At 54.3% G+C, this 68656-nt stretch overlaps 3 protein-coding genes across 8 annotated transcripts; 2 read left to right on the top strand and 1 right to left on the bottom strand.

Moving 5' to 3' along the window:
* Window positions 1-15404: 15404 nt before the first annotated feature.
* Window positions 15405-27934, bottom strand: Mrpl14 (mitochondrial ribosomal protein L14). Of its 5 annotated transcripts, none has more exons than XM_070023645.1 (3): window positions 27847-27934; window positions 17194-17287; window positions 15405-15905 (listed from the first exon to the last, which is right to left on the bottom strand). In XM_070023645.1, the coding sequence occupies exons 2-3, from the start codon at window positions 17262-17264 to the stop codon at window positions 15539-15541; spliced, it is 438 nt and encodes a 145-aa protein (XP_069879746.1). In that variant the 5' UTR covers window positions 17265-17287; window positions 27847-27934; the 3' UTR covers window positions 15405-15538. The 5 variants fall into 5 exon arrangements, with proteins under 5 accessions (XP_069879746.1, XP_069879748.1, XP_069879750.1 ...); XM_070023647.1 differs by lacking the exon at window positions 27847-27934 and adding an exon at window positions 26602-26669; XM_070023649.1 differs by lacking the exon at window positions 27847-27934 and adding an exon at window positions 26602-26626 and having other exon boundaries at window positions 17194-17284.
* Tmem63b (transmembrane protein 63B) lies at window positions 26801-51319 on the top strand. 2 transcript variants are annotated; one of them, XM_070023644.1, is made up of 24 exons: window positions 26843-26937; window positions 35585-35767; window positions 36089-36168; window positions 36329-36367; window positions 37256-37346; window positions 38575-38612; window positions 39942-40084; window positions 40172-40223; window positions 40769-40877; window positions 41434-41504; window positions 44038-44118; window positions 44552-44675; window positions 45176-45309; window positions 45391-45528; window positions 45617-45770; window positions 46382-46488; window positions 46713-46799; window positions 46930-46995; window positions 48030-48192; window positions 48724-48829; window positions 49729-49896; window positions 50119-50234; window positions 50350-50430; window positions 50569-51319. In XM_070023644.1, exons 2-24 carry the CDS (start codon window positions 35609-35611, stop codon window positions 50758-50760), a joined length of 2499 nt encoding a protein of 832 aa, XP_069879745.1. In that variant the 5' UTR covers window positions 26843-26937; window positions 35585-35608; the 3' UTR covers window positions 50761-51319. The 2 variants fall into 2 exon arrangements, with proteins under 2 accessions (XP_069879743.1, XP_069879745.1); XM_070023642.1 differs by lacking the exon at window positions 36329-36367 and having other exon boundaries at window positions 26801-26937.
* A 2521-nt stretch (window positions 51320-53840) lies between these two features.
* On the top strand, window positions 53841-67423 carry Capn11 (calpain 11). Its single transcript, XM_070023641.1, has 22 exons — window positions 53841-53893; window positions 55189-55439; window positions 55674-55743; window positions 56116-56234; window positions 56393-56526; window positions 56770-56938; window positions 59209-59292; window positions 59383-59468; window positions 59674-59748; window positions 59883-60043; window positions 60249-60418; window positions 62612-62623; window positions 63256-63467; window positions 64926-64965; window positions 65063-65128; window positions 65218-65275; window positions 65387-65451; window positions 65593-65661; window positions 65945-66023; window positions 66119-66235; window positions 66760-66818; window positions 67168-67423. The coding sequence occupies exons 1-22, from the start codon at window positions 53878-53880 to the stop codon at window positions 67192-67194; spliced, it is 2139 nt and encodes a 712-aa protein (XP_069879742.1). The 5' UTR covers window positions 53841-53877; the 3' UTR covers window positions 67195-67423.
* The last annotated feature ends 1233 nt before the right edge of the window (window positions 67424-68656 follow it).

Raw genomic sequence — 68656 nt, 5'->3', positions numbered from 1 at the left:
TGAGACTCTTATCTCCAATGAACCACCAGAAAATCAGAAGTGGTGCTGTGGTCCAAGTGGTAGAGTACTCGCCTTGAGCTGAAGAGCTGAGGGACAGCACCCAGGCCCGGAGTTCAAGCCCCACGACCAAAAAAAAAAATAAAAATAAATCAGTGCTATTTCCTCCAGGAAGCCATCCAGACTGGCACACAAAGGGTTGGAGACACGCCATACACACACACACACACACACACACACACACACACACACACACACACACACACACAGAGCTTGGATGTCCTCCCCTCCCAGCCTCACCACTCACCCATCCATGGGTTCTGCTGGCTGTGAACCCCTGTGGACAGGGTCTTGGGAGCCAGAGGGCCGAGGTGTAGAAAAAGGAGGGGCTTAGGCAAAGGGAGAGGAGCAGAGCTGTCACGGAACGTGGGAAGGGTCATCATTAAAGGCCATCTGTCCAGGCTCATCTGCTGGCCGTGGTGTGACTTCTGCCTCACAGTGAAGAAACCAGTGTTGTGGTGTGTGCAGGTTTTCAGTCTCTGGGCTGAGGAATCATCTCCCAAGCTGGAGCTGATTAAAGTGATCCATTTCCAAAGCTCGGGCTCTTTCCTTCCCAGCCCAGGGCCCAGGAGCTCACTGGCTCATGCCTGTAATGTTCTCAGGTCACTCAGATCTGACACTCGTGGATCAAAAGCAGCCTGAGCGGGAAAATCAGTGAGACTTTTATTGGCAATTAACCACTAACAAGCTGGTATCACTCGAGTCATAGCGCTCCAGCCTTGAGGAGAAAAACTAAGGGACAGCACTTAGGCCCTGGCACAAGTTCAGTATTAATACAAGTTCACACACACACACACACACACACACACACACACACGAGGCTTGGAGGCATGAGTCCTTTCATGTTCCCAGACACAGGCTGTCCCTAGCCTTCACTTCTGATAACCCCAAGGCTTCCGGCAGGACAGGGATCTTCAGGCTGTGCCAGGCCCCAACCCGACAGGCCTGTGGGGCCCTGAAAGGTAGCCTGCCCCACCGCTCCTCAGCCTCTGCATCTCCAGACCACCACAGGGGTGGCCTGTGTGGATCCTCCAGGTAGGGGGAGGGGGACCCTGCTCATTGCTGGCTCCAGCCCCAGCTGGGTGTCTGGGGCCAGGAAGAAGGCGACCCTCTCCTCTCAGTGTCAGGAGTTCCCAGCTTGTAGACTCGCGAGAGGTCAATGCCAGCCTCCCAGCCAAGTGCTAACTGCACACCCAGCTCTCAGGAAAGCATGTGGGATTCTGGGAGCTCTCCTCCCTCCCCCTGCCCCCTAGACTAGGGGTCCCTGCCTGGAGGCGCTTTGTCCTGAAAGGGGTGTGAAGGGGGAAGAGGAGCACGGGTTGCACATTGGCATTTTCCAAGGCGCTCCCTGAGGCTTCCTGGGGAACTCTCCAGACCACACCCACACCCCTCACATCTGGCCCTGGGGTCCCAGGTCACTCAGAAGTGCTCACCTCACACCAGTTCTTCCCTGCCTGGCTCAGACAGGGAAGTCAGAAGCACGCACTAAGTCTAGAGGCCACTTTTCCCAGACAGGGAAGTGAAAAGCGCCCTCCCCCCCCCAGGGCTTGCACCAGGCCCTCTTTGAGAGCTGGACACCTCCCCTGGGAAGTCTACCCTGACTGGCCAGGTCATTCTGCCTGGCGACCCCAGCTGGCCACCGGCCATGACAGTCCCCACACTGAGGAATCACTTTGAGATTCTTCTGCAGCCAGAGACAGAATCTCCTTCAAGTTTGACACCCCAATCAAGCCCAGATGGGTATCTGTAAAATGAGGCAAAGGGCCCCGAAGCCCAGGGACACAGGGCTGGAGGGCACTGTTTGCTGCCTAGTCCGACCTCCCTCCCGAGCTGGGCCCCAGTTCCGGTGCGGGCGGGTCTGGTGTCTGACACCTGGCATTTACCAGAAGGGCAGAGACATGAGCCCAGCCTCCCGGTGAGCCCAGCCTCACGTGGAAAAGAGGTGTCAGATTTCAAAGGGCCGAAAACTGACAGAAGCTGGTAGGTGTGGCTGTGTTAGACGTGGCTAGGGAGTGGCACCCACACCCAAAGACGTGAAGGAGGCCAGTGCTGGGCAGGGCCACCAGACCCAGGGGACAGACAAGAGAGACCACCCGGCATAAACTAGAGAGCGCAAGAAAAAGCACAGAAAGGGGCTGGGAAGGTGGCTCAGTAGTAGAGTGCTTGCCTTGCATGCATGAGGCCCTGGGTTCAATTCCTCAGCACCACATAAGCAGAAAAAGCTGGAAGTGGTGCTGTGGCTCAAGTGGTAGAGTGCTAGCCTTGAGCTGAAGAGCTGAGGGACAGCGCCCAGGCCCAGAGTTCAAGCCCCGTGACTGACCAAAAAAAAAAAAAAAGAAAAGAAAAGAAAAGAAAGAAAAAGCACAGAAAGCTCCCAATAGGTAGGCAAAAATGCGCACAGGGGAGAAGTTGGGGTGTAAACTGGGGAGCCACTTGCCCTATGGGTGGCAAGATTGTCTGGACAGACACACTTGGCCCTGAGCTGTATACTCAGATTAAGTACCCAAGTGCACCCCGACCCAGCCACCTGACTCATCACTAAGCCCTGGGCATCCAAGGCAAGAGTTACCTAGGTAACTCCTCCATGATGCACTGGGCAAGAAAAGGTGGGGATGGGCAGGAAATTGGGTGTTCTGCCGAAGTTTAAAGCAACAAGGCTGAATCTTATAAGTGAAGCATATAACACAGTGGCATTCATGGAAAAAACAAGAATTCATGTTTACAGCCCACAAGTATAAGGCAACAGATGCCAAGAAGAAGGCTGGGCCACCAGCGGCTCACGCCTGTAATCCTAGCTACTCAGGAGGCTGAGATCTGGAGGATCCTAGATGGGAGCTAGCCTGGGCACATAAATCTGTGAGACTCTTATCTCCAAAATAATGAGTGAGAAAGCCAGGCTGGAGATCTAGCTCAGCAGTAAGAATGAATGCCTGCTTAGTGAGAGACCCTGAATTCAAAGCAGCACTACCACCCTCAAAAAGAAAGACATGGCAGGGATGGGAAGGTGGCTCAGTGGTAGAGTGCTTACCTTGCATGCATAAGGCCCTGGGTTCGATTCCTCAGCACCTATAAGCAGAAAAACCGGAAGTGGCGCTGTGGCTCAAGTGGTAGAATGCTAGCCTTGAGCTGAAGAGCTGAGGGACAGAGCCCAGGCCCAGAGTTCAGGCCCCAGGACCAAAAAAAAAAGAAAAAAGAATGAAAGAAAGAAAGACATGGCAAAGGGCAGAAAGGAGATTTGTGACATGACACAGCCCATGGAAGATGGCACTTCAGCACACTTTGAGCTGCCCTATAACTCAGGTATGACCTTAGCTTTAACTAGGTAAAGACCTGGGGAGAGGGGCTCACAGTCCCTATCTGTCAGTGGTGGTCAGATGGTGTCCAGTTGTCCACTGTCTCCGCATGGATTAGGTGGAAGCCTGTTACCATGCAGCTGAGCCACTGACGCCTGTCACATGGTCTGTCCCGACCCGACCGGTCGCCTCCTCCTGGCTTTCAAGATGGCTGTAAAGTGACTACAGGAGAGAATGGCTCTGTGCAAATGACAGAGGCACAAAAGGGAGAAGGCTAGGGTGTCTGGCGTTTATCTTGCTTAGAATTAATTTCTAAGCCAAGCAGGGAATCAGAGCTGGTCCACAGAAACAGTTTTCAATTGCCTGTTAATTACCATCGGAAAACTACGAGCTGCAAAGTTGGAAAGGGTAGAGGACATGTAGAGGTTTGTTGGATTTTCTTTTTTCTTTCTTTTTTTTTTGGTCCGTCCTGGGGCTTAAACTCAGGGCCCTGGGCCTCTTTGTGCTCAAAGATAGTGCTCTACTACTTCAAACACAGTGCCACATCTGGCTTGAAGTAGTTTATTGGAGCTAAGAGTCTCATGGAGGGCCAGGAATATGACTTAGTGGTAGAGTGCTTGCCTAGCATGCATGAAGCTTTGGGTTCGATTCCTCAGTACTACATAAACAGAAAAGGCTGGAAGTGGCATTATGGCTCAAGTGGTAGAGTGCTAGCTTTGAGCAAAAGAAGCTCAGGGACAGTATCCAGGCCCTGAGTTCAAGCCCCAGGAATGGCATAAAAAAAAAGTCTCATGGATTTTCCTGCCCAAGCAGGCTTCAAAAGGCATCTTAAATAGCTAGGATTATAGCCACTGGTGCCTGACTCATTGTATTTTATTCTTTAAAAAAAAAATTTTTTTTTTGTCAGTCTTGGGGCCTGAATTCTGGCCTGGGCGCTGTCCCTCAGCTCTTCAGCTCAAGGCTACCACTCTACTACTGAGCCACAGCTCCACTTCCAGCTTTTTTCTGCCTTATGAGTGCAAGGCAAACACTCTATCACTGGGCCACCTTCCCAGCCCCATATTTTATTCTTTACTTAACTATATATTGAAGTTTCTATATATTGAACTTTATATTGTAACTATATATTGAACTATATATTGTAAAACTTTTCAAAAGGCACATGCACACGCGTGCACACACACACACACAAACACACACACACACAAATAACCTAGCCTGGGTTGGGAAGGTGGCTCCGTGGTAGAATGCTTGCCGTGCTTGCCTTGCATGCATGAGGCCCTGGGTTGGATTCCTCAGTACCACATAAACAGAAAAAAGCCAGAAGTGGCGCTGTAGCTCAAGCGGTAGAGTGCTAGCCTTGAGCTGAAGAGCTGAGGGACAGGGTCTAGGCCAGAGTTCAAACCCCATGACCGACAAAAAAAAAAAATGGGAGTGGGCTTGGCCTCCCACGCTGGGGGGGATGGGGGAGGGGACGGGGGAGGGACAGGAGGAGGAGGCTGTCTGGCCAGGCCACAGCTCAATCCCCAGACCCATCATCCTCTCCAGAGGCCACAGCCCCACTTTGGGGAGGCAGAAAGGCAAGGTGGGGCTTCACAGAGGTTTGGAGACCCTCAGAGACCAGTACAGCCAGCCCCGACTAACAAGGGGAAACTGAGGTACGGAGGACTTGCCTGAGGGCCTTGGACCCTGGCTGTCCAGGGCCAGAGTTGTGGTGTGTAGATTGCCTGGGTTACACTCAAATCAGTTCTTGCTCCGTGGCTCGGTCTCTTCCTCTCTTCTTCACGAAGGTGCTGCCTGCCACGCTCCATTTCCGGTTAGGATGGAGGAGACTCTGCAGGGACCTGGCATTGGAGCCCAGCCTCTGCTGCCTGTGGCAGTGGGAGGCCAGAGCCCCCTGTCGGCAGCAGCCCTCGGGGGACAGGTGCGTCAGCGGGAGCCCTCCGATCTTCACAGAGCTGCGGTCCCAAGGCCAGGCCCCCTCAGACTGCCTGGCCCCCAGCCAACCCCAGCGGCTCTCAGGACCCAGCCCAGGCATTCCCTGCCCAGGGAGGCCCGGTTCCAAAAATCCTCACACCCCAGCCCGGAACCCGGATGCCGGAAACCCTTCTGTCCACTAGATGGCGGGATGCACACAGAAATGTGGTCAAGGCTCAGCAGCCCAAGTATTCCCGGACTCCTCCCACTCCAGCCTCACCTGTTTTTCTTCGGAATTTTTTTGTGTGCCAGTCCTGGGGCACTCAGAGCCTGGGCGTTGTCCCTGAGCTTTTGTGCTCAAGGCTGGTGCTCCACCACTTGAGCCACTGCTCCAGTTCTGGTGGTTAATTGGAGATGGGAGTCTCAAAGACTTTCCTGCCCTCTGGTTTGGAGTTGCAATCCTCACACCAAAGCCTTTGGAGTAGCTAGGATTACAGATGTGAGCCACAGGCATGTTCTGCTTTTGCTTTTATCTTTTGAGATGGGAGTCTTGCTATGATGTCCAGGGTGGCCATGTACTCCTGAATTCAAGCTCCTTCCATCTCTCAGCCCCCGGAGTGCTGGGCCTAATGGTGTACCACACCTGATTTCTCATTTTTGGTTTCTTGCAATGCAGGCCAGGCTGGCCTCCGATTCACAATCCTCCTGTCTCAGCCTCTCTAGTACCTATGACCCCTTGAGCTTACCGAATGCCAGCCTCCAGCCTGGTCCCCATGCTGTCCCAAGAAGGGTCCTCTGCACAACAGCTGGGCCATCTTCGTGAATGCACATGGGTAAGGGATTATTGCCAGCAAGGCAGTGACAAGTCCCAGCCCTCTTGCTCAGTCAGTCCTTCCTGACCAGGCCTCTACCCCCCTCTTACCCCTCCCCAGCAGGTACCGCTTCTATGAATCCCAAACTGTGGGCAGCAAAGTGGTCATTCCCACTGGAACCGGTTACTCTGGCATCCGTGGAAGTGGCTTTTGCTCTGCTGGGTTGGAGGCCGCATGGTGCAGGTGTGCTTGACACTTGCTGTGGCAGGTTGAAATTGCTCATGGAGTTGTCTGTCCCCTCCCAGCAGCCTCTGGGGCAGGAACCATATTGTGCCCATGGAGTACTTCAGGCAAGGTCAGAGGAGGTGATAAGGGCCACTCCCAACAAATGGGGACCCTTGGGGGCTGTTAGGAAGGTATGTGCTGACAGAAATCCTGCAGCGTCCTGGGCCAGGCTGAGTGGTGAGAAGCCAGGAGCCAGTGCTGCAGGGAAGAAATGGGATGGGTGACAGATGCCCCCCCCCCCCGCCTCCCAGCTCCTGCTGCCTGCTCTCTGCACCCCCATCCCCTACCCCGGAGCCCACACAGCTCATTCTCCCAGGGGCACCGCAGATGCAGGAGGACCAGAATAGCTCCAAAAATGTGGAGTTACTCAGCAGCACAAACTCAGGCTTTGAACTTGCTAAGCAGGTGCTAGACCACTTGAGCCAGTCCCCAGCCTTTTTTACTTTTTTGCCAATCCTGGGGCTTGAACTCAATACCTAGGTGCTGTCCCTGAGCTTTTTGCTCAAGCCCAGCGCTATATTACTTGAGCCACAGCACCACTTCTAGCTGTCTCTGGATGGTTTATTGGGGGTAAGTCTCATGGACTTTCCTGCCCAGGCTGGCTTTGAACCACAATCTTCAGATCTGTCTCCTAAGTAGCTAGGATTACAAGTGTGAGCCACCAGTGTCCTTTTTTAAGTAAGGTGTCCTGTTTTCGCTTGAGGCTGGTCTGGACCGAGATCCTACCTAGTCTCCCAAGTAGCTGGCATGACAGACGTGTACCACAATGTCTGCCTTATTGTTGAGATGCAAGACTTGCTTATTTGTTTTTTGTTTTTGCCCAGACTGGCCTCAAAATGCCAATACTCCAAGTAGCTGATATTACAAGTGTGAGTCATTGTGCCCAACCCGTGGATGTCAAATGAACAGAATTTAGTTGATGAGCTGTCTGGAATGGCTCCACAGGACAACTGGCCCACTCTCCAGAGAAAAGGCACCCCCAGCCTTTCAGAGTGGAAAGACAGCAATCGTGTGGACAGACCAGGACCAAGGAGCAGTGAACGAGGGACCTCCACGTGGAGCGAAACCTCACCTCTGTGCTGAAGGGGCCGGCAGGCGGCTGTTCCTCAGTTTCCAAAGGAGTCTCTGGTATGGATTGCCGGAGAGGAGGAACTGGGCTTGGGGAAGCAGAGGTGGCCTTACATGGAGACAGAGCAAGACTCACACACTGTGTCTGGTCATTCATCCAGCAATCATCAAGAACCTGCTCGAGGCTGAGCGCCCAGCCTCGGTGGTGAGCCGAGACAAAGCGGGGAGCCAGGAAGGTGAAGATCCATTTCCTCGACCACAGTGGATGGCCAAGTTGTGGAGTGACAGGAAGCAGTGCTGTTCAGCAAGGCAAGGAGCCGGCCTCCAGCAGAGCCTACGACTGCCAATGTCACCGTGGGCACCCAGCAGAGGCTTCCGGAAAACAACTTTAATAGCTGAGGAAGGGCACGTCACCAAGAAATATTTCCAGCACAGGCCAGGGCAGCATGCAGAGCAGGAGCACCGAGGTCAGATGATCCTGGCTTCACGTCCCAGCCCTCCACCTGCCCACAAGCCCCTTAGCGCTCCTCAGCCCGGGTTCCTGGCTTGTAAGGCAGGTACCAGGTGACTGAAGCCACTGTGAGGACTACTTGGAGAAAATACAAAGTGCTTGGCACGAAACAGGCACAACGGGAACCCCCAGCAGACTGCCTTGTCCTCCGCTCCTGCAGGCGTGTGCCGCAGACGCGGGCTGAAGGAGACATGCCCTCCCCACCCCGCCAGCCGCCTTGGTGGCAGCTACGTCCCCACAGAAACAGGGTGGCATGGTGGCAGCATGCCAAGACCGGGTGGGAGCTCTGGGTGGATGGAGAAGCAGCCCATCTTCAGAGTTCTAGAAGGAAGGAGAGGAGAACAGGCAGCACTGCAAAGACCAAAATCAGAAAGGAAAAACAAAACAGGACAAGACCCAAAGTGACTCAGTTATCAGAGTATACAGCAGGTCAGGAGGCTCAAGTCTGTAATCCTAGCAACTTAGGAAGCATTTATTGGGAAGGGGAAGGATAGTAGTTCAAGAGCAGCCCAGGCAGGCAGGAAAAAAAAATCACAAGATGATCTCAACCAATAACTGGGTACAGTAATATAGCCAGTAATATAGTTGGCATCAGCACAGAGCAAGTCCCTACCTTGAAAATAACCAGTGCAAAAGAGGGCTAGCTGAGTGGCTCAGGGGTAGAGCACCTGTCCAGCAAGTGCAACGCCCCGAGTTCAAGCCCCCCAGACTGAGGAAGAGGGACACTCCTCTTTTCATAACCCTAAGGAACGATGCCAAAGTTAAAACAAAAAAGCCACACAGCATTGTACATTCTCTCCAAGAATGTACACATTGATCCTTTGCACGTAAATGCCAACTCCCGTTTAACTGGGCTGTCAGTCTAGACTTGGCATGAGAAGCCACTACAGGGAGAGGAAAGCCCGGGCACCAGGCCGGGGCAGGGAGCGCAGGGTGCAGCCCTGTCCAGCACAGGTGTCTGCTAACTCTTGGCAAATGTCTGACTTTTTACCAACTCCACTAGGAGTCTAATTTTTAACCTTTGAGCTCTCAGTATATACATATATTTTTTTTTCTCTTTCCACATCTACTGATAGACAGTGAAGTTGTGCATGGAGACAGAGGCTGCTTTTGTGCTCGTGGGCGTGCCCAATTCCACAGGGATGTAAAAATGTTGTTGGAGAGAAACCAGAGCAGGCACAGAACACGGAGCCACCACGTCCACTTACCTACTCAGCAGTTCTTTTGCTCAAGGCTCTACCACTTGAGTTACACCTCTGCTTCTGGCCTTTGGCTGGTTAATTGGAAGTAAGTCTCTAGTATTTTCCCAGGCTGGCTTCAAACCATGATCTTCAGAGCTCAGCCCCTGAGTAGCTAGGATTACAGGCGTGAGTCTGTAAGGGACATCAGCCTTACCTGTCACCCAGAACTGTTTCAGGGCCTGGAGTCACAGAATTTCATGGCTGGCTGAAACTTTAGCAGCAGGTGTAGAGGAGGCAAAAGCAGTCTGCAAGGCAGATGGCACTCTGGGGAAGTAGAGTCAGCAGTAGCTGCATCAGAAACCACACAGTGAGGGCTGGGAAGGTGGCTCAGTGGTAGAGCGCTTGCCTTGCATGCATGAGGCCCTGGGTTCGATTCCTCAGCACCACATAAGCAAAAAGAAAAAAGCCGGAAGTGGTGCTGTGGCTCAAGTGGTAGAGTGCTAGCCTTGAGCTGAAGAGCTGAGGGACAGTGGCCAGGCCCAGAGTTCAGGCCCCATGACCGGACCAAAAAAAAAAAAAAAACAGAAATCACACAGTGACTACTCAGGGGGAAGTGAGGCACATGACCTTCCGGGCTCTCAGACCCGTGGAGAGTCAAGTGCTCAGAGCAGAACCAATGCCTGGCCTCTCACCTGTCCCCAGCTGCCAGCAACTGTGCCTTAAAAGTCATGCTAGGATCACTGAATGCCCCAGCTCCTCACAAGCCACTGTCAGGCAATACAGGTGGGACCCATCCAAAAGTAGTTTCCAGAAAGTTCATCCAAATGTTAAGCCCCCAGGTGAAAAAAGTAACTCAAGGAACGAGCTGGACTGATAATCAGACACCCTGAGTTCTTGTCCAGAAAGGCTACTTTTACATGTAAAATTTAGGGAGTTCTTTGAGCTCCCCCCACCCTCGCAGTCTCCATAGTCACAGTGAAGGTCCAAAATAATGGTGGAAGTTGGGCACTGACTGGTGGCTCACACCTGAAATCCTAGCTATTGAGAGAGAGGGGCTAAGATGTAAGGATCTAAGATGTAAGATGGTTCAAAGCCAGCCTGGGCAGGAAAAGTCCAGAGACTCTTCTCTCCAATTAACCAGGAAAAAGCCAGAAGTAAAGATGTGGCTCAAGTGGTAAGCATCCGCTTAAGCAAAAAAGCTAAGGGACAGCACCTGGGCCCTGGGTTCAAGCCCTAGGACTGGCACAAAAATAAATAGCTGGGTACCGGTGGCTCACGCCTGTAATCCTAGGCTGAGAGCTGAGGATTGCGATTCAAAGCCAGCCCGGGCAGGAAAAGTCTGTGAAACTCTTATCTCCACTAAACCATCAGAAATTAAATAGCCACTTCATTCAGTATGAAGGGGGTCTCTGGAACAGAAGGTTTGCAGCAGAGAGTTCATCCTAACTGGAGGGCATATCACTACATAACTATCCTCAGGTATGAGGCCACAGACTAGAGAAACAAGATCCACAAAGGACTCTAACACCTCAACTCAAGGGTTTCACTCTTTATCAGCAACCCTTTAGCCAACTGGCAGCATGCGGATGCATTACTGTAGTTGGTTAAGGGACAGCATGAGCCCAGTGCTTCTACCGCCTGGTTCCGGTGCACTGGCCCCTTTGTGGGCATCAGACTGGCCGGCCAAAGGCAGCACCCGTTAGCCCGCATAGCAAAGCCCAGCTCACTCCCAGGCCCACAGAAGCACCAGAGACCAGCCAGGGCAGGCTTTGAGACAGGATAACACCCGAGGGAAGGTTTCTTTCTCTCCTCTGGTTCCAAAGCAGCACATGGCAGCCATGATCACTGACTGGACCCTCAAGTCCCACAGTGCCATGGCCACTTCTATTTGGCATGTAAACATTGAGCCTCACACTCACCCAAATAAGGTTTCGAAATACCCATGTGTGTTCTGTTATGCAAGAGCTGTTGTGAAATTCCAAGCTTTTCACTTTTAAAAAAATGCCTGTGGTATGTACCAGGAGGTGGCCGGGTGACAAAGGCCACAGGCCATCCATCCCTGGGAACCTGGCTGGCTTGATGTTGACCGCGAACACCTTCACTCCTGCCAGCCCAGGATGCCCAAATGCGCCGCAAAAGGACTGACACCTGGCGAGACAGATGAGCGGCAAAGCATCCAAAATGCTGAGAACGAAACTACATAACCATCCTCCCGCAGGGGAAGAAGAAAACAAAATCCCATGATTTTTAAGATTGAATTACAGAAGTAGAGCAAAGCAAGGAACGCACAGGTGAGAACGATTTGAATTTCAGTTAAGCGTTGGATTCCCGTATGGTGCAATTTTCACCCAAAAAGCGTTTTGAGCCCCTGAGGACAAGAGAAGGAAGGCAAGGAGAGGTCGGAAGAGGCCGAGGAGGCCACCACGTGTGAGTGGAGGCCAAGGGGAGCCTGGCCATGGGGCCCGACACCCCCACCCGAGGTTAGCTTAGGAGTAGACAGGGCTGTGGCCAGGCCCGTCTGCAGTTGGTGGCATGCCCTTCAAGGTGACAGGTTGAGAGCTGGAGGTGGTGTCACGCTGGCCCTTTAGGACCCACACAGCCATCCAGGCCTGGAGACCATCCCTTAAATTCCCGCTCCCCAGGCCTGGGGTCCAACGGAAACCCAGGTCTGCCGGCCACAGCTGCCCCTCTAGGGCTGTTTTGCTCCACAGTGGTGTGACACTGTGGGTGAGGCCGGGCATCAACAGAGATGCCGCAGCTGAAGCCCTGAACCCAGGCAGATGAAGATGAGGCCCTTTGGCCTGACCGACAGCTTCTTAAGGGCATGGAAGGGGAGAAAAACAAAGGCAAGCGTCTCCTCGCCAGGAAACATAATCTGTGATTATAAATATTTCATGGGCAAAGAAAGCAGCCCTGGCTGAGAGTGTGGGTGGGGGGAAGACAGCAAATGAGATCCCAGTTCGCAAAGCGATAGGGCAGCTGGAGGAGCCGCGAGGCTGGGGCTATTCTGGGGTGTGCCGTGCGGGCCTGCGTCACGGGCTCTGGCCACACGGCCGAGCTGAAACCACAGCGTGCCAGTGGTCAGCACAGGACACCTTGGAAGAGCAGAGGGGACCGCAAGGACAGAGCGGTTCCAAGGACGCTGAGCCTCACCAGGAGGCGGGAGAGGGGCGCAGCCTAGCAGGCAGGGCCCTGTGGGCATGTGACTAAGGGCAGAGGCAAGAAAGGGCCTGACCCCAGAAAGCAAGGGACCGGAGAAGCTGGAGGGCAGCTTGGGTCAAGATGCTGAGAATAACAATTCCTTCCATCTTTCCTTTGCCCCGAGCCAGGGGGCTCTTTCTCTCACAGCCTCTAGGGAACAGCACAGAAAGCCCACTGAGTTCCAGCTGCTGTGGCTGCAAAGATACACACACACACAGAGCACACACACACACACACACACACACAAAGATACACACACACACAGAGCACACACACACACACACACACACACAGAGCAGTGTGCCCCCACCAGTGCTGGGGCTCCTCCATGCTGTGTTCACCACCACAGCAGAGCTGGTGACCGTACTCCTCCAGCCCTCCCGGTGTCCCAGATGGGGAGGCACTTCCCAGCATCCCCCCAGGAACACTTAGTCGGAGGAGCCCTAGGGAGCCAAGTGTGCTCAGCGGGAGGACACAAAGCTGAGCCCTCTGCGGCCCCTTGCCTCCGGGCGTGGCAGGTGACAAGCCCTATGCTAGGACTTGGGAGACTCAGGACATGGCCCTAGGGTGACAGCAGATAAGAATCAAGTCAAGACAGAGAGGACTAAGGGATGCTGGGCGAAGACCCTGAATCTGAAGTCACAGGATTTGGCTGAGGCCAGATTACACAGGGCCCTGAGAAGCAAAATCACCTCTGCACCTGTGTCCTCATCTAAAAAGAGGAAACAAAGCTGCGAGGAACACCAAGAAGGTCACTGTGCTAGAATGTTCCCTAGGGTATCTGTACCCAACCACCCTCCAGATCCCCTGGAGGTCTCAAAGGCACAGCCACCCACCTGCTGGCCGCTTCGCTCGCTTCTCCATCCTCGCTGTGTTCCACGTAATGAAGGCCAAACCCTGAAGTCCTTGGCTATCCCCCACCATCTTGGCCCATGGCTGCATCTGGCCACCTGTACCTAAGTGCTACTGGCCCACCCAGTACACATTAGCATCTTAGGCACACTCCCTCCCCGTCCCCAAGACTACTACCCCTCCTCAAGCCCCTTCCTCAGAGCAAACCTAACCTCATGCCCCTGACCTCACCCAGCCCACTTGTTATAGTCCCACCAAGAATATCCCAGTGAAGCCAGGTGATGGTGGCTTATACCTGTATCTTAGCTTCTGAGGAGGTGGAGATCTGAGGATCATGGTTCAAAGCCAGCCTGGAAAAGAAAGGCTGTAAGACTCCAGAAAACTGGAAGATGTGCTAGGGGTCACCTTGAGCAAGAGTTCAGGGACAGTGCCCAGGCTCTGAGTTCAAGCCTCCCACAACCCCACCTCCAACACACACACACACACACACACACACACACACACACACACACACACACACACACACACACACACACACACACACACACACACACACACCAAATTCCCTAGCACCTTTGGGATAAAAACCTTCCAGGGCTCATAAGACCCTGCTCCTCTCCTAGCCTGCCTATAATATGGATCTTCAGTGTCCCCTAGAGGCCCATGTGGGAAAGGCTTAGACCTTAGCTTGTAGTGCCTTTGGTAGTGGACCTTTAAGAGGCGGGGCCTAATGGGAGGAAGTTAGGCCATTAGGGGTGTGCCCTTGAGGAGCATAGTAGAACCCATCTCTCCATGTCTCTTCCACTACGTACTAGACAAATCCATGTGCTTCCCCACTTCCAGCCCAAAAGAAACAAGTTATCTGATCATGGACTGAGCTCCCAGACCTTGAACCAGAATCAGCCTTTTCTCTTCCTAAGCAATTGCCTCTGGTGATTGTTACAGTAATGGGAAGCTAACAGACACCAGTTACATCCCTCAACCTACTGCACCCTGGTCCCACCCACTGGCTTTTCCCTCCATCACTGGTCCTGATCACAATCCATCTTGCCCTGGGCTTTGGGAACATGCTCTTCTTCCCTCTGTCTGCAACACCACAGCACACCCCCACACCTACTATTTTATTTTCACTAAGGCACAGAGGACAGAAAGTGCACTGAAGTGTATTGCTAATTAATTATTTACAGACATATCCACTCATGGAACTCCCACACATCTCTAGATCTAGAGCACTGCCGACACCAGGACAGTCCTCTTGCCCCTTCCGATCTCCCTCCCTCAAGATGGCCCTCATTTTGACCCTTTTCACAATGCCAACGCAGACAGCAGCTGAGGCAGCTCTTTCTCTGGGAAAGTCTATCCCCTTTATCACAAATAAGCCCCTGTTACACTGGGAGATTTGCACTGCTTGAGGTACCATTTGGTGCATGTCGGCCCCGGTTGTGATACTAAGATACAGGAAGACCAGAGCCAGAATATACACAGCCATGACAGAGCAAAGAGCCTCTCCCTACTGTCCAGGACTGTTCTGCGTATGTGCAAGAACTAGCTTATCAAATCCTCACACCAATGGTGGCACCATTATTAGTCTCCAGTTCATAGGCAAGGAAGCCATGAAGAGTAAGGGGTGGAGTTGGTTCAAACACAAGCAGGCTGGGTCTTAACCACTTCACCACTCTCCTCTCAAAGTCCACTGAGGGACTTAAGCTAAGAGAGCTCATCTCCCCAAGGATGCCAACCAGTGAATGGAAGTTGTCAGTCACCTTCCTAAGCCCAAGACATCATCTGTAACAGAAGGACCTGCCTGAGTCTCCAGGCGTGCAGGCACAGGAGCATGGGGCAGGCACAGGAGCGTTCTGCAGAACATTTCTGGGCAAGCAGGCCAGGGGGGAGGGCGGGGGTGGCAGCATCTAGGAAATGGCCACTCCTAATCCATGCTACCCAGCACTTGTCCAAGCTGATAAAGCGAGAACGCTGGAACAGGGAAACCAGTCTTTTGGTTAGCAAGTGACACACCATGGTGCACTTATAAATTGCACACAATTCGCACTATGGTTTCCCAGCTCCTGACAGTCCTTCGTGAACTCAGATCACAGTGTCCAACAGCAACGGAGGACCCGAGCCCCACACCATGGCTCTCTGTCCAGACTCGTTCCATGTGTCACATGCACATTCACACCACCGTTCAACTGCTTCAACATCATCTACCTCACAACCACACCCCAGAGAGCAAAGGAAGAAAACGTTTATTCTGTCGTGGGACACTGTCACTGTGGGAGGGAGCAGCCATGCAGTCCCCGGAACCCTGCCAGCATGCACGTGTCCAGGCCTGAGTCCTGCAGCTGGAGGCCTGCGTGCTGCTCACACGAAGTTCTGGGCGATGGCCAGCACCTTGGAGTACTCGCCCTCCTTTTGGCGCAGGCTGGTGGGGATAGGGATCTTAATTCGGGTGCCTACGGGGTTCCCATTGTCCTCAATGAGGACCACATTGTTGGAGTCAAACCTGGGGGTCATTCGGGGGCCGGGCATGCGATGTCCTACGATGAGTGCTTTCTTCTTCTGTCCCTTGATGGCCAGCAGTATGCGGTCGCCCACCTTGCCCACCCCACTCTTGTTGTAGACGTGGATGCACCGAGGAGGGCGATGGTAGGGGGTGTTCCCCAGGGCACTGTTGTCCACCACACGCACCCGAGTCATCTTCTGAATCGCACTGAGGCTCCCAGTGGTGCTGACAGGAAAGAAAAGGCAGTCCAGTGAGTGACCTGTATCTCTCCAGGCCGCGTGCACAGGCCTCAGCAAGGGCAAGCGAGTGCATGCTGCCACTTGTAGGCACACACACACACACAAGCATATGTGCACGCACACACAAGCAGAGTCTTTGTTTCCTTACAATCGAGAGCTTCTGCTGCCTGTCAAGATCTCAATCTAGATGGGTTTTAAAGAGAACTCAATTCTTCTGTTACCACAAACTTTGCAGCAGCTTTTATAAAGTTAAAGGTTTCCAAAAGGACTCTGGGAACTGAAGGAATCCTAGTGGGCCGGGCCTCACCCACTGCCTATCCTGCAAAACCTGCTCCCCTAGATGCTCTCCTTCCCTTCCCAACTATACTCTGTATGGCCCTAACTGGAGACCCAAAGACATGGGAGAGTAGACTTGCTAAAGGAGTTCCTTGACACAATGCAGCAGAAACTGGAAATAAGTCAAGGTAACTAACTTTTGTTTTAATTCCAGTCAAGGTTTTTCATTTGTTATTTCTGGCAGTAGTGGGGCTTGAACTCAGGGCCTTGTACTTGCTGAGCAGATGCTCTACCTCTTGAACCATGCCTTCAGCCCTTTTTTCTTGGTTATTTTTTTTTTCAGTTGGTTGTGAGGCTTGAACTCTGGGCCTGGGAGCTGTCCCTGAGCAGTTCAGCTCAAGGCTAACACTCTATCACTTGAGCCACAGCACCACTTCTGGTTTTCTGGTGGTTAAGTGAAGACAGAAGTCTCACAGACTTTCCTGCCTGGGCTGGCTTTGAACCATGATCCTCAGATCTTAGCCTCCTGAGTAGCTAGGATTACAGGTGTGAGCCATGGGCGCCCGGCTTGCTTGGTTATTTTCAAGGTAGGTCAGCCTACACTGCAATCCTCCTACTTGCATTTCCCTATGTTGCTGGTGACTATCTATGGTGGCATACACCTGTAATCCCAGCTATGCAGGAAGTATAAATAGGAGGACAATGTTCCAAACTGGCCAGACAACAACTGTGAAGGTTTTAATGTCCTGGAGGAGTGATAGGGTCAAGAGTAGTCAGATCACTTTAACAATTTTGTAGGGACAGAGACGCAGCAACTTCCACTATATTACAATCCAGACAGAGCTGTCTTCTCCTTCCCCTATCCTCCTCTTACGGGACATAGGATGTGCCCCCCCCCCCTGCTTTCCAGTTCCCACTCCCGTTGCAGTCCCCATAGGAGCCAGTGCTGATGGGAGGCCAAGGCAGAATAGGTTTTAGGAACTTAACATGAAAGTTACCTGAAGTAGCGTTGGCTGAGTGCTCGGCCTGTGGGGACAAAGAGGCCCAAGGGCCCAGAAAAGACGGCCATGGGGTCCCAGATGGCAAGTCCTACTGGAAAGGGGGAGAAAAAGATCATTTCTAAGTCAGGGTCCTTACTCAGAGCCAGTTGTCTTTGGAGATTTGTGTGGGAGATGACACTTGTAGCACAGATCATTAGTCACAAAATATAAAGGTTTCTTAGTAGTTAAAAGGCGTGTGATGAATAGCGGAAGCCCTGCTCCAACATGCTACCCATGTTCCACCTCTGGGGTCAGGAAGTGGGGATGGCATGGCTTTGAACAGAGAGTCCTTCCCCCTCTTAGCCCTTCCCAGGGGGCAGGACACAGAGACCACCGTGCTGACAGAGACCACCGTGCTCTTTGCAGACACTAAGCACTACCCAAACTGTTAGTCCCACATCACCTTTCTGCCCAATATGAAAGCCAGAGTACCTGTGTCAATCAAGGCCAGCAGAGAAGAGCCAAAGGCTGCCCTGGACCTGGCTGGCTCAGACTCCCAAATGACACTGTGATCTGGGGGACCTGCGGCTGAAGGGGGATCCCAGGAAAGCAGGCAACAGCCCAGGGCCAGCGTTAACAAGCATGGCAATACCTGAGGGTCCCTGGGGCACAGCTGAGATGTGCCCACACAGCTGGTGACTCCAGCCACAAAGCATGCTCACTCCACACCCAAGGGCCTGACTCAAGGCTCTGCCAGGCCAAGCCAGTGCACTGTAGTACTTACACACAGTTCAGATAAGACCACTTAATAAAGTTGGGGGCGTCTCCATAGTCACTGCCGCAGGAGTAACTAGACAATCCCCAAATGCCTGTGCACTGGAATTTTGCCTCAAATCCCAGGAATTCTCCAAGTGGTATCCTCAAAACAACCCATGAAGCACTGGCCCAAGGCAATCATCAGCAAACAATTAAAGCAAGCAGCAGACTTAGCAACTGCTAATGTATATGACACAGAAAGGCACAGACCATCAGACCAGGCCAGCTTTTTTCTGTTCCAACTAGAGGCCAAGTACGCATGCTGCTGAGCTCTAGTTTGGTCGGGAAGGAGGGCGGGCGGGCGGGCGGGCGGGGGCCGTGCGCATCGCCCAGCCCGAAGCCTGGCACACATGAGCTGCCCCTCTGCCTCTTCACCACAGCACGTGTGCCGCCACCCACAGCGGCCAAGGGCTACCAGAAGGGGGCTGGCCAGCCAAGCGTGTTTCCTCTGCGCCGCGCAGCTCCCCTCCCCCCCATTGCATGGCTTAAGGGTCTCATGTAAGGCTCATAAAAACTCCCATAGTGGTACTATTAGTAGCCTTACTGGTATGCATGGAAAGCAGGCCCAGAGAGGTAAATAACCCGACCAAGGCGACACAGCTGGGAGTGACAAGGCAGAACCCGTGCTGACTCAACAGGGCGTAAACGTGGCAACGTCTCTGACGCAGGACGCCTTCCGCAGTGCTCACTGGCTGCTCTCAACAACGCTGACACGGCATGTTCATTCTACCTGCCGACTCCATGCCCGCGCAACCAACCCAAACAGACAACCGCCAGGTGAAAACGATTCACTCTAACCCTATCTAAGGTTTGAGGACAATCTGTGGTGTAGGTGGCAAGAAGCACTCCATACTCCAAGCGGTAACTAAAAATGGGCACAAACCACCACCGCTCTGCAAGCAGGTGGTCTGGTCCAGGCTGCAGCTCCCTCAAAGCCCAGCCAAGCCTCGCCATCTGATGCTGGCAGGCCCCCGCAGAAGACGCTGGGCTTCTCCCCAGTCCCTCGAGATGAGCCCACCACCACCCACGTCCCCTCTCCATAGACGGCAACACCCTTGCTGCCTGCCTGTCTGCACAGAATAGCCTCTCCCCTTCCCTCCCCCCCTCCACACTGCTTCCTCAAGAACGTTTTCATTAGCCCAAGGACTGCAGAGGCCTAGAGACGCTCGCCAGAATCACCTGACGTTTGTAATTGGGACCCCCATATTCTTCAGAGCAGTCACTGCAAAACCCCAAGGTGTCCCTCCCCACCTCCTCTCTGGACCTCACCCCTGCCCCTCCCCAACCTGTGTGCCCCTCTCTGCATCAGCTGCCCCCCTCCCACACACAGCGGACATCCACGGGTCCTGTGCTGGTGGAACCGTCCAGACACAACTTGCCCTCTCCTGACGCAGGCGTGGGGTAGACTTGGAACGGACGTCAGGGACTGCATGTGCCAGGCAAGCTCTGTGCCAAGGAGCCAGATCCCCAGCCCTACATATTTGCATGGAGTCCCTTGTTGCGTGACACCACTACATGCTACTCGAAACTCCGAAACCACAGAGGACCCTGCAATCTGGCATCTGAATGGCTACTGTAATTTGGGAGGCAGCTCAGCACACTGAGACGCGGAGCCGGCGCTGGCGCTGCGGCGGCCATGCCTCCAGGGAACACTTCCACTCCTCCAGAACAGCCAGTCCGCCACTCTCACTCTTTAAAGGATCTGATACTGGTCTCAGCCCCAGGCCGCCCAGCCGTTCAAAGGCCTTTCCCTGACAGTATGCATGCTCCTTATCCTCCAAACCCCCAACCGTCCCCTCCACCTCCACACCAGCAAGCAAGGCAGCAGGTCCTGATACCACTAAGAATGCAATAAATACCTGTAGACTAAGATACACGGCAGCCCACAGGTCAGGCCCCCAGGCCTACCCACGCCTTCACACGGAGGCCCAACGCAGCAACCTCACCTGCACACGGGGAGCGCTTCAGGAGACCCCCTGTGTCAGGAGGGCACTGGCTGTGGGGAAGCAGCCCAGGCTTTGTTGCTGGTCCTTGGAACTGTCTATCAACCTGACACCTCCACTGCCCACGGTGGAAACCCCTCACCCCTCAGGACCAGGGGAGAGATTGGGAGACCACAATCTACCTCAAAGCAACTCTGCTGGCCGTGGTGTGGGTTCCTAGCATAAAGCCATCCTGGGCCACAGGGCCGGATGCACTGCAGGCCTGGCCTGCCTACAAGTCTTTGTTTTGCAGCAGTGTTTCTCTGAGCCATGTCTGCACAGGAGACTCGCCTCAGTATTTCCTCCTTTACCACGCTCTCACTTGGACCAGGAGAGGTATTTGGAAGGCTTCCGTGCCAGGGATGGCTTTTCATGCCACTTCCTGGTCCGTTCTGCAACTTATCCTCCCACTTTTAGAACATGAATCACCTTGCCTTTAAAGGGGGATGGGCGAGAAAAGAAATGATTTACCTGAGTCACGCTCCTGTCCCTCCCTGGTTCAACTCTACAATCTCCCTTCAGTGACTGAGGCCCCACAGCGCTGGATTCCAGACACATAGGTGAGCGGCTCACCTGGCTCTTCACCCTGCAGAGGCCACTCAAACACTTGCTGTGTGGGGGCAGGGCCAGTTCCTGGGCTGCAGCAAACTACTAGAACAGAGTGACAATCTGTCAAGTGGACACAACTGACTGACAGTTCAGCTCCCAGTTCCAGAGCTGGGCTCTTCCTTATGCTCCTCCCCCTCCCCCTCCCCCTCCCCCTCCCCCCCCCCCCCCCAGTACTTGAGGGAGCTCCTTGTTACCTCATCTTCACACCTAGGGCTGAACTGGAAAAGCAAACAAAACCTATACCTTGGACACTTTGTGGAAAGCTAGAAAGTACCACCGGTTGAGTTTTTAAGATCAATGAATGTATTTAGTATCAAAAATCTATACAGTACACCTGCCTTATTCCTGTATTCTGCAGCTCAGCTGACGCAGGGAAGCTGTAAGCCCTGCATTACTTCCTGCTGTGTTTACACAAGGCATCCTTAGCATTTGTGGTTTTCCTCAACAGTGGTCTCCTTGGAGCCACTAAATACCACGGATCTACTGCATTTAATTACAGGGTATACTTAGTATAACACATCTATACATTGTCTGGTATCCAGCCAGGTGTCTGGGATGTTACAGATGCTTTAAAGGCCTTATAAGTGGAATGGGTGTGACAGAAAAGGGAGGGGGAAAAAAAAGATTGGCACCATCACAAACAAGTGCTCCAAGGACATTCTATTGGAATATAACAGGAGAGAACACACACACACACACACACACACACACACACACACACACACACACACACACACACACACACACACACACACACACACACACACACACACACACACACACACACACACACACCAAATGCAAAACCCAGCCACAGAAATGACAGTGAAAGCCTGTAATGTTTTTCATAAAAGTAGGAAAAGCACTGGGCGCTGGTGGCTCATGCTTGTAATCCTAGCTACTCAGGAGGCTGAGATCTGAGGATCGAGTTTCAAAGGCAGCCCGGGCAGGAAACGTCCATGAGACTCTTATGTCCAATAAAACACTAGAAAATGGAAAGTGGCACTGTGGCTCAAGCGGTAGAGCATTAGCCATGAGCTGAAGAGCTGAGGGACAGCGCCCAGGCCCAGAGTTCAAGCCTCACAACTGACAGAAAAAAAAAAAGTGGGAAAAGCATAGCCCTAACACTTTGAAGAAATCAAAGTCCCAACCTGAGGGAAGGGGTGATAGTGTCCAAAAAGAAATATACTCATGGGGCTGGGAATGTGGCTTAGTGGTAGAGTGCTTGCCTAGCATGAAGCTCTGGGTTTGAGTGCTCAGTACCACATAAACAGAAAAGGCCAGAAATAGAGCTGTGGCTCAAGTGGCAGAACACTAGCCTTGAGCAGAACAGCTCAGGAACAGCACCCAGACTTGGAGTTCCAGCCCTAAGACCAGCACATATGCATACACATACACACATTTTAAAAAAAAAAAAGGGCTGGGAAGGTGGCTTAGTGGTAAAGCGCTTGCCCTTGCATGCCTGAGGCCCTGGGTTCGATTCCTCAGCACCACATAAGCAAAAAGAAAAAAGCCGGAAGTGGCGCTGTGGCTCAAGTGGTAGAGCGCTAGCCTTGAGCTGAAGAGCTGAGGGACAGTGCCCAGGCCCAGAGTTCAGGCCCCACGACCGGACCCAAAAAAAAAAAAAAAAAAAAAAAAGAGATCACATTATGTACATTCAATTCTTTCCATATCCTAGCAGGGGTCACCCAGTCTAAAAGTGTTCTTTTTTTTTTTTTTTGGTCCGGTTATGGGGCCTGAACTTTGGGCCTGGGCTCTGTCCCTCAGCTCTTCAGATCAAGGCTAGTGCTCTACCACTTGAGCCACAGAGCCACTTCCGGCTTTTTTCTTTTTGCTTATGTGGTGCTGAGGAATCGAACCCAGGGCCTCAGGCATGCAAGGGCAAGCGCTCTACCACTGAGCCACCTTCCCAGCCCCTAAAAGCGTTCTTAAAAGGATTCTTAAAGCCAGGTTCTGGTAGCTCACTCCTTTAACCCTAGCTATTCAGGAGGCTGAGATCTGAGGATTGTGGTTCAAAGCCAGCCTTGGCAGGAAAACCTGTGAGACTCTTCTCTCCAATAGACCACCAGAAAACCACAAGTGGTAGTATGGTTCATAGTAGCCTCAGGGACAACACCCAGGCCCTGAGTTCAAGCCCATGATGGACAAAACACATACATAAAAGTATCCTCTCACTTTCTTCAGTGGTTTCATTCCTGAGCCAATGGAGACAAAGAAGAAGCAACAGTGTGTAAGATCTGCTAAGGACTTAGAACAGGACTGAAGGCACAGTATAGGAAGTAGGGTGTTACGGATGGAGAAACCAGTCAGCACCTCTATCTCTGTGGCAAAACACCTGAACCAACCACTGGCTCATGGTTCCAGCACATTCCATCCATGGCCCCTTTCCCCCATGCACTTGGGCAACGCATCATGGCGGCTGGAACACGTACAGAAAAGGTTCCCAGACAGAAGTAGAGAGACACAGACAGACGGGAAGGAGGCCAGCAACAAAACTCCTCCAAGGACATACTCCCAGTTAACTAAGTCTCACCTTCTACAGTTTCCAGAACTTCCCAAAAGAGCACCACCCACTAGGGACCAAGACTTGCCTTGAGCCTCTTTCTGAGACACTTCATCCAAACCACAACATTAGGACATTTGTAGATTTGTCCCAGGTTAGAATGGAGTCCAGACCAGAGCCCAAGGCTGTTTCCTTACTCCCTGTGTAACACCAGCACGGCTAAGATACAGCTTCAGTTACTTACACACATCACTGAGGCAAATGCACCCACGCAGTGTGGGTAACTTCCCCCAGTCCATACAATTTTTTTGTCAGTCGTGGGGCTTGAACTCTGGGCCTGGGTGCTGTCCCTCCCTTTAGCTCAAGGCTAGCTCTTCCACTTGAGCCAGAGCGCCACTTCTGGCTTTTTCTGCTTAGGTGGTGCTGAGGAATCAAACCCAGGGCCTCATGCATGCAAGGCAAGCACTCTACCACTGAGCCACTTTCCTAGCCACTCCATAAGACTCTTGTCTCCAATTAACCACCAAAAAAAAAGACCCAGATCTATGTCTCAAAGGGTAGAGCACTAGCTTCGAGCACAAAAGCTCAGAAGCAATACCCAGGCCCTGAGCTCAGCCCCAGGACTGGCACAAATAAAAAAATAATAATAACAATTTTTTAAAAGATCAGTTTTAAAAGACATTGGATCATCTAAAGATTCTAAGAGCTGAGTAGAATCCATGTTTGGAGTTTGACAGATAGGACTGGAGAGAGGATTCCAGAACATTTCAATCTCTGTTCTTTCCACAGAACACTTGATTCCACAGTATACTTGATTCAGTTGTCACTGTCGGCTTGCTGAGATGCTTCCTCTCCTGTCTGGGAAGTCTCAGTGGTCCACTTAGTCCTCAAGGAAGGCTGTGAGTAGGTGGTGAGCCCACGTAGGCAGAAACACTGTAGCCACCAGATGTTCAGATTCACTACATTATTTTAGAAACTAATTATAGTTAAGAAAAGCCTTCTAAGCCAGGCACCGGTGGCTCACGCCTGTAATCTTAGCTACTCAGGAGGCTGAGATCTGAGGATCTCGATTAAGAGCCAGCCCGGGCAGGAAAGTCCGTGAGACTCTTAAGTCCAATAAACCACTAGAAAACCGGAAAGGGCACTGTGGCTCAAGCAGTAGAGCACTCACCTTGAGCTGAAGAACTGAGGGACAGCGCCCAAGCCCAGAGTTCAAGCCCCACAACCAACCAAAAAAAAAAAAAAAAAAAAGCATTCTAGGACTGGGAATGTGGCTTAGTGGTAGAGTGCTTGCCTAGCATGCATGAAGCCCTGGGTTCGATTCCTCAGTACCACATAAACAGAAAAAGCCAGAAGTGGCGCTGTGGCTCAAGTGGTAGAGTGCTAGCCTTGAGCAAAAGAAGTTCAAGGACAATACCCAGGCTCTGAGTTCAAGCCCAGGGCTGGCAAATAAATAAATAGCCTCAGAGACCCAAACTCCAGGTAACCAATACTTTTCCATTTCCATTTTCTAGGTATCCATCACTAGTTTTATTGTGCAATGTAAGCAATGGGACATACTGGTTTTATAACCACAAAAATCACACTATATATAAACTTCCTTGAGAAATAAACATCCAAAGAAGATGCCTTGCCTAAAAAAAGCCTTACCACCCTCAGTGAGATCCCTGCTTTTAGTTGTTGGCAGCAAGTGAAGAATGAACCATTTTTTGTAACCTCCCTGAAGACAGACCCATCCTGCTCTCCTTTTCTCCCCACATTTCCTACTACTAGTTTTAGTTATACAAAAAGGCTTCACTTCGGCCCACTCTGTTCTTTAGTGTGGATTCCTGCCATCCTAACTACATCTTTATGGACAATTTGAACTGACCAAAAATGTGGGCTTGGGGCAAGGGACAAAAGGTACAAAAGAACAGAGCTTTTCAAACTTTTGTGACATGCAGAAATGCACTGTACAATTCCCAATACACTTACATGTGTCAAGGAACACATGTAGATTAGTACAGTGGCTCACATCTGTAATCCTGGCTTCTTGGATGCTGAGATCAGGAGAATCATGTTTGGAGGACAGCCTAGGCAGAGTATATGAGCATTCCTCTCATCTCAATCCCCCCCCTCCAAAAAAAAGCTGGGCACTGTTGCATATGCCTGCCATGTCTGCTACACGAAGTCCAGGCCTGCCCTGGCAAAAAGCAAGATCCTAGCTGAAAAATACTCAAAGTAAAAAGTACTTGTGGCTTCAGAGAACCTGCTTTGCAAGTGTGATGCCCTAAGTTCAAGCACCAGCCCCATCAAAGGAAGTGTACTTACTCTACGTGCAACCTCCTCTGATATTTTCTAGTACTTTTTATGTTTAAGATGTCTCTAGCTGAGAATAGTGGTTCACGCTTGTAATTCCAGCACAAGGAAGATCAAGGCAGGAAGATTAGGAATTCAAGACTGGCCTAGGATATATATATATATATATATATATATATATATATATATATATATATATATATATATGCATATATGCATATATGTATGTTACATATGTATATATACATGTTGTATATATATATACACATATATATATACACACACATACATATATGTCTCAAAAAACCCATGATGGTGATTTCCAACTCACCAATAAGGTTCAGTTTGAAAAAAACTGCCATAAAGAATCCAGTTGCATTCCACAAGCTACTGATGAGTGAGTGAAAAGCCAGTAGGTAGCAGAGATACTAACCAACTACAAGGAATCACCCCCAAGGCAGACAGTGCCCTTCTGTTCAGCAGTCACTGCCAGGGGTTCAAGGGCCTTCCATATTGCCAGCACTCCCCAGGGAACCCAAGGAGACTCTGCCTAGGCCCCGGTAATTTCTTTATAAATTCAGTCCAACTTAATTCCTTAGGGTGGCAAAGTCCGCTTGCTGCCCACTGCGAAAAGCGAGACTTCCCTTTTGGTCCTATCTAGCAGGCATCTCAAATCGACCAGCAGGTGTGGGTCACCACTCCGTGGTGGGCGTGGTCTCCAGCCAGGTGGAGGCTGGGGCAGCGGGGAGCCGGGGGGGGGGGGCACAGACGCGGGGGGTCGGGCACTGGGCTGCATGGCAGCAGCGAAGGCCAGACCTCGATCCCCACACCACACAATCGTCTTAGGAAACTCATGTCCACACCAAGTGGGAAAGGAGAGGGGACAGACAGACTCCAGGAGACGCATCACCCGGGCTGGTCCCCGGATCGGCTCCACGACCCGGGAAAGGCAGGTGAGCTTCGGGGACCCCGCAGCCCCGAGAGCGCGGGAGGGGGCTGCCGTCCAGGCCGGACCCCGCTCAGGCCGGGACTCCTCCAGCCAAGGCCCGTCAGGCCGGGGGCCCTCCACTCACCCCCCCCCCCACACACTCCGGCTTCTCCTCTCTGTCCCCGAGGGGAGTGCGCCTGCCTCCCCCACTGCAGGGAGGAAAGGGAGAGCGGAAGAAACCAGCCAGAGGGGCCTCCGCGCGCCTCTGCACCCCGCCCTCCACTCCGTACCGCTCTCGCCGCCCCGGAATAGCCCGCCGTGAGCCCCCCTGGCCAAGCGCCGCCTTCCCCACGCGGCCTTCCCCCGACTGCGCCTGCGCGCCCGGCCCAGCCCGGCGCGCGGCGGCCTGCGAGTGCGCGCGCACCTGACGTGAGCTGGCGTGGGGGGCGCGGCCTGCGATGCCCCGCCCCGCCTCCCCTCCCTCCTCCCGCTCCCCCTCCCCCACACACGGCCGCGGCCGCCGCCAGAGCCCGGAGCTCGAGCCGCCCGGCGACTCCCCCTCCCCTCCCCCCGCCCCGCCCCGCCCCGAGCCGGGGCTCCGAGCCGGAGCCGAGTCTGCGCCTGGGGTGAGTACGCGACCCCCTCCCCAGCCCCCTCTCTTTGCTTGGCGGGGGCTTCCCACCCTCCCCCAAAGCGGGGGGGGGGTACCCGGGCTCAGCTGCGCGTCCCCTCCCTTCAGCGTCCTGCGGGACCCAGCGGTGCCCGGGCCCGCGGGACCCAGGCGCGGCGCGCGCTGTTCCCGCGCGGACCGGTCCCCAGCCCCGCGTGAGCGCCGCGACCCCCGCCTCCGGCGGTGCGGGGTGCGCCGGCCTCCGCCCCCGGCTCCCGGGCCCCCCCCCCGAGGTCCCCGCGGTGCCACCCCGCTTCCCCCACCGGGGCCGTCCAGGTGCGCGGGTCCCGCTGCGCCCCCCGCCCGCCGCCCCCGAGGGTTGGATCCCGGGGTCGCCCCGTCCGGTGCCCCGGGTCTCTTTGATCGCTTCTCAGGCTCCGGGGCCGAAGCTGGCCGGGAGCCGGGGTCAGGCTGGGGCCGGGGCAGGGTCCGCGGGGTGCTGGCCCGGGGCCCCAGCGGACGGGCCCCGGGAGCGAGTCCTCCCGCCGCTGCCTCCGCCTCGCCTCCGCCCGCGCCGCACACAGTGCAGTGTATTCATGAGTCGCCGGGCCTGCGGTGGGGGCCGCGGCGGGGCCGGAGACCGACGCCGATCCCGAGTGGGGGCAAAGGCCCCGCGGCGGGGGGCGCGCTTTGTCCCTCCCGGCCGACCTGACCGCCTCGGGCGGACCGTCCCGGAGCTCCCCGCCGCCGCCGCGTTCCCCGGGAAAGAAAAGGACGCCTGCGAAGTGGGAAGGAGAGGTCAGAGGGGCCGGCTGCCCTTGGGGCTCGGTGCTGCCACCTGCCTGGGTCCCCTGGCCGCTCGGCCCGCACCTGACTCCAGCCAGTGTCCTCGGGGACTGGAGCCTCCCTACCCCATACTACTTACCACTCCTCCCGCCTCTCCCTCGGGTCTGCAGAATGGGGCAAGGTTGGGGCCGTGCCCAGCACCTCCGGCCGAGGGGCCCACAGCCCTCCTCCCCGGCCCACGTGAGGAGGGGAGTGGGAGTGTCTGCCGGATTCAGGCGAAGGTGTGCTGGCAGCATGGTTGCCCTCCGGGGCACAGAGGGTCCAGGCCCTGGCACATCCCAGGTGGCACATGCCGGGGCCTGCTGGCCGTTCACCCAGTGCAGTTTGGGTTGGGTGAATGGTAAGTGGGTGGGGAGGTTACCAAGCAGAAGGCCTATGGTAGGTAGCTAAGAACCCTGCTGGGGCCATCATACCAGTTTCCTCCAGGTATCACAGGGTAATAGAGACCTGAGTTCCAATTCTAGCTCTGCCCTGACTTAGCTGTGTGACCTTGACAAGTTACTTAACCTGTCTGAACCTCTGTTTGCATTTAAAAGTGTGGATATGCTTAACAAGGTTTAGCATGGAGATCAAACAGTATTACCTAGGTCAAGAGCCTGGCACTCTGCCTGGTAGTTGATCAATAATGGGTTCTCTCGCTGAACTCCTGACCCATGCCTGAATAGCATTACCCCTGGTGTCTCCACTTCCCAGCCTGCTGCAGGTGGAAGGGGTGTTTTTGGAGAGTTTTTAGGAACAGTCCCAAACATAATATAACCCATTAGGCCTAAACAAGCTGTGCTGTGTGACCTAGGGGCTCTGTCCTATCTTATTGCTATATTCCGTGTTTTCTTTGTTATTGTTTGTGGGTCATAGGGCTTGAACTCAGGGCCTGGGCGCTGTCCCTGAGCTTTTTCACGCTAGGCTAGTCCTCTACCACTTTGAGCCACAGTGCCACTTCTGGTTTTTTGGGGGCTTAATTGGAGATGAGTCTCACAGACTTTCCTGCCTGGACTGGCTTTGAACCATGATCCTCAGACCTCAGCCTCCAGAGTAACAACTGTTTTGTAGAATCTATTGTGTCTAGAACTACTTAAGAGCTTTATATCTTATTCCTTAAAACAACCCTATTACTGGATTGTTGTCCACATTTTACAGATGGAAAAACTGAGCCCCTGGGTGACTAAGTAATTTGCCCAGGAGACAAGATACACCTGTCTCATCTTAGAGCCTGTGTGCCCTTGCCCACCAGATTATACCGCCCTGTATGTTACACCTGCCTCAGAATCCAAATTATAAACTCCACGGAAGTGGCACTGTGGCTCAGGTGGTAGAGCACTTGCCTTGAGCTGAAGAGCTGAGGGACAGTGCCCAGGCCTAGAGTTCAAGCCCCACAACCAAAAAATATAGATAGATAGATAGATAGATAGATAGATAGATAGATAGATAGATAGATAGATAGATAGCTGTATATATACATCTATCTATACACACACACTCCAAATCTGAGCATAGGAGCTTGGAACTCTAAGCAAGAAGAAAGGCTAGTGGTAATAGGGGTATGGCATTTCTCCAGGGCTGGTGGCCCTCAGCTCCCTTGTGGAAATGGCAGCAAAGTGTAGTGGTTAGGAGCGTAACACCAGCTGGGCTTCCTGAGTCTTATCTGCGGAGATGGGCTACATGACCTGTTTTCTCCTGGACTTGTGACCAGGAGCACATGAGTTAGTTTCAAAGTGTACCTTACCCAAAACAAGAGTTAAATAAGCCAGACAGGGTGGTAAATACTTAGCCCCAGCACTCAGTAGGCCAAGACAGGATGATTGCAAGTTTGAAACCAACTTCAGCTGTGAAGCAAGACCTGTCTCAAACAATAAGCCAGGCATCGGAAGTTCATGGTTGTAATCTTAGCTGCTTTTTATGAGGATCACGATTTGAAGCCATCACTCACAGGAAATTCTGTGAAACTCAAAACTCCCGTTAACCACCCAAAAGCCAAAAATGGGGGGTGGTTCAAGTGGTAAAGTAGCAGACGAGAGAAAATGCTAAGGGAAAGCACCCAAGCTATGAGTTCAAGCCCCAGTAACATGCATGTGCTCATGCACACACATTAAATATTTGATAAATGCATTTTTAATAATACTTTTAGCCAGGTACCAGTAGCTCACGCCTCTTATCCTAGCTACTTAGGAGGCTGAGATATGAGGAACATGGTTCCAAACCAGCCCAGTCAGGAAAGTCCATGAGACTTTTTTGTTGGTGGTAGTTATGGTGGTCATGGTGGGCATGGGGCTTAAACTCTGGGCTTGGACACTGTCCCTGCACTCTTCAGCTCAAGGCAAGCACTCTACCGCTTGAGCCACAGCGCCACTTCCAGTTTTCTAGTGGTTTATTGGAGATAAGAGTCTGGCTTTGAACTGAGATCCTCAGATCTCAGCCTCCTGAGTAGCTAGGATTACAGGCATGAGCCACTAGTGCCAGGCCATGAGACTCTTATCTCCATTTAACCCCCCAGAAAACTGCAAGTGACCTGTGGCTCAAAGTGATAGAAGCATTAGCCTTGAGCAGTAAAGCGCCCAGTGTGTGTGTGTGTGTGTGTGTGTGTGTGTGTGTGTGTGTGTGTGTGTGTGTGCACATATGTATTTCTACACATATTTATGTAATTTTTATCCTTACATATTGTTATATTTCTCTCTTCTCTCTGTCTTTCTGGAATCAATAGGGGTGGGCATTAGTATCTGTTACCAATTGAAAGACTGAGATCTGGGTAACACAGTAAAAAAGTTAGTCTCCATCTCCAGCCGATGCCTTCCTGTGACCTGAGACCTAAATTAAATCTCCCCACTAACTCTCTAGAAGAATGTTTTAGGGCTGGGAAGGTGGCTCAGTGGTAGAGTGCTTGCCTCGCATGCATGAGGCCCTGGGTTAGATTCCTCAGCACCACATAAGCAGAAAAAGCCAGAAGTGACTCTGTGGCTCAAGTGGTAGAGTGCTAGCCTTGAACAAAAGAAACTCAGGGACTGTGCTCAGACCCTGAGTTCAAGCCCCAGGACTGGCCAAAAAAAAAAAAAGAATGTTTTTAAATTTATGACTCCCTGGCTCCCATGGCATAGGCAAGTCTTTTAATGGTAAATTACAACCTTAATTTAGCTGGATTAAAATTCCATCCCTGTCCACCTCTCTTTAAGCCTCAGTGTGAGCCCCCTGTTACCCTGTCCCTCAAAGGTCCCGCCTGCCACTGGGATGCCCAGCCCAGAGCTAGCTTTGAGAACAGCTGCCCTAAAAGCAGTCTGGCAGCCCCACCCTCACAATTCAGAGTTTGAATTAACCCAGTCCAGTGGCAAAGACACCTGCCCAACTCCACCCCTTACCCGCCCTGTGATGCTGTGTGAGTCCCCGCTTCCTCCCTAGTACTTGGTTAGGTGGAGGGGACAGCCACGTGACATAATGAAAGTGGCGGTCGCTTCATTTACCAAGCACCCAGCTAGACCCTCACCCTCCCTGCTGGCGCCATTTAATGTAGATGTTCCCAGAATGTTCCACCTTCCTCTGGACCCGAGATGGCTGGGACTGGATGGGGGGGGGGGGCGCAGAACCCTCTGGCCCAGAGGAGCCTTAAAGTTTGAAGATACAGACTGGGGATGGGAATGGACAGTTGAGATTTCCTGTGTACTGGAGTTGGGAATTGCGATTGGGGCTAGTTAGAGCCCTCCACCCTGGCCCTAGATAACCTGCCTACCTTTAACCAGTCCTGGTGCCCCAGGCTGTTCACAAACACCTGACCTGGTGCCCCAGGCTCTTCCCATTCACGTTTGCATACCAGGCTCCTGACTGACACACCCTCGTATCAAACCTCCACTTAGAGGCTAACAACTCACTTCCTTTCTACTGCCTGCCCTACAGTCACCTAGCTTCCCTGTACACAGGTACACGGGTAAGCACACAGTTGCACACCTCACCAACACCCCCCGCCCCCCCAGTGCCTGTGTTCCCTGGCCTGAGAGCAGGCCACGAGCACTTTCCATATTCTACCCAAAGCTTCCACAGCCTGCAGCCCTGTACGATGCATTGTCCAGGCGCCCTGAAAAGACTTGTAGTTTTGGAAAGATGGTAACCCAGGTTTCAATCTAATTGTTTGATTAGCAGTGAGACTTTAATTATACTTCCTGAGCCCTGTATCTTCATCTTAAAAATGGCAATAAACTGGGCACTGGTTGCTTAGCCCTGTAATCCTAACTACTCAGGAGGCTAAGATCTGAGGTTCATGGTTCAAAGCCAGCCCAGGTAGGAAAGTCTGTGAGACTCCTATTCAGTTAACCAGCAGGAAACCAGAAGTAGAGGAAAAAAAAAGGTAGTTATAGCTGGCAGCAGTGGCTCACCCCTGTAATGCTAGCTAGCTACTCAAGAGACTGAGATCTGAGGATTGAGGTTCCAAGCCAGCCTAGACAGGAAAATCCAAGAGACACATACATATACAAACACATGCGCACAAATGATAGTAACACTTAGCTCATTGGATGGCCAAGGATTAATGTAGTCGTGAAACCATAGCACTTCCTAAGTAAAGCTATCTGCTGTAGTTACTAAATTAATGTAGCTTTGGTGGTGGTGGTAGTAGTGTGTGCCATTACCAGGGCTTAAACTCAATTCCACTCTAGCCTAGCACTCTAACATTGAGCCACAGCTGTACTTCTTCCTTTTTTTTTTTTTTTTTTTTTTTTTTTTTTTTTTTTTTTTGTCGGTCATGGGGCTTGAACTCTGGGCCTGGGCGCTGTCCCTCAGCTCTTCAGCTCAAGGCGAGCGCTCTACCACTTGAGCTACAGCGCCACTTCCGGTTTTCTGGTGGTTTATTGGAGATAGGAGTCTCACGGTCTCTCCTGCCCGGGCTGGCTTTGAACCGCGATCCTCAGATCTCAGCCTCCTGAGTAGCTAGGATTACAGGCGTGAGCCACCAGCGCCCGGCATTTTTTTTTTTTTTTTATTGGTATTGTTGGTCATGGGGCTTGAACTCTGGGCCTGGGTGCTGTCCCTCAGCTCTTCAGCTCAAGGCAAGTGCTCTACCACTTGAGCCACAGCACCACTTCCAGTTTTCTGAGTGGTTTATTGGAGATAAGAGTCTCGTGGACAGGGCTGGGAAGGTGGCTCAGTGGTAGAGCTCTTGCCTCACATGCATGAGGCCCTGGGTTCGATTCCTCAGCACCACATAAGCAAAAAGGAAAAAAAGCTGAAAGTGGCGCTGTGGCTCAAGTGGTAGAGCACTAGCCTTGAGCTGAAGAGCTGAGGGACAGCGCCCAAGGCCCAGAGTTCAGGCCCCATGACCGGAACCAAAAGAAAAAAAGAGAGAGAGAGAGAGTCTCATGGACTTTCCTGCTTAAGCTAGCTTTGAATTGCAATCCTCAGATTTCAGCCTCCTGAGTAGCTAGGATTACAGGTGTGAGCCACCAGCACCCAGCTACTTCTTACATTTTGCTGATTAATTGGAGATAGGAGTCTCTCCAACTTTCCTGCCCAAGCTGGCTTCAAACTATGATCCTCAGATCTCAGCCTGCAAACTAGCTAGGATTACAGGTGTGAGCCAGCTTAAATGAATTTATTTATTTGTTTGTTTGTTTGTTTTTGTCCATCATTGGGTTTGAATTCTGGGCCTGGGTGCTGTTCCTAAGCTTTTTTGCTCAAGGCTAGTGTTCTACCACTTGAGCCACAGCGCCACTTCTGGTTTTCTGAGTGGTTTATTGGAGATAAGAGTCTCACAGCCTTTCTGTCTGAGCTGGTTCCTTTCTGTCTGTGCTGGCTTTGAACCGCGATCCTCAGATCTCAGCCTCCTGAGTAGCTAGGATTACAGGTGTGAGCCACCGACACCTGACAATGTTTTTAAAGGCAGCTCAGGCTAGAAGAAAAGAAGGTATGGTATGCACAGGGCAAGTTTCTCCTTCCTAAGCCAGGCTTTGAGGAGACTCCCTAGGACCTAGGGAAACAAACAACCTCAGCCTCCAGCTCCCTGGCAAGCTCTTGCCTCTCACCTTGTGGTTGGATGTAAGGGGGGGGGGGGGCGGATGACACTCAGCCTTGGTGGGCTAGAGAAACCCTGAGTCACCCCAGGGCTAAAGGATACTCTCCTCCAAACCATCACCTCAGTCTGTTGTTCTCTTTGTCTGGTTGCCTTTCTTCCCTTGGGACACTCCCTGGTTCAATGTTGTCAGCAGAAGGGGCCCCAGGGGCCCCCCAATGGGATGGGAGGGGTGGTGCTGCTGCTCCTGCCTTGGGAGCTCCGCCAGGGTCTCCAGCTCAACTCTGCCCCCAAGCCCTTCCACAGCCCAGTTGTTTGTTCCCTGCCAGTCCCAACTGCCTGGACTGTGGTAGGGATCCTAGCTGAAGGGCAGTATCCTGGCTTCTGGGGGCTTAGGCAGGTTTGAGTCACACCCACTCTCCCTTCCTTTGCCAATGGAAAAGCTGGCTGGTAGGCACTGTGTTCCCAGCCTGCCCTGCTCGAGGCAGGAGCACAGCACTCTGGGAGTTGTAGTCCGGATACCACTCCTGTGATCCTTGTATAATGAGTTGGAGAAGAGGAAGGTGGAGGGGAATGGTATAGATACTTATGCTATAGCAGGGGAAAAAAGATGGGAGAGAGCAGGAGTGGCTGGGGTCAGCCAGGCTACACAAACCCGGAAGTCCTGCTTTTTATTGCACTGCCACTGGCTCCCATCCCTGGACCCCTGCTCTGAGGACAGAGTCAGCTCTGTTTTGAAGCCAATTATACAGAGTTGAAAGCACTTAAGCACATGAATTTATGCAGGTTCATTTGCTTGTTTTATTTATTCCTGGGGGTGGGGGGCCTTGCATAAGCTAGGCAGACACTCTACCACGGAGCCACACCCCAGCTCCTATGCCACTTTGCTAAGAGGGATGAAAGAGATAAAGGTAAGAGACAAAGCCAGGCACTGGTGGCTCACGCCTGTAATCCTAGCTACTCAGGAGGCTGAGATCTGAGGATCAAGGTTCAAAGCCAGACTGGGCAAGAAAGTCCATAAGACTTACACACACACACACACACACACACACTAGTAGATCGAAGTGCCCAGACTTACACATACACACACACACACACATACACTAGTAGATCGAAGTGCCCAGACTTACGCACACACACGCACACGCACACGCGCGCGCGCGCACACACACACACACACACACACACACACACACTAGTAGATCGAAGTGCCCAGCCCCTGAGTTCAAGCTCCAGGACCAGTACAAAACAAATAAGAGTATGAGGCAGATGTTCTGGCCAGTGGACCCCTCCCTATCTTCCCTTAGGCTCTGGTCTCTCCCTGGCCTGAGACAGTATGAGAGAGGTTTTTTTGTTGTTTGTTTGTTTGTTTTTGTTGGTTATGGGGCTTGAACTCTGGGCCTGGGCCACTGTCCCTCAGCTCTTCAACTCAAGGCTAGTGCTCTACCGCTTGAGCCACAGCGCCACTTCTGGCTTTTTCTGCTTATGTGGTGCCTACAAGGCAAGCACTCTACCACTGATCCACATTCCCAGCCCCAAGAGAGGGAGTTTTGTGGGTGGGGGATAGAAATCACAGATACCTTCCAGCTTTGGGAAGCCAAGTGTCTCCAGTGTTGGCCAGGCATCTGGACCCTGTGCCCCAGGCCCGGTGCCGACACAGCCAGAGAACCGTGATGGTGAATCCATGTGACTTCCTCAGGCCCTTATCTCTGCAGGCCAGAGTTTCCCCCCACCCAGGCTGCCTGGTGATCTGTCCTCCTCTCCCAATGCCCACCCGGTTCTGGCCATGAGGCGTTGGGGGGCGAGGCCCACTGACTGCTCTGCCCTCTCTCAGGAGGACCATGCGGCAGTAGCAGCCATGCTGCCCTTCCTGCTGGCCACGCTGGGCACCACGGCCCTGAACAACAGCAACCCCAAGGACTACTGCTACAGCGCCCGCATCCGCAGCACTGTCCTGCAAGGCCTGCCCTTCGGGGGTGTCCCCACCGTGCTGGCTCTTGACTTCATGTGTTTCCTTGTGAGTGCTGTGTGCCGTCCCCACCATTGGCCCTCGTGTCCTGCACACCCCTGGCAAACACCTCCAGATCTGATCACTCTTGTACCTGCCCCCGGCTCCCAGTTCCCCTGTAATGAATCACCACTGCCCTGCCCTTCATGGTCCTGTTTGTAAGACATCATCCCAGCCCACACACACACATATGCAGGCATGCACGCTCTCTCTCTCTCTCTCTCTCTCTCTCTCTCTCTCTCTCTCTCTCTCTCTCTCTCTCTCACTCTCTCTCACTCTCACTGACGTCAGGTACAAGGTCTCTATCTACTACTTCCCCTCTTCCCCTAGGCACTGCTGTTCTTATTCTCCATCCTCCGGAAGGTGGCCTGGGACTATGGGCGGCTGGCTTTGGTGACAGATGCAGACAGGTAAGAGTCTCCTGCTTCACACACACACCTCCCTCCACGCTTCTCAGGAATAGAGGCAAGCCAGACCTCTCCTTTGTGGGAGATCAAGAGTCCCAGTCCCTTGCCAGTCCCCAGGAATTCTCCCCCGCCTCTGCTAACCCCGTGTATTCTCTGTCCCCAGGCTTCGGCGGCGGGAGAGGGACCGAGTGGAACAGGAATAGTATGCCCCTGATCCCCACTAAACCATCTTTCCTTTTTCTTTTCCTTCTCACGCTTCTCTTCTCTTCTTGCCAAGTTGCTGGTTTCTTTCTGCAGTTCTCTTCTCTGCAGGCTCATGTTTCAGATTAACGCAGCGGTGTGCTTTGCAGAGCGGGGGCTCCCCAGCTTGCCTCTGCCCCACTCCTCGCCATCTGGCTTCTCGCCTAAGAGAAGGCCCTCCCTCTGTCCCCCACCCCCCAGGAAACCTCAGGCCGCCTTCTTAGCACAATCACGCAGAGACAAGATTGGGTGTCACCAGCAGCTTCTCGTGCCCTAACAGCTAGTTCTTCATCTTCCAGGGTCCCTGCTCACTCCTCCTGGAGGCCTGGGCAGGGGGCTGTCCTGTGGCCTTGGTGTTGCCTTATGGTCTCTGTCTGTAGGACTGGAGTTGGAGCCACGGCAGCTGCTGCCTTGGGGAACAGGGAGGGTGGTGCCATGCTCAGGAGACATCTTCAAGCCTTGTCATTTCTTTGAGTTCTCCTGGTCCCCATTTTTTCCCTTCACCTCCCCATTGCCCTTTGCATCACGTTGGCTCTGTTGTTTCCCCCACGCCCTCTTCTGGCCCACTGTGGAACTGCAGGGCTCTCTAACATTCTCCCTTCAGCCTCCATGTGGGCAGTGATGAAGACACCTCTCCTGTAGGGTCCACTGCCCAGCATCAGTGTCCCCTGAGGGGGAGAGGCGTGTTTGAGGGAGTCGGAGGGGCGGAGGGGGAGGGGTGCGCTCCTGCTTCAGCCTCTGCGCTTTCTGTGCCTTCTGTGACCCTGGAGCTCAGGGTGTTCACACCTACCACCCCAAGGCTCACACTCACCCCCCACCCTGCTCTGACTTCTCATCTCCCCTACTCCAGTGTGGCTTCAGCTATGCACGCCGACAGTCATGACCGGTATGAGCGCCTCACCTCTGTCTCCAGCTCCGTCGACTTTGACCAAAGGGACAATGTGAGTATCTCTCCCCAGATGTCTTGGCCCATCCCCTTCAAGGAAGATGGGCTAGGGCTGTGGGGTCAGGGACGCTGACGCGGCCTCCTCAACAAGCCCAGAACCCAGGCCTAGAACTCCTGGTTCCTCTTCTGCGTCCAAGCCTCTCACTCAACATCTGTGGACTCCAAACTTAGCTGACCACAGTGTAATTCTGTGCCCACCTCTGTTCCGGATTAATCCTAAGGCCATCTTCTTCCTTAGACATTAAACACGGGTTTAGAAATCATAATGAGCCTTTCAGACCTGTATAACAAAATGTCCAGTGATCCTTGTGCAGCTTAGAGGTTCAGCTGGCCATCAGCCAAGCCACTGGGAGCTGACTGACAGCAGCCTCCTCACACACGACAGTTCATCAGCTCAGGACCACAGACGGCCTTGCACACAAATGTCAGCACCCACCAGGCCCTCTGTTGTTATGAGAGTCCTGGGCAGAACACTAAATCATCCTCAGACACTGGGGTGGCATCGGTCAGCCCAGCTCAGGCTGGAGGTCCCGGGGTGGCGTTTCCTGCAGCAGGGCCAGCAGGTGATGGCTGTCAGTCTCCCTGGGTAGACTCACACTGGTAAGTGGCAAGGCAGACATCTCACCCCTGCTAGTCAAAGGTGCCTATGTGGTCCCCAGACCCAGCGAAATCCCCTCGTCCCGCGTCTTGACTGAGAGCCACCTTCTCTCCATCCTGGGTTCTTTCTGCCCACCCCTCCCAGAAGCTTCTACACTCTGCCTGAAGGCAGACCTAGGAAGGGAAGAGACATCTTTTAGCCCTGGTGACCCTGAGTCTTGGTGCCTGTATTTAGAAGACAGAGACAGGAACTCAGGGAACACGGCCAAGAGGTGCATGCATACTCCTCTGCTTTGGGTAGCCATGTTCCAAACTTGTCTTTATTAGTTGGAAGTTGGAGGCCCGCTGCCCTGCCCCCAAACCCTAAACCGTACCTATTCTTCCCTGACTCCCACGGCCATAGAACTCTGCAGGGACTTGACAGTCCAGACTCGAGGGTCCAGATAACTCTTCCTCGAGGGTGAGACCCTCTCTCCATCATTCCCTTCCTCCGTAGCTGAGCTGTTTCTGGAGTTTTCCAGCAGGGGCATGTCTGAGTGAATGGTTATGAGAGAGGAATGTGGGTCTTGAGAAGGGACGTGGGTTGGCGGGCTGGGCCTCCCGCTGAGAGCCGTCTATCCACACAGGGCTTCTGTTCCTGGCTGACAGCTATCTTCAGGATAAAGTAAGTGAACAGCCTTCCAGCCTGAAAAAACAAGAGGGAGAAACTTCAGAACCCGTCATCTCCCTACATATGCAGCTTTGAGGGCCTTAGTGCCGCTAGCCAGCCCGGCTCACGCCCTGCTCCAGAAGGCCAGGCCAGGTCCCTGGCTGCTTCCCGCCATCCACTTCACCTGTCCTGGGGTGGGGGTGGGGGAACAGCTGGGCCCTCCTCTCTCCCAACCCCTGCTACTGCTGGAAGGCAGGGGCCAGAAGGCACCCCAACGTCAGCCTTCACGCAGCCGGCCGGTAGGGGCGCCAGGTAGGCTGGGGACAGCCAGCCGGCAGCAGGCAGGAGCCGGCCAGCGTCCAGCAGGCAGAACTCGAGATCCAGCCAGAGTCCAGCAGGCAGGCAGTGAGCGCTGAGAAAGGCAGGAAGTTTGGACAGGTTAGCACTGCTCCTCTCCGTGGGCCATGGGAGCTCAGCCAGCACCCTGAAGGCTGCACAGGGCACCTTGCTTCCCGCCACTCGCTCTCCACCCACTTCTACCCGCGTCTTTCACCATCACCACCTTTATTCCCCTTTGCCTTTGCTTCCTCCTATTCAGACTCCCCTCCCCTCCATTCTCCATCTTTCCCTTCCCCCTCTTCTCTCTCTCTCTCTCTCTCTCTCTCTCTCTCTCTCTCTCTCTCTCTCTCTCTCTCTCTCTCTCTCTCTCTCTCTGTGCCAGGCTTGAACTCAGAACCTCCTACTTTTTTTTTTTTTTTTGGGTCCGGTCGTGGGGCCTGAACTCTGGGCCTGGGCGCTGTCCCTCAGCTCTTCAGCTCAGGGCTAGCGCTCTACCACTTGAGCCACAGCGCCACTTCCGGCTTTTTTCTTTTTGCTTATGTGCTGCTGAGGAATCAAACCCAAGGCCTCATGCATGCGAGGCAAGCGCTCTACCACTGAGCCACCTTCCCAGCCCCAGAGCCTTCTATTCTTATTTGGCTTTTTCACTCAAGGCTAGCACTCTACCATTTGATCCCCAGTTCCACTTCTGGCTTTTTGCTGGTTTAACTGGAGATAAGCATCTCCTACTTTTCTGCCTTAGCCTCTCCAATAGCTGGGACTTCAGGCTGAGTCCCTGGTGCTGACTCTTCCTTCTTGTTCTCCCTCTTTCCTGGAAGCCCTTCACTCCTCCTTTCTCCTTTCCTGCCTCTCCTCCCCTCGCCCTTTCTCCTCCCCTCCCAGGAGACCGGTTCAGCCCCTCAGCAGGGCCATGTAGGGTGGATGTGGGGTGAGATGGTCAGGGCAGGCAGGCAGTGGTCCTGCCTCCGCCCTGGTCCTAATTCCAGCATGCCCCGTGGCCTGCAGGGATGACGAGATCCGGGACAAGTGTGGGGGCGACGCCGTCCACTACCTGTCCTTCCAGCGGCACATCATCGGGCTACTGGTGGTCGTGGGCGTCCTCTCCGTGGGCATCGTGCTGCCGGTCAACTTCTCAGGGGACCTGCTGGGTCAGTGCAGGCCGGGGGCAGCGGGGCAGGCGAGGGCGCGGGAGTTCACACCTTACCCACCACCATCTCCCTCTCCTCACCTTGCAGAAAACAATGCCTATAGCTTTGGGAGAACCACCATCGCCAACCTGAAATCAGGGTGAGGATGGGGGTCAAGGGCTGTAGCATGGCGAGGGGAAGGGGCACCCTTGGAGCGGGGAAGGCTGCCCAGGGTGTTGGGGGTTACCATGGCTCGTGGCATGAAGAGACGATCTCCTAGGGCCATTTCTTTCTCTCTCTTTTATTTTTTTTCCCATGCCTTGAACTCTGGGCCTGGGCGCTGTCCTTCAGCTCTTCAGCTCAAGGCTAGTGCCCTACCACTTGAGCCACAGCACCACTTCCGGTTTTCTAGTGGTTTATTAGAGTTGAGAGTCTCACAGACTTTCGTGCCCAGGCAGGCTTTGAACCGTGATCCTCAGATCTCAGCCTCCTGCGTAGCTAGGATTATAGACGTGAGCCACCGGCACCCAGCCCTAGGGCCATTTCCATTGGACTGGAATGATGGAGGGGCTGTAGGGGTTGGAACCAGAAGCCTTGGCGGCCATGGAAGGGCCATGGCTGTGTGAGGGCCCCATGCTGGGAGGTGGAGTCGGCTGAGGGTCCTGGCCCTGGTAGCCCTCACAGACCCCTTCTGCTCCCCACCAGGAACAATCTCCTCTGGCTGCACACCTCCTTCGCCTTCCTGTACCTGCTGCTGACCGTCTACAGCATGCGGAGACACACCTCCAAGATGCGCTACAAGGAGGACGACCTGGTATGCCGGCCGCACCCCCCCCCCCCCCCGTCCCTGCGCTCCCCCTGCCCCTGCGCTCCCCCCGCCCCTGCGCTCCCCCCGCCCCTGCGCTCCCCCCGCCCCTGCGCTCCCTCCGTCCCGCCCCCTTGTCCTGGCTCCGTCACCAGGGGCCTCCATCCGTAAGCCTCCGTCTCCTTGCCTGTGCATAGGCTGATGAAACCCCTCCCAGGGCGGTTGGGAAGGTAGCATGAGGCCAGGCTCATGCCCTGTGGGTCATCCCGTGCCTCGTAGCAATGTGGGGTGATACCATCTTGCCTGGTAGTTGTGGTAGGCATGATCCCCGTCCTCTACCGCCACTCTACACCCACGCCAGCCACTTCCCCAAAGACCTGAGAGTGTACCCAGTAGTCCTCAACCACGAGTCGCTGTGTGCCAGTCTCCCTGCCCCTTGCATTCCCCGAGGCCTCTTCCTACCACCCCTACCTGCTCTGTCCACCCCTCGCCCCTTGAAAAGGAGCGAAGCCCCTCCGGCCTTCCTCACCTCCCTCAGGAAAGCAAACCCTCCCCCTCCCACCAGGTAAAGCGGACACTCTTCATCAACGGAATCTCCAAATATGCAGAGTCGGAAAAGATCAAGAAGCACTTTGAGTGAGTAAGCGGCCCGCAGCGTCCTCACATCTTCCAGCCCAGAGATCTGGCTGGGGGGACCTGGCACTCAGGCAAGGGCAGGAGCTGTCTAGGAACGTAGCTCAGGGGAAGAAAGTATGTCTAGCATGCCAGAGGCCCTCGGTTCCATGCCAGCATCTTAAAAATAAACAATTCCAGCACTTAGGTTGAGGCCAGAGGATCTTGAGTTCAAAGTCAGGCCCAACTCCATACTAAGACCCTCCCCCACCTTAAAAAAAAAAAATGAACAGGAGTACTGGGAGCTAGTGGTTCATGACTATAATCCTAGCTACTCAGGAGGCTGAGATCTAAGGATCCAGGTTCAAAGCCAGCCCAGGTAGAAAAGTCAGTGAGACTATTGTCTCCAAAACAACCAACAAAACACAGGGCTGGAGGCATGATTCAAGTGGTAGAACACCAGCTGTGAGTGAATAAACTGAGCAATAAACCCTGAGGGGAAGAGCTGTAGCCTCCTGGAAAGTTCATTTTCAAAGACCCTCCCCCAACCCCACACCACCCCAGATGAAGTTTCTAAATTCCCTTGAACTCAGACTCTATATTCATCTGTAGAATTTTTTTTGTCTTTTTTTTTTTGGGGGGGGGTGGTCTTGGGGGCTTGAACTCTGGGCCAGGACGCTGTCCCTCAGCTCTTCAGCTCAGGCAACCACTCTACCACTTGAGCCACAAAGCCACTTCCGATTTTCTGAGTGGTTTATTGGAGATAAGAGTCTCACAAAAGCCAGGCATGGGTAGCTCACACCTATAATCTTGGCTATTCAGGAGGCTGAGATCTGAGGATTGTGGTTCAAAGCCAGCCCAGGCAGGAAAGTCCATGAGACTCTTTTTTTTTTTGGGGGGGGGGGGTGTCCAGTCATGGGGCCTGAACTCTGGGCCTGGGTGCTGTCCCTCAGCTCTTCAGTTCAAGGCTAGCGCTCTACCACTTGAGCCACAGCGCCACTTCCGGCATTTTTCTTTTTGCTTATGTGGTGCTAAAGAATCGAACCCAGGGCCTCAGGCATACAAGGCAAGCGCTCTACCACTGAGCCACCTTCCCAGCCCCTTGACACTCTTATCTCCAATAAACCACCAGAAAACTGGAAGTGGCGCTGTGGCTCAAGTGGTAGAGCACTTGCCTTGAGCTGAAGAGCTCAGGGACAGTACCAAGCCCCAGAGTTCAAGCCCCATGACTGACCAAAACAAAAAAGTCTCACAGACTTTCCTGCACAGGCTGACTTTGAACCTTGATCCTCAGAGCTCAGCCTCCTGAGTAGCTAGGATTACAGGCATGAGCCACGGCACCTGGCTCCCATCTTTGTGTTTTATTAAAAGCTTTAATGAACAACAATTAAGGTTGCACAAGATAAAATTCTATAGCATGGGCCGGCACTGAGACTTACCTCCAAATAACCACCAGAAAACCAGAAGTGGCGTTGTGGCTCAGGTGGCAGAGCTCTTGCCTTGAGCTGAAAAATGCAGGACAATACCCAAGCCCAGAGTTAAGCCTCATGACCAACCAAAAAAAAAAAAAAGCAAACAAAAAACACATACTTAAAGATGGGGACTCCATGTAAAGATTGGAGCGGGAGCAGCGTGCCCTCACACTTGAAAAGTCACCGTTCCTTCTCCCAAGCCAGCAAGCTTTCTCTAAGACATCCGCCAGCCGAATGTTGTCCAGGGAGGCCAGTCTGCCTTGAGCTGGCTCAGGGCTCAGGGCTCCATCTCTGGCCAGGGTTAGAGGTCAGGTTCAGAATCACTTTCTTGTTGGTCTTAGGCCAAAGCTAGAGATCTTTCTGTCCGTAGAGCTGCAGTTGTTTGGGGTCAATCCAGAGTCAGGGCCTAGTGTTGGACCAGGACCAGGTCTGCGGGGAACATAGATATAACCTATGACACAACACAGTTTCTACAAGTTCTTAGCCCTGGACAAGAATAAGACCACAGCAGGGCACCAATGGCACCTGGTAATCCTATCTACCCAGGAGGATGAGATCTGAGGATCACAGTTCGAAAAGTCCTTGAGACTCTTCTCTCCAATTAACCACCAGAAAACTGGAAGTGGAGCTGTGGCTCAAAGTGGTAGAGTGCTAGTCTTGACCAGAAGAGCCCAGGGTCAGTGCCTAGGCCCTGAGTTCAAGTCCCAAGACCGACCAAAGAGATGGGGGGGAGAATCAGACCACAGCCATGGCCCATATCTATAATCCTAGCTGTTCAGTAGGCTGAGATCTGAGGTTCATGGTTCCGAGCCAGCCCAGCAGATAAATCTGAGACATTTTTTAGCTCCCAATTCCTATCTCAAATAACCAGTTAAAAAGCTTAAAGTTGAGCTGTGGTTCAACAGGTACAGGGCCAGCCTCAAGTAAAAAAGTTAAGAGAGCAGGCATGGCTCTGAATTCAAGTCCCGGTACCAGCACATGCACACGCACAGGCTCCGCACACAGGCTGTGTGTGTGATGTGCTGGTTCTGTGGGTAAAGTCAGACTGCGGGTCCGCAGAGCATAACGGCTGCTGTGTGTTTCAGGGAGGCCTACCCCAACTGCACGGTCCTCGAAGCCCGGCCTTGTTACAACGTGGCACGCCTTATGTTCCTTGATGCTGAGAGGTACCAGGCTGGGCAGGGAGGGAGATGCTGTGGGCCCCTGCCCGCTGTGGAGCTGTGGAGCTGTGGAGGGCTTGAGTCTTGCCACACAGGAACTTGGCTCCTTTACTTCCTATTGTTTCATAGGAGATTTATTTAGAGTCCATTCCCTGTCCCCCCCCCCCACCCTCCACCGCCCACCCTTACCCCTGCACACCTGTTACTTCTGGTCTAGAGAGCACAGGAGGAAAGGGGCTCCCAGTCCCTACCCTGCCTGCAAGACTCATCCTAGGCCACAGGATGGGAAATTCTCATCGGACTGTGGAAAGGACTGGTCCGTGAGGACGGATGGAGTCCTTGGGCTGGGGGATGCCTGATCCAAGTCCAGGGCAGCCCTGGCTTTGGGGAGTGGGTCTGCCCCATCCTCCTGCCAACCTAGCCCCTCTGGGTCCCACAGGAAGAAGGCTGAGCGCGGAAAGCTCTACTTCACAAACCTGCAGAGCAAGGAGAACGTGCCTGCCATGATCAACCCCAAGCCCTGTGGCCACCTGTGCTGCTGTGTGGTGCGAGGTTGCGAGCAGGTGCGCTGCAAGCTGACCCCGGGGCCCCGGCCTGGGCAGGGCTGGGGCGGGCTGCAGGGGCCATCGCGTAGAGCCAGCCCCTCACCCAGGACAAACAGAGTAAACCCTGCAGACATGAGGCTGGACCCCTCCCTCATCCCAGACCCCTGAAGCCCAGTTCTCTGCCTGAGTTAATTTGTACATACAGTAACCAGATTAGGTCAGCAAGAGTGCAGCATTGTACTGTACTGACTAAGGCTGTGATTCTGAGCAAGTTTCTTAACTGCATTTTGCCTCGGTTTCCTCATCTGTAAGGTGAGAGTGGTGGTGAGGATTCAGTCCACACATATAAAACGCCTCAGGGAGGACAGTTGTTATAGGACATTCCTGAACTCCCAGTATCTGGGAGTCGAGTCAAGAGTCTAGAGTTAAGAGACCAAAACAGGAGGGGAGGAGCAGGTGTTGCGTGTGGAGGGCGGGGCCGGGGCCGCTGACCGCACACCTGGCCTTGGCCACGGCAGGTGGAGGCCATCGAGTACTACACGAAGCTGGAACAGAAGCTGAAGGAGGATTACAAGCGGGAGAAGGAGAAGGTGAACGAGAAGCCCCTGGGCATGGCCTTCGTCACCTTCCATAACGAGACCATCACCGCCATGTGAGTCCCTGCCCCGCCCAAGCCCCCAACCCCTGGCTCCCAGCCGTCAGCTCTGCGGCCGACGCAGCGTTTCGCACACAGCATCCTGAAGGACTTCAACGTGTGCAAGTGCCAGGGCTGCGCCTGCCGCGGGGAGCCCCGCACCTCCTCCTGCAGTGAGGCCCTGCACATCTCCAACTGGACCGTGTCCTACGCACCTGACCCCCAGAACATCTACTGGTGAGCCCCAGGGCAGGGCGGGGAGGGGAGGGGCTCGGGAGGGGTGGTGGGTCTGGGGTCCCCAGAGTGACCCCCACACACCTCGCAGGGAACACCTCTCCATCCGTGGCTTCGTCTGGTGGCTGCGTTGCCTGGTCATCAACGTGGTCCTCTTCATCCTGCTCTTCTTCCTCACCACCCCGGCCATCATCATCACCACCATGGACAAGTTCAACGTCACCAAGCCCGTGGAGTACCTCAATGTGAGCCCCATACCCGCCCAGCCCAGCCCTCCAGGGCGCCCCCATATTCTCCACACACTGCCCTAGAAGAGGTCACCCTGGGATTTACCAGCCCCCGAGCGGAGGGGTGCATGACCTTGACTGAACCCTGTGCGCCCTCTGCCTTCAGCTGAAGCTGGATAGAAGCAGCTGGATGCTTAGCTTTCAGCTAACGCGCCGCGGCGTGAGGCAGGAAGCAAGCCTTGCCGCCTGCCCCGCGACAGCCCCCGTCCTCCACCACACACAGCTCCTCGGAACCCAGTGTCCAGAGGACGAGACATTGGAAAGTACCGCGCGAGGATAGCAGATGATGAAACCCAGGCTGCAGGCCCCAGTCCCCGTCCCACTGCTTACTAGGAGCTAAGCCTTTGAGATGCTTTGCCTCCATTTATGCATCTGCAAAATGGGCCCTATCGTTGTGACAGTTAATACCTGGAAAATACAGGTGTGCTTGGCACGTAACAGGCATTGAGCAGGTGCTAACTATTGGCATCATTCACCCCAGGCCTCAGGCACAGCCCTGCCCACCACCTCAGCCCGTGTGTTCAGGACTAATGACATTGGACCCTCTTGACCTCCCCCCCCCCCCACAGAACCCCATCATCACCCAGTTCTTCCCCACCCTGCTGCTGTGGTGCTTCTCGGCCCTGCTCCCCACCATCGTCTACTACTCTGCCTTCTTTGAGGCCCACTGGACACGGTGAGATGCGCACCCTGCGCCTAGATCCTCCCAGTGCCTGCCGGCCCCACGGGCCTGCCCTTGAGCCTCGGGGCTCCCTACCCTGCACAGTCCCGCGCTGGCAAGGAAGAAACAGGGCCCGCGGGGGAAGCCCCTCCCCGGGCAGCGCTCCCAGCACCTCTGTCCTGGTTGGGAGAGCAGGCCCAGGGCCGGCTCCCCTCACCTGTGCCCGCGCGCCCTCCCAGCTCCGGGGAGAACAGGACCACCATGCACAAGTGCTACACCTTCCTCATCTTCATGGTGCTGCTCCTGCCCTCGCTGGGACTGAGCAGGTGAGTGCCAGGCCACAGGCCGGGCATGGGGACCTCCACCCTGCACTTGCAGGAGGACACATGATCGGAGGCCCTGGCCTCCCCTGATTTCCTGCTCCGTTCTGACTGGCTCCCCTCCGCTCCCCTCCAGCCTGGACCTCTTCTTCCGCTGGCTCTTTGACAAGAAGTTCTTGGCTGAGGCTGCCATTCGGTTTGAGTGAGTGAGCGGGGCCCCTGGAGAGAGACCATGGTGGGTGGGCGCAACTTAGAGACACTGCCACCCCACGGGGGGGGGGGTCTGTGACCACACCTCCACCCCAGCACGGGAGGAAAAGAAGGGCTGGCATCATGGGTCTGAGGATCACACCACAGAGACACCCACCATGTCTGGGTCCTGTATCATGCTCCAGGAACCCATGTGGAAGCTGAGCCCACCTCAAGGTGGATTTAGGGCTTAGCAAACCCACGTCTGGGGGCTTTCTATGGTGTCTTGGGCTCATTTTCTGGGATGTGCTATGGTAGCCTTGAATTTGAGCTGGGGGGTTGGAGAAATGTCAGTAATGAGATCTTAGGCATATTCTGGGAAAGATCTAGGAACTCCCAGGCTACTGAGTCTACAGAAGGCTTTTGGGGTGTGGGGTGGCTCTGGGGCTCATACTGCAGGGAGGAGGGGACAGCTATCAGGGTTCTGGGAGCCTGGGTGAGGTGTGGCTGTGGTTCTCTCTGGGTCTCCGGGGACTCTGGGAGGCCACGTGGGAGCTCACCGCTGCGTCGTGGGCTGGCTGTAGTCTGTGTGGACCTTGAACTCACTAGAGGCCTATCTGGCCTCTCCCCGCTGGAGCTATCTGGGCAAGGAGTTCTGAAGCCGGCCTGAGCACCATCTAAGGCTCATTTTGGGGGTGTGGACTATGTTAAGGTCTGAAACTTCTGGGTGTTCCTGCAGTCAACATGCTTGGAGTCTGAGGGGCCCACTGAGGTGCCAGGCAGCCGCACCCCAGATATTGTGGTGGGCTTAAACACTGTCTCCTTGAGTCTTTCTGAGCCACAAGGTCTAGGGGTGTGTCCAGCCATGTCTGTTCCGACATCTGTCTCTGGGTTCGTGCGTGGGGGCCTGGAGCGTCAGTGCTGGGGAGACTAGCCATGTGCCGGAAACGCGGAGGGGGCGGGCATGGTGGGCTGTGGTGCTGGCACTGAGCGGGCAGCCACCAGCTCACCCCAAGGGCGCAATGCTGGAGCACCTGGTGCCCGCAGGTGTGTGTTCCTGCCGGACAACGGCGCCTTCTTCGTGAACTACGTCATTGCCTCAGCCTTTATCGGCAACGCCATGGACCTGCTGCGCATCCCGGGCCTGCTCATGTACATGATCCGGCTCTGCCTAGCCCGCTCTGCTGCTGAGAGACGCAACGTAAAGCGGGTACGGCCGCCTGGGGCAGCAGCGGTCCGCATAGCGCCCCCTGGTGGCCCAACCAGAAGCAGCAGCGATTAAGCTGGGGGGCGAGGGGGTCACAAGGGTGCTGGGACTTGGGGACCTCAGTTTGCTCAAATGTACAGCCGTGGGTTGACAGATGACCCAGGAGGTCCCTGAGTTCAGGCAGTGTAGTGTGGTGTGCTGGGAGTTGGAGAGTCTGGCTAGATTTAGGGTCCCTCTACCCTAACTCCACAAGAAGGCTCTGGGCATCTAGTCCCCCACGTCCTCCCAACTCTTGTCCCTCCTACCAGCCCTGACCCCCAGAAGGCCCTGTGCCCTGTCACTGCCTGACCTGACCTCCTCAGCCACAGCCCCTCCTCTCCACCTGCTTGCCCTTCCCCTTCCCCAGACACAAGATCCTTGTCCCCGCGGCTTCATTCCCAGCCCCAGCGTGCCTGGCCACCACCTCCGCCTGCCCTGTGCCCCGGCAGCCCGTCCCCTTCGCCCTGAGCCACCTCCTGCCCATGTCCCCCCCAGCATCAGGCCTACGAGTTCCAGTTTGGCGCAGCCTACGCCTGGATGATGTGCGTCTTCACGGTGGTCATGACCTACAGTATCACCTGCCCCATCATCGTGCCCTTCGGTAGGCACCGCCGCGCCGGGACCTGGGCCCTGCTCGGGGGGACCCAGGGCCGCGCCCGCTCCACTCTAGTAAGGCAGGCCACCCCGAGTGGACAGGGCCCTGGCTGGGAGACCGGCCCCTCGGGCCTCCCGCCTGGTCCCTGGCTCAGTCTGGGGCCCGGCCTCGGGGATGAGGGGGAGAAAGAACATTTCCACTCAGACCGGACCTGCCTGCTGCACGGGGCCCTGGGCAGAATCGCCCACCCCGGCCCCAGCTGCCCACCCTTTGCACAACCACACCTGCTGGGATGCAGTCCAGTCCCTCCGCCACGGCTCACACACACCTACACAGCCTCCAAACCAGGAAAGACTCCCACTCCAGGGGGTGGGTCCTGTGCCCATGGGATTGTCCTGTGGTAGAAGATCGTTGTCACTTGGGCTGTTGTCACTTTGGCAGGTCTGCTTTCCTTTTTTAGAAATGACTCACAAAGATTTTCTATTAACCATGACCCTGCCAGTAGCCTCCACTTCCCCCTCAATAACACTCTAACCTTCACCACCCTCTCTGTTAAGACCCCAGTCTCCCAAACTAACCTTCTTGTCCTGTGTAACCCCCCGCTACTCCCCCTCCAGGGAAGCACACCCCCTCCTTTCACTTATACTCCTCTGCTTAGAGATGGGGCTAGGGAGCAGCAGGCTGGGTTTCCGGCAGATTCTCGCCGCTCCACGTGAATGGGGCTCTACTGTAGGATTAGAGGTGAGGGTTCAGGAGGAAGGGACAGGAGCCGAGGAAGTAGGGCACCGAGCGGCATCCTGTCCTGGGGCAGGAGCAGGGCAGGAGGGGGACAGCCCTCCCGTGATCTCAGAAGGCCTGGATGGATGCACTGGTTCCAAGGTCAGGGCCCATGTGACTTCCCCCAGGGCTCATGTACATGCTGCTGAAACACCTGGTAGACAGGTACAATCTCTACTATGCCTACCTGCCCGCCAAGCTAGACAAGAAGATCCACTCAGGGGCCGTGAACCAAGTGGTAGCCGCACCCATCCTCTGCCTCTTCTGGCTGCTCTTCTTCTCCACCATGCGCGCAGGTGAGGCCCACTGCCACTGCTCTGGGGGGCCGGGGACACCGGCGACTCATCCACAGTGGAGGTCAAGCAGGCCACAGGAGGCCCATGCAGCCGGGGGCCTGGGAGAGGTCTGGGTCAGGCCATGCACATGGAATTGTGACAGTGCATTCAGAAGGTACCAGGGAGCCCCTGGGGAGGCCCAAAGGAGGGGCGACACCCCCATTCCTTGTTCCTCCACACCAGGGTTCCTGGCCCCCACATCCATGTTCACATTTGTTGTCCTGGTCATCACCATCGTCATCTGTCTCTGCCACGTCTGCTTTGGACACTTCAAATACCTCAGTGCCCACAACTACAAGGTATTGGGCTGGGGAGGGGGGGCGGCGGAGAGACTGGCATTGAAATGGGGAGGGCTGCGCTAGGAACTGGGAGGGGGTCACACTCTAGTCCCTGACTCCTTTTGGGCTTCTCAAGATTGAGCACACAGAGACAGATGCCGTGGGTCCCAGAAGCAACGGACAGCCCCCCACTGCTGCCGCTGTCCCCAAATCTGCGGTGAGTGAGCCGCTCCATGGCAGGGGGAGGCGTCCCAACCCCAAAACTGGACAGTGGGGAGCAGGATTGGCTGGAGGTGTCCTGCTAGTCCCCCACGCGCGAGGGCCAGCCATCTCACCCCACTCCTCTTCCCTTCAGAAATACATCGCTCAGGTGCTGCAGGATTCAGAGGGAGATGGAGATGGGGATGGGGCTCCCACAAGCTCAGGGGATGAGCCCCCATCATCCTCATCCCAAGATGAGGAGCTGCTGATGCCACCAGATGGGCTCACGGACACGGACTTCCAGTCCTGCGAGGACAGTCTCATAGAGAACGAGATCCACCAGTAAGGGGAGGGCAGGGCCCTGGAGGCCACGCCCTGCCCGCTCGCCCCGCCCCCACGGACACTAAAACGCTAATAATTTATTAGATCTAAAGCCCCTTCCTTCCCCATCCCCTGCTTTCATTAAGGTATTTAAACTCGGGGATCCCACCGCTCTCCCCCACCACGGAGAGAGCGCGGGAGCCCCTCAACCTCAGTGAGGAGAGCCCCGAGCCGGCCCCGGGGCAAAGGGGTGTGGAGGGAGTCCCCCCAGATCAACCCCCCTCCCAGTAGCGTCCAAGAAAGGGTTAATGAGAGCCGAGAGGGGCACCTGGTGCCCGAGGCTGGAGACCTGGGGGATGGGCAGATCTTTCCTCCCCTTCATTCCCCCAGGACCTGGAGTCCCCAGCCCTCCCAAGATGCATGAGGGGTGGGTGCCGAGTGGGAGAAAGTCAGGCCCCAGCCTCGGGGCGGGGGCCCTGGGGGGAATGGCTGACACTGGAAAAATGGGTTTTTGCACTGGTTTTTTGTTTTGTTTTTTGGGGTTTTTTTTTTTTCCTTTAAAATAAAAACAGAAAAGCTTTGGGGCTGATGTCCACTTTGTGCTGCTGCCTAGACCCAGGCTGGGGCTCCTACTCAGCCTCTGTCCCCCCACCCCACCCCCAGCGCTCGCTCCCCATCCACATGATCCCTCAAGGAATTTGTTCAGTCTCAGCTTGGAGAGGCCTGGAGGGGGGTGTCTCAGGGTGGAAGGGGCCTCTGCTCAGATTGCCCCACTCCAGCCCCACCCTCCATGCTCCCCAAACCCCACAAGCAACACAGGGCTCTGGAGAGAGACCTGCAAAGCCTCATGTCTCTGGCCAGATGCCTCAGAGTGCTGCACGTGTCCCCCCAGGAGTGTCCTAGTCCCACACACACCCCAGGAGCCCCTCAGAGCCTGTGATTTTCACAACCCAACTCCAGCTCATGTGGCCTGCGTGCAGTACGATGTAGAAAGCCTGCATTCCTGCCACGGTTCTGCCACCTACCCCCTGTGCATCCCAGAGGAAAGCTACCTCTCCCTGGTCCTGTTTCCTCAGGAAAATCAAGGTATATTACAGAGTCCAAGCCCCAGGACTCACACACACACACACACACACACACACACACACACAGCTTGCCCAGGCACCAGCCAGGGGCAGGAGCAAACTAGCCTGGCCGTCCCCACACCACAGACAGGCCCAGGGGACTAGACTTCTTGGGCCGATGACTGTAGAGATGGAAGGTGGAGTCTGGGTCTTGGTTTCAGCCACCACATCAGAGCTGCAGCTTTAGGAAGCAAACTCCCCATGGAATTCCCAAGGTCCTGGGGCCAGTCGGGGGGAGGGGAAAGCACTGCCAGACCCAGCATGAGGGGACAGTGCAGTGGGTGAGACACGCTTTTATAGCGCAAAGGCTCCAGGGCTCCCGGAGCGCTTTTTGTGTCTGGGCCGGCAGGCACCAGTGCTGTCTGGCAAGACCGAGTGTTGCACAGTGTGGCCTGGACAGATCTCAGGCCTGGCCTCTGGTCAGCAGACACCCCCTTGGTTCCCAGCCTGTACAGCAAGTCTCCTTGCCCTCCAGGAAGTGTCTCCCAACAGGGCCTATGAAGTTCAAAACCAAGTCCAAATGTTTGGAGATGTGAAATGCCAGATGACATCCAACAGCGCACAGAGCAAAGGTACTTAGGAGGCCCGGCCCAGTGGGGAGGCCCAATGGCCAAGGCCCACCCCACCCCACCTGCCTGACGTGATCATTTGGCAAGTATTTATCCAGCAGGCACCCGGTGCCCAGCATTAGGCTGGAGACTTCAAGGCGCCGTGGTGCAGTCACAGAAGGGGGAAAGGAGGCCACACAGCCCGAATCCACTCCTTTTTATTTTTATTTTTGGTAGGATGGGACTTGAACTCTGGGCCTGGGCGCTGTCCCTGAGCTCTTCAGCTCAAGGCGAGCGCTCTACCACTTGAACCACAATGCCACTTCTGGTTTTTTGGTAGTTAATTGGAGCTAAGAGTCTCAGGGACTTTCCTGCCCCAGCTGGCTTTGAACCTCGATCCTCAGATCTCAGCCTCCTAAGTAACTAGGATTACATGCGTGAGCCACCGAGGCCCAGCTCACTTGCTCTTTTTTATACCTGGGGCAGTGGAAGATAAGGAACAAGCAAGGTTCAAATACTAGCTCACACTTACACTCCTAGCTACTCAGAAGACAGATCTGAGGATGGACAGCCCAGGCAGAAAAGCGTGAGACTCTTATCTCCAATTAACCAGTAAAAAGCCAGAAGTAGTTGAGCATAAAGCAAAAAAGACAAGCAAGAAGATAAGGCCTCAGGCTGGGAAGGTAGCTCAGTGGTAGAGCGCTTGCCTTGCATGCGTGAGTCCCTGGGTTCGATTCCTCAGCACCACATAAGCAGAAAAGCTGGAAGTGGCGCTGTGGCTCAAGTGGTAGAGCGCTAGCCTTGAGCTGAAGAGCTGAGGCTCCATTTCAGGCCCCACAATCCAAAAAAATAAAATAAAAATTGAGGCCTCGAGTTCAAGCCCTAGTAACTGACACAAAATAAAAAAGAAGCTCAGGCAGGGCGCTGGTGGCTGACACCTGTAATCTTAGCTACTCAGGAGGCCGAGATCTGAAGACAGCAATTCAAAGGTCAGGCGAGGCAAGAAAGTCAGTGAGACGCTTATCTCTAACTAACCACCACAAAACCAGAAGCAGCACTGTAGCTCAAAGTGGTAGAGCACTAACCTTGAGCCAAAGAGCTCAGGGACAGCACCCAAGCTTTGAGTTCAAGCCCCATAACCAACAAAAATAAATAAATGAAGCTCAAGTTGAGGTGACGCACCTTGCAAGAGACTCAGATGGACTTGGCCCACGGAAGTGGCTCCTGTCCCCAGTGGGTGTGGGTGGTGGGTCTGGCGATGAGAAGGGGTCGCCCTGTTGCTCTGGGGCTGGGATAGAGGCTTGAAGGGGAAGGAGGAGAGAGGGATGGCAGCAGTTGAGAAGTAAGTGCCCAGATCCAGAAATCCCACTGGGAGCAGAGAGTTCCAGGGTGGGGGAGGGGGTCTCTACTCCCACTCCCCCCAGAATCCTCAACTGTCAGGCCCTCGCTAGGAGCCCACCAGCTGTAGGCATGCTGCACTTACCAGGTAGGCACTGATGACGACTGACCCACACCTGTACCTCCTGCAGACTAGGGCCTCCCCCAGAAATAGGGCTTCTGTTCCCGTCAGACTGAGTAAGTACCCTCTGAGGATTGAGGCTGGAACTCTCATCAGACTAAGTGTGCCCTGGAGACCACAGCCCAGCCTCTACCTCACACTATTCGGGAAAGAATAGGCCAATGAAGGTCAGAGGAGCTGGTAAGTCAGGGAAGGGCTGGAGCTGAGAAGATACCTTGGATTTGTCTGCTCAGGCTGGCTTCAAACCGGGATCCTCGGATCTCAGCCTCCTGATGAGCTAGGATTACACAAAGCCACCAGCACCCACCCGGCTCCTACTTCATTTTTTATTATTGATTATTATTCCACTGTAGGCAGACTCCACTGTTTGTCTACTCTTCATCTGATGGTCATTTGAGTTTCCCCCCTGTTTTATGGCTATTGGAAATAATACTACTACGAACATTTGCATGTAAGTTTTATTTATTATTTTTTATTTTTGTCGGTCGTGGGGCCTGAACTCTAGGCCTGGCCGCTGTCCCTCAGCTCACAGCTCAAGGCTAGCACTCTTCCACTTGAGCCACAGCGCCACTTCCGGCTTTTTCTGCTTATGTGGTGCTGAGGAATCAAACCCATCAAACCCAGGGCCTCATGCATGCAAGGCAAGCACTCTACCACTGAGCCACCTTCCCCATCCCTGCATGTAAGTTTTAGTGTGGATATATATTTGCGTGTCTCTCGGACATTTACTAGTGAAATTGCTGTGTCAACTGGTAACCCTCTGTTTCGCCATTTGAGAAACTTCCAGACTGTTTTCCCGATGGTTATCTCATTTTTATTCCATTTCCCTGCTTCCTCACCAACACTTTTTTTTTTAATCTGTTTTTATTACAGCCATCCTAGTGAGGGTGAAGTTGTATTTCACTGTGGTCTTGACTTGCATCTCCCCAGTATCTAGTGGTATTGAGCTTTCTCTCAGGTGTTTAGTAGCTATTTGGGTTTTCGTCATGGTGGTTTGGTTTATTCATGTGTGCCAATACTAGGGCTTGAACTCAAGCCTGTGCACTAGCCTGTAGCTTTTTTGCTCATGGCTGACACTCTACCACTTGAGTCCTATGCCTTCACTTACAGTTTTTTGCTAGTTAGAGATGAAAGTCTCACAGACTTTCCTGCCTGGGCTAGCTTCGAACTACAATCCTCAGTCCTCTGTCTCCTGAGCAGCTAGGGTTTCAGGCGTGAGCCTCTGTTTTGATTAAGTTGCTTGTCTCTTGGTTGCTGAGCAGAGCCCATTTTTATGGACAAGGGAATGGTGTCTGCCATAAATGAGAGTCGACTCCAGGCCAGTGGGGTAGGCCAACACAGCAACGCCCAAAACCACAGGAACCAGAGCTTTGAGGTGCTACAAGCAACCTGTCTGAGAAACGGGGAGCTGTTTGAGGACCCCTTCTTCCCTGCAGAGCCCAGTTCTATTGGCTTCAAGGACCTGGGCCCCCAATCCAAACATGTGCAGAACATCAGTTGGCAGCGGCCCAAGGTGAGTACTGGACAAGGGAGGGGGGCGGTTAATATAATCTCCAGCCCACCACTCCAGCCTAGCTTTGAACGAGGCTCCACCTCTACCATGAGAACTGGGAGTGGAACTGAACATGCCCAGCCGGCCCTGCACCTCCCCTCCCCTCCCCTCATCTCTTCCCCCAGAACTTGAGGGAGGGCCCCAGCTGGGAGAGGGGCATCCCGGCTCCCTGACATCTTCATTTCTTCACTGCAGGAAATCACAAGCAACCCCCAATTCATCCTGAATGGGCTGACTCCCACAGACATTTGCCAAGGGGTCCTTGGTGAGTCTTAAAAGAGCAAGGGGTTGGTCGCCATTGGGGCATCAGAAGGTGGGGTAGTGCCAAGGTATCTTTTTGGTTTGTTCCAAAGAGGGAAGCAAGGACCTTAGGCGAGAGTCCTCCCAGACTCCCTTGAACTAAACTCGTGGCTGTGATGTGTGACTCACGCATTTGATGGCGGCGGCCCTAGCACAGCGAGCTCCCCTCCCCAGGCCGCGGTCCTTCCTGCCTCCCTCGGTCTCCTTCCCCATGCTTAGCAAGAGGCCACTGGTGCTGGGGAGACCGCACAGGGCCAGGCTCCTGCTCCTTCAGGGCTTGGACTTGGGGGTCACCCCCACATGGAGATGCTCAAGGGGAGCCCCACTTACCTTACAGGAGACTGCTGGCTGCTGGCCGCCATTGGCTCCCTTGCCACGTGCCCCAAGCTGCTGTACCGTGTGGTGCCCAAAGGCCAGAGCTTCAAGAAAAACTATGCCGGGATCTTCCATTTTCAGGTGAAGTGTGAGTGTGTGTGTGTGAGTGTGTGTGTGTGTGTGTGTGTGTGTGTGTGTGTGTGTGTGTGTGTGTGTGTGTGTGTGTGTGTGTGTGTGTGTGTGTCTGACTCCGGGAGACAGAGACTCCTGCCTGCTGAGACCCGCCTTGCCTCCCACAGATCTGGCAGTTTGGGCAGTGGGTGGACGTGGTGGTGGATGACCGGCTGCCCACCAAGAACTACAAGCTGGTGTTCGTGCACTCATCCCAGCGCTCGGAGTTCTGGAGCGCCCTGCTGGAGAAGGCATATGCCAAGTGAGTGCCTGGAGCTGGGACGGGGCCCTGAGGCATCAAGAGAGGCAAAAGGGTGCCAGAGCTTCCCTCCCTTCCCTCCCCCCCCACTCCAGAGCTTCCCTCCCTTCCCTCCCCCCCCACTCCAGAGCTTCCCTCCCTTCCTTCCCCCCCCTCCGACTCCAGAGCTTCCCTCCCTTCCTTCTCCCCCCGCCAGGCTCCCACCTCCTCCCCCAGATCCTAGCAGTTCCTTCTTTGCACCCCCAGACTGAACGGGTCTTATGAAGCATTGTCTGGGGGCAGCACAACTGAAGGCTTTGAGGACTTCACGGGAGGTGTGGCCCAGAGGCTCCAGCTCCAGAGCCCGCCTCAGAACCTGCTGAGGCTCCTGCGGAAGGCCATTGAGCGATCTTCCCTCATGGGCTGCTCCATTGAGGTACGCCACTCCTAGGTCTGCCTCTGGGCCTTTGCACCTACTGAGACTTACCTGGAAGACTCACCTCCCCCCCCCCCCCCCCCCCGCCATCTTCATCTAGCTCTTGCCATTCCCATTTCCATCCAGCTGCCTCTTTCTCAGACCCGCCTCCCAATCGCCAGTGGTTGTCTCCATTTGGTATATGGATTATTTTGTTTTGATTTTCTCCTCTACTTTTATTGAGACCTGAATTTTTTTTGGGTGGAGGGAGGGAGGTTGGTTATAGGGGTTTGAACTCAGAGTCTGGACCCTGTCCCTGAGCTTTTTTGCTCAAGGCTAGTGCTCTACCACTTTGAGCCATAATGCTACATTCAGTTTTCTGATGGTTAGATGGAAATAAAAGTCTCAGGGACTTTCCTGCATGAGCTTTGAACCACAACCCTCAGATCTCAGCCTCCTGAGTGACTAGGATTACACATGTGAGCCATCGGTGCCCAGCTGACCTGAAATCTTTTGCTTTTCTCTGACTTTATTCATAGCCTATCTTCTTCAGATAGACAAGAGACGGTTCCATAAGTCTAGTGACCTTATTTACCCTGGACAAAGCCCAGATGCAAGAGGCTGCCACAAATACTGGTTCAAGTAAATAAACAGGGAATGCCACCCTACCACCAAGCATTGCAGGGATGTAATCACTGCAATCATTGATTACAGACAAATGAAGACAAGTGTCCCCATATACCATGTATACAAATGCTTACAACTTTACCCCCTCACAGTAAAAATAGCCAACAATCTAGATGTCCTTCAGCAGATGAATGGTTAAACAAACGATGGTAATCATAACACACCATGGAATACTACTGAAAAGGACAAAAGGAATAACAATTGAGAGAGACCTGCAATAATCAGGACAGATCCCAAGACTGAAACAGAATGCAAGAAGCCATCCTCAAAAGACTTCCCACTCATGCTTCTCCATTTATGTGATCTTGAAACAACAAAATAATAGAGAGGGGAAACACATGAGTGATTGTCTGGGGCTAGGACAGTAGAGTAGTTGAGAAGAGGGACACATGGTTATAAAAGGATCAAATGGCAAACGATCCATTGTAGCCCTTGACTGTGGTGGTGAAAACTACACATGTAGGGCTGAGAAGGTGACTCAGTGGTAGAGCGCTTGCCTTGCATGCATGAGGCCCTGGGTTCGATTCCTCAGCACCACATAAGCAAAAAGAAAAAAGCCAGAAGTGGCGCTGTGGCTCAAGTGGTAGAGCGCTAGCCTTGAGCTGAAGAGCTGAGGGACAGCGCCCAGGCCCAGAGTTCAGGCCCCACGACCAGACCCAAAAGAAAAACAAAAAAAGAAAAAGAAAACTACACATGTAGGCTGAGCACAGTGCTTTGTGCCTGTAATGCCAGCTACTTGGGAGGCATAGGCAGGAAAACAGTTTCAAGGGTAGATATCAAGATCTCATCTGGGAATGTGGCTTAGAGGTAGAGTACTTGCCTTATGAAGCCCTGGGTTCAATTCCTCATAAACAAAAAAACTGGAAGTGGCGCTGTGGCTCAAGTGGTAGAGCACTAGCCTTGAGCACAGAGAGGCTCAAGGACAGTGCCCAGCTGAGTTCAAGCTCCAGGACCAGCAAAAAAAAAAAAAAAAAAAGCTCATCTCAGCCAATAAAAACAGTGTGAACTGGGCACCAATGGCTCTCACCTGTAATCCTAACTATTCAGGAGGCTAAGATCTGAGGATTGCAGTTCAAAGCTAGCTGGGTAGGAAGTCTGTGAGTCTCTTATCTCCAATTAACCACCAGAAAACCAGAAGTGGCACTGTGGCTCAAGTGGTAGCGTGCTTGCCTTGAGCTGAAGAGCTGAGGGACAGCACCCAGGCCCAGAGTTCAAGACCCACGGCCAACCAAAAAAAAACAACTGGGTGTGGTGGTGAACATCTGTGATCCCCCCCTATTCAAAAGATAAATAGGAGCCAGGCGCCATTGGCTCACGCCTGTAATCCTAGTTACTAGGGAGGCTGAGATCTGAGGATCACAGTTCAAAGCCAGCCTGAGCAGGAAAGTCTGTGACAGACTCTAATCTCTAATGAACCACCAAAAAGCCAGAAGCAGAGTTGTGGCTCCAATGGTAAAGGGCTAGCCTTGAGTGAGAAAGTTCAGGGACAGCGTCCAGGCCCTGATTTCAAGTCTCCCAGGACTGACAAACAACCCAGAGTTCTCAGCCTGGTTGGGGAGCCCAGGCCTGACCATGAGTGCTGTTCCTCCCTCTCTGTCCCGCAGGTCAGCAGTAACAGTGACTTGGAGTCCATGACAGAGAACATGCTGGTGAGAGGACACGCCTACGCGGTGACCGGCATGGAGGACGTGAGCACTGGCCCCTCCCCAGACCGCCTGGAGAAGGAGGAGGAGAGTAGGGTCTCCCCCTCCCTGAGCCTCCTTTCCTGACTCCCCCAGGTCCTCTACAGAGGCAAGATACAAACTCTGATCCGGGTCCAGAATCCCTGGGGCCGAATCGAGTGGAATGGAGCCTGGAGTGACAAGTAGATCCCCTGAGCTGGGGGCGGGGGGGGGGGGGTGGGACACAGCACAGCCCATGAATGAGGCTCTGTCGGGGCTGGGGCTGGTCTTACCCGGGACTTCAGGAGATGGCCATTGGGGAACCAGGGCATCCTTTGGGGAAAGAGGAGATACGCTGGCTGTGCCCCTCCTTCAGCACTCTCTGTCTGTCTGTCTCTCTCTCTGAAGTGCCAGGGAGTGGGAAGAAATTGATCCCGTGATCCAGTTACAACTGATGCATAAGAAAGAAGATGGGGAATTCTGGTCAGTGAGATGTTGGGTTTTGGGGGGAGGGAGTGCGATGACCATGATCACCTCCTCGGCCACCCTCCAGGCTGTGCGCCTCTGGCTGGGGAACAGGGTGGGCTGACAGGCGGGGCCTGCCCGTCCCCCTGCAGGATGTCCTACCAGGATTTCCAGAGAAACTTCACCCAACTGGAGATCTGCAACCTCACCCCCGACGCGCTCTCCGGGGACTCCAAGAGCTACTGGCACACTGCCCACTATGAGGGCAGCTGGCGGAAGGGCAGCACAGCGGGGGGCTGCAGGAACAACCCCAGTGGGTGATGGCATGCGGGCAGGAAGGGAGGGAGGGGCAGGGGGCTCCCCCTACACACAGGGGGTGAAGGTCCCAGGATCAGGGCCCATGAGGACAGGCCATTCCCTGTGAAGGGGACAAACAGACCCGTGCTGGGCCAGCTTTGTTCTTCCAGTAGAGCCCAGGCCAAGCCCAGCCCAGCCTTCCCTACCTGCTTCCTCCACAGGTACCTTCTGGACCAACCCCCAGTTCAGGATCTACCTCCAGGAGGATGACCACCAGGAGAAAGAGGACAAGGCGGTCTGCACCTGCCTGGTGGCCCTCATGCAGAAGACCTGGCGGCGTGCACGCCCCCAGGGAGCGCAGCTGCTGACCATTGGCTTTGTCATCTTCCCGGTGGGCCCCCAGCCTCCCTCATCCCTTTATTATTTTATTTTATTTTGCCAGTCGTGGGGCCTGAACTCTGGGCCTGGGCGCTGTCCCTCAGCTCTTCAGCTCAAGGCGAGCACTCTACCACTTGAGCCACAGTGCCACTTATGGCTTTTTTCTGCTTATGTGGTGCTGAGGAATTGAACCCAGGGCCTCATGCATGCAAGGCAAGCGCTCTACCACTGAGCCCCCTTCCCAGCCCCCTCCCTGATCCCTTTAAGACTTACCTTCCTAGCTGGGCACTGGTAGCTCACACCTGTAACCCTAACTACTCAGGAGGAGACTGAGGTCTGAGGATTGTCTGAAGGCAGCCTGAGAGGAAAGTTCTAAAGATGCTTCCTCTGGCTGCGAGTGTGGGCTTAGTGGTAGAGTGCTTGCCTAGCACACAGGAAGCCCTGGGTTTGATTGCTCAGTACCACTTACACAGAAAAGGCTGGTAAGGGCATTGTGGCTCAAATAGTAGAGTGCTAGCCCTAAGCAAAAGAAGTTCAGGGACAGTGCCCAGGCCCTGAGTTCAAGCCCCAGGACTGGCAAAAAAAAAAAAAAAAAAGACTCTACCTCTAATCAACTACCAAAAAGTGGGAAGTGGAGCTGTGCCTCAGATGATAGAGCATTCGCCTTGAGAGAAGCTACGAGATGGCTCCAAGCCACGAGCTCAAGCCCCAGTGCTGGCACCAAGAAACAACAACAGGGGCTGGGAAGGTGGCTCAGTGGTAGAGTGCTTGCCCCTCTTGCATGAGGCCCTGGGTTCGATTCCTCAGCACCACATAAGCAGAAAAAAGCCGGAAGTGGCACTGTGGCTCAAGTGGTAGAACGTTGGCCTTGAGCTGAAGAGCTGAGGGACAGCGCCCAGGCCCAGAGTTCAGGCCCCACGACCGGACCCAAAAACAAAAACAACAACAACAACAACAACAAAATCCCACACAACAACAAAGAACACAACCAGTAACTCATCTTCCCCAGGTGCTCAGCCCTCTGTGTCAGTGCTTTCTTAGGCCCAGGCCTGCTGAATGCTCACACTCTCCCTATACCCCACCCCTGGCCCCCTAGTACTGGGACTTGAACTAAAGGCCTTGAGCTCTTAGCTTTTTTGCTCAAGGCTAGAGCTCTGCCAGTTGAGCCATGCCTCCACTTCCAGCTTTTTGCTAGTGACTAGGATATGAATCTCACAGACTTTTGTGCCAACGTTAGCTTCAAACCAAGATCCTCAGATCTTCTGAGTAGCCAGGATTCCAGATGTGAGCCACTGCACCCAGTTTGGGATCCTAGTTTCCATGTTTAACCTGTAGAGATAAAAATATTCCTTGAGGGGCTGGGAAGGTGACTCAGTGGTAGAGTGCTTGCCTTGCATGCATGAGGCCCTGGGTTCGATTCCTCAGCACCACATAAACAGAAAAAGCCGGATGTGGCGCTGTGGCTCAAGCGGTAGAGAGCTCGCCTTGAGCTGAAGAGCTGAGGGACAGCCCCAGGCACAGAGTTCAGGTCGACCGGCAAAAAAAAAAAAAAAAAAAAATTCCTTGACAGGGGAAGGGGAAAAACAAGTCATTTAAATAAGGATACAGGCGGACCCGTTGCAACAATGAGAAGTACAAGTTGTCATGTTGAAAACGAACTTTACAACTTTGGTGGGAGGAGGAAGGCTGGGGGGGGGAGGCTGGGAAGGGATGGGAAGGGGAAACAAAGGAGGAGGCTACAATGCTTGATAAGAAATGTACTCATTATCTTGCCCATGTAATTGTAACCCCTCTGTACAGTATTTTCACAATAAAAAATTAAAAAAGGAGGAGGCAACAATGCTCAATAGGAAGTATAATCAGGACCTTGCTCATGTAACTGTAACCCCTATAACAAGGATTTTTAAAATAAAAAAATACAAAAAAAGAAAAAAAAATTCCTTGACAAAACTTTCTGCAAACTGTAACTGTACTTTGCTCTCTGAAGTCTACAGCTATTTAATGTTATCAGAGTCTACACCCCACCTTTCAAACACCCCAGAACACAAATACACACACATACATGTACAAGCACAAAAATGCACATGTGTGCACACAGACACAGACACACACTAGCACACACACTGTGTACACCTGCCCCAGCTTCTGCAAACCTGAGACCTCCCTACCACCCTGCATGACTGACCATTCTCTCTCCTCTTCCCAGGTCCCAAAGGAGGTACAGAGGACTTCCCCCCTGCCTGGCACTGACCCCTCCCTGGCTGCAAGTGACTGACAAGGGGTGGGACTTGGGGGAGAAAAAAAAGACACTTTGAGAGGGGTTGGACTTGGCTCAAGGGGTAGTTAGCGAGCAAAAGCATCACATTCGGAGTTTGAGTACTGCTTCTGCCCCCCTCAAAAAAAAGGTGGGGCACTGGGAGTGTGACTTAGTGGTAGAGTGCTTGCCTAGCATGCATGAAGCCCTGGGTTCGATTCCTCAGTACCACATACGCAGAAGAAGCCGGAAGTGGTGCTGTGGCTCAAGTGGTAGAGTGCTAGCAAAAACAGCTCAGGGACAGTGCCCAGACTCAAGAGTTCAAGACTCAAGCCTAGCAAAAATTCAAAAACAAAAGCTGACAACAACAACCCCCCACCCCCACCCCGGGAAGCACTGGACTCAGCCCCATTGGGAGTCGGGGAAGGAAAAGACCACACCGGGGAGGTGGGTCAGTTGGGTGGCAGGGGTCCCAGACAGGTCGGTGGGTGGTGTCACCACCATTCCTCAGCAGGCCGCTCCCCTGGGGGAACCCTCTCTCCCCATCCCCACCTCGCCCCGCCCCAGCCCTGTACCCATCTCTAGGACACATGCAGTTTCAGAACATCCAGGATAGCCACTTGAAGAAAGAATTCTTCCAGAAGCATCCCGAGAACAGCATGTCTGAGATATTCACCAACTCCAGGGAGGTGAGCAAACAGTTCCGGCTGCCTCCGGGCGAGTACATCATCGTGCCTTCCACCTACGAGCCCCACCAGGATGCCGACTTCCTGCTCCGGGTGTTCACGGAGAAACACAACGAGTCCTGGTGAGTCAAGGCTGACCTCTCCATGCCCAGGTCCTCTGCCTGGGGGCCCGAGGGGGACAAGCTCAGCAAGCTGTCCTCCCGTCCTCCTGCACTTCTCCACATGCAGGGAAACGGAGGCAGGGGAGGCCAAGGCCCAGTTAGTAGCAAAATCAGAACCAGAAACTCCTAGACACCAGGTGCTGGTGGCTCATGTCTGTAATCATAGCTTCTAGCGAGGAGGCTGAGATCTGAGGAGAGCTGTTCAAAGCCAGCCTAGGTAACAAAGTCAGTGAGAATCTTAGCTCCAGCAAAAAGCTGGAAGTGGAGCTGTGGCTCAAAGTGGCACCAGCCTGAGTGAAAAAGACAGGAGGCACAAGGCCCTGAGTTCCAACTCCATTCTCTCTGTCTCTCTCTGTCTCTGTCTCTGTCTCTGTCTGTCTCTGTCTCTGTCTCTGTCTCTGTCTCTGTCTCTCTCTCTCTCTCTCTCTCTCTCTCTCTCTCTCTCTCTCTCTCTCTCTCTCACACACACACACACACACACACACACACACACATAAACACCTACCTAGTGCCTAAGGAACAGATGACCAGAAACAGCCCAAGAGCTTGTGAGGCAAATGGGGACTTACCAATCAAAGAAGCTCAAGTGGTAGAGTGCAACCTTGAGAGAAAAAGCAGAAGGATATTATTGTCTGGCCCTTAAGTTCAAGACCCAGTAGTGGGCTGGGAAGGTGGCTCAGTGGTAGAGTGCTTGCCTTGCATGCATGAGGTCCTGGGTTCAGCACCACATAAGCAGAAAAAGCCAGAAGTGGCGCTGTGGCTCAAGTGATAGCGCACTAGCCTTGAGCTGAAGAGCTGAGCTGACAAAAAAAAAAAAAAAAAAGACCTCGTAGTACTGACACACACAAAAAGAATGAATGGGAAAAATGAAAGAAAGAAAAAAGGGAGAGAGAGAGGGAGGGAGGGAGGGAGGGAGGGAGGAAGGAAGGAAGGAAGGAAGGAAGGAAGGAAGGAGGGAAGGGAAAAAGGAAAAACAAAAAAAGTGGTGGAGTATTAAGCCTGAGCACAAGAGCTCAGAGACAGAACCCAGGCCCTGAGTTCAAGCCCCACAAAAGAAAGAGAGGGGGCTGGGAATGGGGCTTAGAGGTAGAGTGCTTGTCTAGCATGTATGAAGCCCTGGGTGCCATTCCTCAGTACCACACACACAGAGTTAGAGTGCTAGCCTTGAGCAAAAGAAGTTCAGGGACAGTGCCTAGGCCAGGCCCTGAGTTCAAGCCCCAGGACTGGCAAAAAAAAAAAAAGAGAGGGAGGGAAGGGAAAGGGAAAGGGAAAGAGAGAAGAAAAGAAAGGGAAAGGAAGGCCTAGAACAGAGATGCTATGAAGCTGTTCCATACTGTCCCTGCCCTCCCCCTCATCACCCCCAAAGCACCCATCCCCCAAACCTTCCACACTTGTAAGCCTCCCCTCCCTTCGTCACAGGGAACTGGATGAAGTCAACTACGTAGAGCAGCTCCATGAGGTAGTAGAGACCGGGAGCAGGGAGGTTGGGAGGAAATGGGGTGGGGATGGAGATGGGTTTTTGGACTTGGTCCCCTTTCCCATACCCTGCACCCCAGGAGATGCTCTTTGACAAGGACTTGGATCCGGACATCATTCAGTTGTTTAACATAGTGGCAGGCGAGGTGAGAGAGGATTGTGGGCTGAGGCTGAAGGGTGGTGGTGGCTTCTGGCTGAAGGGGCTGGAGCAAGGGCTTATGGTCCTTCTTCATAGGACAACGAAATAGACATGTATGAGCTACATAACCTGCTCAGCAAACTGCTGGACAGACGTGAGTGCTCCCTCCCCACCCCCCCACAGCCTTCTCCGGTGGATCTAGCCCCTTTTTGACAGACACTCCATTCATCATGTGTCTTTTCCCCACCCCTTCCTTCCTTCACAGTCAACTCCTTCAGGACCCATACCTTTGGCTTGGATGCTTGTCGCCGTATGATCAACCTCTTGGATGTATCTTCCGGTCCAGTGCTTTCCCCACCCCCCAGCCTGACCCGGATATCACCACTTCTCTCACCAGCCATCTCCCCCGGGTGGGTCCCTCTTGAACTTCCCTGCTCCAGGTCGCCTCTGCTATCCTTGACCCCTTCCCAGAAAGATAATTCAGGCAAGCTGGGGTTTCTGGAGTTCAAGATCCTGTGGAAAAAGCTCAAGAAATGGACGGTAAAGGGCACCCACAAGCCATGTGTGGGAATGAGAAAAGGGGGTCCTAGAGAGGTGCAGACTAGCAAGGATGGCGCTCGATCTGCAGCCCCTGACTTGGAATGGGTCTGTGGGTGGATGGCCCCTTGGGAGGAGGCCTGCAGAAAGCCCTGGGTGTGGCAGCAGAGGGTCCCCTGCCAGGCTTGAAGCCCTGCTGGGGCTGGCTCTGGGGGCTCAGGGGCAGGTGAGTGGGAGGGAACCGCTGTTGTGAGTGAACCAGCCCTGCTGAACCGTGTGGCCTCAGGACATCTTCCTAGAATGTGATGTGGACCACTCCGGCACCCTGAACTCCTACGAGATGCGCTCGGCCATCGAGAAAGCAGGTGGCCAGAGGGCAGGAGAGGGTTTGGGGCCAGGCTGGGGGAAGGCAATGCCCAGAGGCCTGGACTCAGACTCTCCTGGCTCCTCTGTTCCCCAGGCATTAAGGTTAACAACAAGGTGACTCAGGTGCTGGTGGCTAGGTATGCAGATGACAACATGACTGTGGACTTTGACTGCTTCATCAACTGCTTCTTGAGGCTGAAGGCTATGTTCAGTGAGTTCAGTGAGACTTCTGCCCCTTCTCAGGGATGCTGGCCCTTTCCACCACACGCGTGTGCACACACACACACACACACACACACACACACACACACACACACACACACACACACACACACACACACACACACACACACACACACACACACCCTAAGGAGGAGTGCTGACCCAGAGGCACTCACCCATATAGGGCACACTGCACACTGGGCTGGAGTAGTTCAGACCCCTGGGGCTGAGCCTCCATTGCTGGGGAGCCAGTGAGGATAATGTGGATAATGTGGACATGGGGTGCACACCCATAATCCCAGGATTGGGAGGCTGAGGCAGAAGGCTGGTGAGTTTGAGGCCAGCTTAGGCTATATAGGGAGTTCTTGCCTCAAACTTTAAAAAAAAAAAAAAAAAAAAAAAAAAAAAGGATCCTGTTTCAGGACTGAGATACAAAGTAAACGAGTTAAGTCTATAGAAAGTGCTCAGAACCAGAGCTCTGAACCCCTCTTTCCGGCCTCCTCCCCAAACCAGCATTCTTTCTGACCACGGACTCCAAGAACACAGGCTATATTCAGCTGGACCTGCAGCAGGTTGATGGGGAAGGGTGGGGAGGAGGGAGAAGCGGGAGGGGCCGCGCGCCTCTCAAAGATGGCCCCGCCCCAGGGACGGCCCCGCCCCAGGGATGGTCCCTTCTCACCCGTGGCCCCGTCCCGAAGGTGGCCCCGCCCCAGGGACGGCCCCGCCCCAGGGATGGTCCCTTCTCACCCGTGGCCCCGTCCCGAAGGTGGCCCCGCCCCAGGGACGGCCCCGCCCCAGGGATGGTCCCTTCTCACCCGTGGCCCCGCCCCGAAGGTGGCTCCGCCCCAGACCCCCTCACTGGTGACTCCGCCCACTCCGGCCCGCCACCCGCCCGTCCGCCCCCTCCTTCCTCTCGCGCAGTGGCTGCTGGTAACCATGTGGGGGTAGGCGCTGCCCCGGCCCGGCGCTCTCCCGCCCGCCTTCCGCCCAGGCCCGCGGTGCCTCGCCCCTCCGGGCCGCCCCGCAGTCTGCTGGTGGATGGGACCACGAGGCGGCGTCCGGGCCCCAGATACCACTTTCCCGACCCGGAGGGACCGTGTTTTCCCTCCAGCCCCCTGCACTCTCTGAGAGTGCTTTGCCTTGTGTTGCTTACCAGAAATGAAGTGACTGTTCTCTCCCGCGTTGGTCTGGCTGGGAAGGGCAGGGGTCGTCGTCCACTTTGCTGAGCAGCCCCCTCCCCCGTCGCTCTCCCGTGGACGTGCCGCTGGCCGCCCAGCTCTGGGGAGGACTGGCGGGGGTGCAGATCACTTTCTGGGCACCCCCCTCCCGCGACGCTGGCGGTTCCGCCTGTCCCGGTCACTCGGGGGCGCTGCTGGCCTTGTGCAGAGTCTGGCTGTGGGTCAGGACGGGCGCAGCGAACCGAAAGATGGAGCGGGGCGAGGGAGGGGCTGCCCCTACGGCCTGCCACCGAGGTCTGCACCCCGCTGGCACGCCTGGGGGCCACACGACCCGGAGTCTCCTCTCTGATCACAAACTGGAGTCCCCAGGAGGGTCTCAAAGTCAAATCCTGACACCTGCAGCCGGTAGCCATACCCTTAGAGGGCTCTGCCGAGGGTAAGGATGGGGTAACGAGCCCCTGGGGCCTCTTCTCAGTGGTACAGGAGTTTGGACTCAGGGCCTCTGCCATTTGAGCAAGTCTCCAGCAGAATGGGCCCTCCATCCACCAATTCTTAACCTTGGAGTGTGTGCCAGATGAGCCCCACCTTACCCCCAGCCCCGCCTCCTGCCTTAGTAAAAACCCAGACCCAGGGCCCTTCTCTCCCGGACCTCTCCACGCTGCCCGTCTGGCCTCTGGCAAGGACATTGGGCGAGGAAGCAGACACAGCACACTGGGCCCCATTTCCCTTAGATGAGTCCTTCCCAACTCCCCTTTCTCTAGGTGTAACTCCAGTTTCTGGAGAGGCTGTTCCAGCCTCCCCTTCCCTCCACCCCCCCCCCCCCCCCCCCCGCCCCGGCCTGGCAGAGGGGGTTGCTGGGATTCCCCCCCTGGCTCCCTCCCGCCCATCTTTCTGTCTTTCTAATTTCAAAGGCCTAATCTAGTCAGCCTGGGTAGAAAGCCGCCCCCTCCCTCACGTGACTGCCCTCCCACCTCTGCCTCTCTGGGTTCCTTTCCCCTGTCTGAGTCTCTTCTTCTTCGTGCCCAGATCTTTTTCTTTTCTTTCTTTTTTCTTATCCAGTCTGGCTTCTAACCACGATCCTCAGATCTCAGCCTCCTGAGTAGCTAGGATGACAGGCGTGAGCCACCAGCACCGAGTCCCCACTCCATCTCTTGAATCTTGCCCACCAGGTCCTGGTTTCCTTCCTCAGTACTGACTTAGCTCCTCCCTCCTCCATGTAAGTTTTTGATCAG

The sequence above is a fragment of the Dipodomys merriami genome, unplaced genomic scaffold (assembly GCF_024711535.1).
Source record: "Dipodomys merriami isolate MVZ:Mamm:240054 unplaced genomic scaffold, mDipMer1.0.p SCAF_16, whole genome shotgun sequence".
Lineage (NCBI taxonomy): Eukaryota > Metazoa > Chordata > Mammalia > Rodentia > Heteromyidae > Dipodomys > Dipodomys merriami.
This window is presented reverse-complemented; position numbering and strand designations above follow the sequence as displayed.

Bases quoted from the DNA above. Each gene is read 5' to 3' on its own strand.
- Tmem63b (XM_070023644.1), top strand. From the start codon at position 35,609: ATGCTGCCCTTCCTGCTGGCCACGCTGGGCACCACGGCCCTGAACAAC. The intron at 35,768-36,088 runs GTGAGTGCTGTG...CTCTTCCCCTAG, and splicing joins TTGACTTCATGTGTTTCCTT to GCACTGCTGTTCTTATTCTC. The intron at 46,996-48,029 runs GTGAGTGAGCGG...TGGTGCCCGCAG, and splicing joins GAGGCTGCCATTCGGTTTGA to GTGTGTGTTCCTGCCGGACA.
- Capn11 (XM_070023641.1), top strand. The intron at 55,744-56,115 runs GTGAGTCTTAAA...CTTACCTTACAG, and splicing joins CATTTGCCAAGGGGTCCTTG to GAGACTGCTGGCTGCTGGCC. The intron at 65,129-65,217 runs GTGAGAGAGGAT...CCTTCTTCATAG, and splicing joins TTAACATAGTGGCAGGCGAG to GACAACGAAATAGACATGTA.
- Mrpl14 (XM_070023645.1), bottom strand. From the start codon at position 17,264: ATGGCCGTCTTTTCTGGGCCCTTGGGCCTCTTTGTCCCCACAGGCCGA. The intron at 15,906-17,193 runs GTAACTTTCATG...CTTTCCTGTCAG, and splicing joins CTCAGCCAACGCTACTTCAG to CACCACTGGGAGCCTCAGTG.